General features: G+C 46.5%; 1 protein-coding gene and 6 pseudogenes across 2 annotated transcripts; all 7 read left to right on the top strand.

The window, feature by feature from the left end:
* LOC122687810 overlaps positions 1-60 on the top strand; it is a 2,776-nt pseudogene extending 2,716 nt beyond the window's left edge.
* Positions 61-7,360: 7,300 nt separating this feature from the next.
* On the top strand, positions 7,361-9,860 carry LOC122687814 (annotated as a pseudogene). The gene is made up of 2 exons (XR_006339236.1): positions 7,361-7,547; positions 9,622-9,860. The product of XR_006339236.1 is annotated as a lingual antimicrobial peptide-like (transcript).
* Positions 9,861-14,582: 4,722 nt separating this feature from the next.
* LOC122687803 lies at positions 14,583-34,757 on the top strand (annotated as a pseudogene).
* LOC122687816 lies at positions 23,555-25,678 on the top strand (annotated as a pseudogene).
* A 12,827-nt stretch (positions 34,758-47,584) lies between the features above and the next one.
* LOC122687808 (beta-defensin 103A-like) lies at positions 47,585-59,085 on the top strand. Its single transcript, XM_043893468.1, has 3 exons — positions 47,585-47,691; positions 58,089-58,252; positions 58,940-59,085. Exons 2-3 carry the CDS (start codon positions 58,195-58,197, stop codon positions 59,083-59,085), a joined length of 204 nt encoding a protein of 67 aa, XP_043749403.1. The 5' UTR covers positions 47,585-47,691; positions 58,089-58,194.
* Positions 47,855-48,986, top strand: LOC122687805 (annotated as a pseudogene).
* A 12,019-nt stretch (positions 59,086-71,104) lies between the features above and the next one.
* Positions 71,105-71,700, top strand: part of LOC122687753 — a 3,047-nt pseudogene continuing 2,451 nt past the window's right edge.

The following is a 71,700-nucleotide window of genomic DNA, read 5'->3' as shown; positions in this document are numbered from 1 at the left end:
GAGGAACAGATAGGACACTGTTCCCTGAGTGGCCAAAAATGCTGCCGAAAGAAGAAATGAAAATTTCAGAAGCATGAGGAGAATGTTGCATAGTGTGAAAATGCCTCCTTGAAGACACCAGAAGCCAAATCAAAGATTTTTTTTTTTACAAAAACTTAGAAGTTTGATTATTATTATTACTTTTTAATATTTTGTTTATTGTGCTAGTTGTAAACTTAGAAAGTGTAAACTTAGAAAGTGTTAATGACTCACCTTTAATTCAAATAAAGTATAATCCCTAGAGGAAGCCACAAGAGGCTCTCAGATGATGTTCTAAGGATTGTCAGATTTTTTTCCTCTTTCACAACTTTCACCCCCCAATGACACTGGACCACTTGTTCTTTCTGAAACACTTCCTTTGCCTTCTGTCACCCATCTGAGCTGTGCAGTCTGTCCATCTGTCATAGCATCTCCCCAGCAAATCCATCTCTGAAACTTCAGGACTTCCCTGAGGGTCTTCCCAGGTCCTTCTGAGCACTTTCCAGCTCAGAGACAGGGGGACCCTGGCTCCTCCTCAACCTTGCCCTTAGCTTTCCTCTCACTCTTGCCTCTGTTCTGACTGACCTCAGGCCTGGATAAAATCTCTCCTCCAGCTATGTCTCCAAACCCATCTCTCAGGGGCACCTCAAATTTTCCCTCCTTCTTAAAAACCCAGCTGGTTTCCCCAACAAATATGATCTTTCTTTTTAAAAGGGTTCTGATCTAGGTACTCCATCTATGAGCCTTACTTGATTTTTGTATTCACTACATTTGTATATTTCCATTCTCCACATGTGGTTGCAGGATTTTGTAGGGCACTTCATCATTTCCTCACTTCTGGCCTAAGCATCTTGACACAAAAGCTGCTCTGCAAGTATTTAGTAAGTTGAAGAACATTCCAAGGCCTTGGAAGTATTGCACTGTTAACTATTTAGTGGTCTCTTGAGGTTGACACAGAATGATTCCAGCAAATGGAGTGGCAGGCCCATCACCCCCTACTTGTGCCCCTAGTCACTAGCTTCTCAGGAAGAAAGGGCAAACACTCAAAGACAAGAGCTTGGACCCCACAATTCAGCATAAAAAAAAAAAAAAAAAAGGACGTGATGGGACTGTATGCTGCCCTTTTACAGTACAAAACTAAGGAACCAGGCAAAACCTGGGAAACCACTGATTCAGACTCTGGCACAAGCAATGCAGGACCATAATTGAGGAGAGTAGAAAACAGGTGAGGTGAGGGACTTCCCCACCGGTCTGGGGCTGGGATTCTGTGCTCCCAAGGCAGGTGGCCTGGGTCCACCCCTGGTCAGGGAACTAGATTCCACATGCTGCAACTAGATTCTGCCTGCTGTGATTAAGGTCCAAGGCAGCCAAATTAATGAATACGCTAATTAAATTTTTTAAATGCCTATGCTCAACCATTTATAAAAAAAGAAAAGAAAACAAGTCAAGTGAGACTTATGACATCTCCAGCCTCTACAGATTTCCAGGCCTAAAGCATAGGGAACAAGAACCCAAACAGACCAACAATTCTTCTGAGTCGAAGAGAGTGGGGTCAAAGTTCAGAGAGTGCAGACATCTTCACTTCTGGACAGAAAACCAGCAATGGACGTCAGGATCAGGGCTGTGTGCCTGTGTGCTAAGTCGCTTCAGTTGTGTCCGACTCTTTGCCACTCTGTGGACTGTGGAGTTGCTGAAAGCATATGGGAAAACTCTGTGCCTTTCATTCAATTCTAATACTGCTCTGAAAAATGAAGTCTAAGATACTAGATGGAATTTTGGTTCAGCATGATGGGATAAAGTGTGATGCTAAGATTCGAGACATTATCTTAAGGAAAGAGATGATCATTTCAGCAAAAAAAAAAAAAAAAAAACCACAAAAACAAGAATCAGATATAAACGAGCTATAAAAAACCCCCTTGAGATATCAATATAAAGGCAAATGGATTTAAAATGAAAGCATGGAAACAGATATGCTGCTGCTGTTGTTTAGACGCTCAGTCATGTCCAACACTCTTGAGACCACTATGGAATCATCCAGGCAAGACTGCTAGAGTGGGTTGCCATGCCCTCCTCTGGGGAATCTCCCCCACCCAGGGATCAAAACCATGTCTCTGCATCTCCTACATCTCAGGAGATTCTTCACTCCTCAGAGTGTGAACAGCCTTCACTGTTGAGACAACAGATATGCTATGGAAACATTAATTTAAAGAAAACATAGGAGGCTGTATTGGTTAATTGACAGGCTTTCTGGTGGCTCAGATAGTAAAGAATCTGCCTGTAATGCAGGAGACCTGGGATTGATTCCTGGTTTGGGAAGATGCCCTGGAGGAGGGCATGGCAACCCACTCCAGTGTTCTTCCCTGGAGAAACCCCATGGACAGAGGAGCCTGGCAGGCTACAGTCTATGGGGTCACAAAGGGTCAGACACGACTGAGTGACTAAGCACAGCACACAATCAAGTAACTTTTAGAATGGGACCAGATATAGAGAGGGGTATTCACCCTAATGATAAATGTGTAATTCATCAAGAATACATATGATTACTGAATCAGAATGTACTTAGCAAAAGAATTTTAAATTTCTTCAAGAAAACTTGCACGAATAAGTGGAGAAACAGACAAATTAACAATTAAAATAGGAATTTTCCTGGTAATCCAGTGGTTAAGATTCCAAGCTTTCAATGCCGGGGGCACAGGTTCGATTCCTGGTTGAGCAAATATCTATTATACCATATAGAAAATTCAACCCAAGATAGATTAAAGGTTTACACATAAGTCCTGAAACCACAAAATTCCTAAAAGAAAGCATAGGGGAAAAGTTCATTGGGATGGGCCTCCAAAAGGATGGTTTTGAGCTTGACACCAAAAGCACAAGCCACAAAATCAAAGCTAGACGGTAGGATGCATCAAACTGAAAAGCTTCTACACAGCAAAGGAAACGATGAACAACCTGAAAAGACTGTGTTCTTTTATCGCTCCAGGGATCTCTGAGGCTGGAGGAGACGGCAGCAGTGCTGCGGGCAAGAGAGTGGGGTGAGAGAGGATGGTCACGTCCCAGGTCATGTCTGAGTCCCTGGGATGGCCACCAGGTGTGGGTACGTGACTTCATATAGGCAGGAATTCAAGAGCGAGTCACAGTGAAGTGAAAGAAGGTCAATCCAAGGAGGAAACACTCTATACAGAGAGTGTGGGCCATCCTGGAAGGCAAGCGCAGCACCAGGGTATGGGGCAGTCAGTGTTTATAGGGGTGGGTCATTTCATAGGCTGATGAGTGGGAGGAGTGTGCCAGCTATTTTGCGGAAAGGGTGGGGATTTCCAGGAACTGGGTCAGCAGCCACTTTTTGACCTTTATGGTCAGCCCTGGAACTGTCACGGTGCCTCTGGGTGTGTCACCTAGCTGCCATGTTACAAAAGGATTTAAAAAAAATATTTACTTCAGGTCTTAGTTGTGGTATGCAGGATATTCACCTCAGCACACTGGCTTACTTGTCCCACGGCATTTAGAGAAGGAAATGGCAACCCACTCCAGTATTCTTGCCTGGAAAATGCCATGGACGGAGAAGCCTGGTGGGCCAAGGTCCATGGGGTCGCAAAGAGTTGGACATGACTGAGCGACCTCACTTTCTTTCTTTCACGTGGAATTCTAGTTCCCAGGCCAGGGACTGAACCCACATCCCTTGCATTGCAAGGCAGATTCTTACAAATGGACCACCAGGGAAGTCCCTGTCATTCTTTAAGAGGTTGTGCCCCGCCCACTTCTGATCTCATCAGCACCTGATAGCTGGCCTTTGACAGCGCTATGCGAGCTCTGGCCTTACAGGAGAATGTCCAGGTGAGGTTCTCAGGACGCTGTGCTGACTGCAGGCGGCACGCAGGACCCTGTGAAGAGAGGCTGATTTTGCTCCAAGTTACACCACTGCCACTTAGCATGCTGTGGCCTTGGACACACCTTTTTGTTGGATTTGCAGCCAATTTTAATTGACTTTTTAAGTCAGTTTTGCCTGTGGCCTCACACATGGCTTTCTAGTCCTCAGGACCATCTTGTATAAAACTTGGGTCATACCTACCTGGCGGCTTTGTTTAGGGGAACTCAAAGAGATAACTTGAATACAAGTGGCCAGCTACTGAGCAAGGTTCATTGCAAAATATAAGTGTGGGACGAGTTCAAAGAAAAAACTACTAAAAGTGTCAGTGGGGGAGCACAGCATTAGACCCAGCCCTGGTCCCCTTCTGAGGACAGGTCCCCACATTACTGTCAGAAGCCATGGTGCCGCTCCGTCCACAGGAGAAGGGAACTGGGAACAATGGCCTCTGACCAATAACACCCAGGGATCTGTGCTGACAACACCTGTGTTTGTGGAGTTGTAGATGTGAAGGGCTTTGCTCTTCAAAACCTTATCTGTAGGACTGGGACACCCCTTCTTGCCTGAGGAACTGAGGCGCTTTGCTGGAAAGACCCTGCCTCAATTTCCTACTCACAGGTTAAAGGTTTGGGGACATAGCATTTATCTTCCATTTAAAGAATGAAACCCTGAGTTACCTCTCAGACCAGGCATGAAGTAACCATGATCCACATGGGCTTGTTTGGCTTTGAACCTGTGAAAACTAAAGATTCATTTAGACTTTACCTAAAATTAACCCTTCCCTCTATCCTATGTTAACTCATCTCTAGTTTCTGGTGAGCCACCCCATGGTTTCTTGGGTGTGTGACCTCCTTGCTGAAGGAACAGGACCCTTCCCTGATGAACAGAGATGCCCCTGGGCTTTATCTCCAGGATTAACATAGCTGCAAAGGAGTCATCTTTAGACCTTGCCTAGGAAAAATAATTCGCTGAAATTGTAGAATTCCTGACAAGGGCCGTGTCCCACTGGTGAGGAACCATGGTAAGAAACTCCCTTGAAACTCACCATGGAACCCTTAGCAGCCTTTTGGAAACTCCCTTCTATGAAAAGTCATGCCTGGTCTTGCACTTAAAACTGCATCATCAGCTCTCTAAAAAGAAAAAAAAAAAAAAAAAAACCCTGTGCACTGCAAACCATAGATCTTTCAAACACACAAATTTTTATTTTATTTCTTTATTTAGGCTGCACCAGGTCGTAGCTGTGGCATGTGGGATCTAGTTCCCTGACCTGCTATACTTGGGAGTACAGAATCTTATCCACTGGACCATCAAGGAAGTCCTGCAAAAAACAGCATTTTTTTAAATCACTTTTTAAAAAAAACTTTGAATTGGAATATAGTTGATTAATAATGTTGTGATAGTTTCAGGTGGACAGCAAAGAAACTCAGCCATGCATATCCATGTATCCATTCTCCTCCAAACACACTTCCCATCCAACAACAACAAAAAAATCTGTTCCCGTTAAACAGAGTTCCCTGAAAAGCAGCATTTTCGATGAAGAGACACAATAGACAATGATTCAGTCTCACTTCTTTCTATAGTGTAGTATTATAGCATGTATCTAAATTGACCCTGTAGAATAGATTTTTCCTGCAAGGTCCATAATAAACAGATACCTATGTATATATTATGTACAGATAATTATATATGTATAAGTAGATGATGTCTACCTTTCTCAAATATCATTTAGAGCTAAAGCAGAAGGAATCATGATCAAGACAACTTATTTTCCATCAAAAAATTCCTATCCCTGGGTGCCAGCCAGGGACTGTCTGTTCAAGGCAGCCTCCATGGATTTGCCGAGCCTCAGATGTCAGATGCTGAGCCACAGCGGGGGACCTGAACAGGACTGAAGTTCTGGAGGCTCCTTCAGGACCGGGTCCCCCCGGGGTACCCACTTCTCTAAAGGGCTTGGAGTTCTACTCAGAGCTGCATGGCAAGCTCCATCCTGAGCTTTAGCATTTCTGAAAAGCCAGGTCAGTGTCTCTCCAACACTGAGATGGATGGATGTTACTAAGTGAGGGCTGTTACTAAGTGAGGGCTGTTACTTAGTGATGGACATCCCCCTTAACCCAGTGAAGCGGTCCCCACTGCTGGGCCTTTGTGATACTCAGCTGGGGAGATGCGTTCAGTGGCGGTATCATCCTCCCACTCTGTCTCTGATGAAAGGAAACGGAGCACCGATTTGCCCATCACGTGTCCCACTGAGATTCTATGAGACTGGCGAGTGATTGTGTTGCAGTGAATTAAGAAAAGTTTTCTTCCCTCTTTCTTTTTTCCCTTTTGTGTCTTTCTCCACTTTAACTGTTCCTAACCTACAGACTGCACGGATAACCAAGTTTCTTCTTATCAGAAGACTAATCTATTATGCAAACTACATCCAGCACCTATGGCCCTCCATTTCTGCGGGAGCCACATTCTGCATCTGTTATCCTTTAATTTAGTCTAGCCACATCCTAATACTTAACTTTATCGCATCATTAACCTCCCCTTGTAGTTTGTTACCTCTCTTTGCTCTGTGTTACCTCATGTTGATGCTTAACTTTATGGTTCACTCTCTTTGGCAGCCACCCCCTAGTAGTTTGCTTTCCCCCTTCTGTATTACAGGAAGAAAGTCGCCAGGAAATCCCCAAAGGACAATGGACCCAACCACCAGGACCAACTGCCAGACCCAAATACCTACCTACGCAACACTGGCCTATTGACTGTCTCCAAACAGTGCAAAAAGAGAGGATTCACGATCCCTACACCTTTTATGGTGTATCTCCAACCCCTGACTATGAGCCCCAGCTGTATGATCCCCTGGATTCCCAATGGAGGGGAGACAGGATCCTTGAGGCAAGAGCCTACTGTGTTCTCCCTTCTGCCAGCTTAAGGGTTAAAGCCATCTTTCCATTTGCTCCAAACTCTGTCTCCACAAGTTTTATTCAGCTCCAGTGGGCAGAGAAAACCAAGATTTTGGGGGCGACTGTTGCTGCCACCCCATAATGGGCTAGCTGGTGTGGGGAGCGGGATGGGACCACTGGGTCTCTTCCTTCAGCGCCCTATGGGTCAGAGAGAGCATGGCTGTCTCTGCGGATATTGGAGTCAGCAAGTCTTGTCCAGGGAAGAAACTGCCTCTGAATGAGTTAGTCCCCACTTTACCCTGAAACAGCCTCTCAGGGCAACAGTGGGCAGATTCAAAGCCCTGCAGGGGTGAGGGTGGGGCTGGGGAGCAGGTAAGCGAAGGTTGAGCAAGAAGTCTGTGCCCCTGCCAGGGGAGACAGGCCCCTGGGCCTTGCCACACCCCTACCCACCAGCTGAACTCACTGCCAGGGAGAAGTATCTGGTCAAAAGGGAAGCAGGAAAGGTTTTTCTGGGGTTTTCCATAGCCTCATTAGCATAAGAGTGACTGATCCTGCTTTGTGCTATAGAGGCCACTCCCAGGACACACAGAAAGAGACTCAGTTGACCAGTTCATAAGAACCAAATCCACAGCCAGCGCGGAATTCCTCCCGGAACCTGGGACCTTTATAAAGCGGCAAGCGCAGCCTCTTCTCCAGCGTCAGCCCCAGAGCTCCGGCTGCCAGCATGAGGCTCCATCACCTGCTCCTCGCGCTCCTCTTCCTGGTCCTGTCTGCTGGGTCAGGTGAGCTCCTGGGAGCCCCGGGGGAGCCGCGGGCTCTCGCTCCTGTTTCTACCTCCTTCTGTCCTGCTACCCTCATCTACACGGGGTCAGACTAAACCCACCGTGTGTGATGCTTCTGAGAAGCCAGCGCTGAGTCCTTAGTAGCGGGAGGGGTCTGAGAACTGCCCTGCAAAGTTCCTGGCTGTTTCTAAGCCACTCTAGCAAGACAAAGCTTCTGAGCCCGTCTCCTCATTGGTTTCATGAGGAGGAAACAGAAGATGCCTCTGTTAAGAGACTCTCCTTTTTTCTTTTTCGTAAGAGCAAGAAATCTGATTTTGTCCTTGACAGAAGTGCAGAATGTCGCTTTATAAATCTTTCTACTTGAAGGGTGGTGGCTCTGGGCAACCAGAGAAGTCCAGAGGAGAGTCAGGCTGAGCCTGGGCTTCGGGAGCTGCTCTTGGGACACTCCGTGCTGAGTCTCCTCAGCAGGAACGTCCTCCAGGACACATCGCTGACGATGCGATGCTCGCTCCACAGCTGGGAGGCAGCACATACAAGGCAATGTGCAGGATCAGATGTCTAATTTTCATCTTACCCTTGATATTTCCAGAAATAAGATGAAAATATGTAGGAAGAAAGGAAGGAGGGAGAGAGGGAGAGAGAGGATGCAGAGACTGAGATCTGACAACTGATTAGATGTCAAAATGAAGTTGAAAAGCCCTTGTCTGATCAGTGTTGTTTATGACTGTAACCCAACTCTTAGCACAGTGGCAGGGAGACAGGACAGTGGTGTAAGGATGACGGCCTCGCAGTTCCCAAGGCCCAAGTTCAAACCCTGCGGGGGCTAACTAGAAAGGGACCAGAGGTGACTTGTGATCAAGAGGAAAAAGGCGTGTGAGGAAAACAGAAAAGCAGCTGGTCAGGAGGAATCCAGAAAAGGAGAAGGAGAGCATATGAGGAAAGTGGGATGGCCGCTGGTCAGGAGGAAACCACAAAGGGATGAGGAGAGTGTGTGAGGAAAGCGGGAAGGCCACTGGTCAGGAGGAAACCACAAAGGGATGAGGAGAGCATGTGAGGAAAGCGGAAAGGCCGCTGGTCGGGAGGAAACCACAAAGGGATGAGGAGAGCATGTGAGGAAAGCGGGAAGGCTGCTGGTCGGGAGGACGCCACAAAGGAATGAGGAGAGTGTGTGAGGAAAGCGGGAAGGCCACTGGTCTGGACGAAACCAGAAAGGGAAGAGGAGAGCGTGTGAAGAAAGCGGGAAGGCCGTTGGTCGGGAAGAAACCACAAAGGGATGAGGAGAGCATATGAGGAAAGCTGTAAGGCCGCTGGTCTAGAGGAAACCACAAAGGGATGAGGAGAGCATATGAGGAAAGTGGGAAGGCCGCTGGTCGGGAGGAAACCCCAAAGCGATGAGGAGAGCCTGTGAGGAAAGCGGGAAGGCCATTGGTCGAGAGGAAACCACAAAGGGATGAGGAGAGCGTATGAGGAAAGCTGGAAGGCCGCTGGTCAGGAGGAAACCACAAAGGCAGGAGAGGGGCTAACTCGCCCCAGCGCCGAGAGCTCTGAGTCAGTAGAGACAATGATACAAAACTTATTTTCCGGAACCATTGTTACTGTCAGTTGGAAGTTACCTTTGAGACTAAGTTCTCTTTAAAAACTTCTTACACTGTCAGCTGCATCTTTTCCTCCTATCTCAGCTCCACTACTTGACTGACTCCTTGAGTGGAAAACTAAACAGTGAAAATAGACGCGCGCGGGCCAATTCTGACTCCCGGCCGGAAGGTGGATGTAGCAGAGCTTCCGGGTCTTTGCCCTCGTGGTGGAGCTGACCCCACACACAACCGTGCTCCTCACGCCCCAGTCCCTCAGCCTCTGCTTCTGGAAACGTGAGGGTCCACCAGAGCCCGGCTGGGTCAGCGTTTGTCAGGAAACTGGTCCACGGTGTCCTGCACTCACATCCTGTTGTCATGAGGCCGTGTCCGCATCTCAGCACAGAAAGCCCCAGGGCCTCGCTCAGAGGGCACACAGCTGCCCTTCTCGAGATGCCGCTTTTCCTGCTGACACGTTTATTCCCTCTTCGTTCTCTTTTTAGGATTTACTCAAGGAGTAAGAAATCCTCTAAGCTGCGGTAGGAATAAAGGCGTCTGTGTGCCGATCCGGTGCCCTGGACACATGAGACAGATTGGCACTTGTCTCGGGGCCCCAGTAAAATGCTGCAGAAGGAAGTAAAAGAAGACTAAGACACGGCCAGGACCAATGCGGAGTCAGAAACCACACCCTTCAACAGAGCATCTAAAATGTAAACCAGAATAAATTTTGTTCAAAATTAAAGAATTGCCCACGGGTCACTGAGGTTGTTCTGTGGTGTCTGATCCCAGGCGAATTCCGAAATCCCTGAGGATGCTCTCTGAGCTCCTTACGGGAACCATCGGGGGATCGTGATGGGTGCTCTGATCCCCTGTTCCTTGGGGGCCTGACCTTCCCCAGCCCTTCTGTCTGCTGTCCTTCCTGCTTCTAGGCCCAGGACACCCTGGCCTGCCCATCATCTCCCCTCAAACATGAACCCCAAGGGTCCAGAATCACCAGGACACCAGGCCCGAGGGAAACCCCCGACCCCTGCTCAGGAGGAAAACCCCTTCCTCTGTCCCCCTGCAGCCCTCACTTCCATTTGGTTTTTCCTTCTTCCTCCTGCCTTGTGCACACGTTGATACACTTCCGGTTCCCTTTTGGGCTGTAAGGTCTCTGTAGGAATGGACTTGACCTATTCCTGGATGTGCCGGGCATTGAGCCCAGACATAGCTTCACAAATTGTCATCAATTGAATTACAGAGTTGACATGGACAAAGCATGTCTCTCTGTGTGGACATGATATGATGCAACTAAATGTAATGGAAAAACCAGTCCTGTGGAAGCACAGTTCAGTGAGGACAACACAGCACGGACTCAGAGCCCACCAGGGCAGGGTTAGCATGCGGACCTCAGCCTGCCTGCAGTTTCTTCAGAGAGTTTCCCAGTTAAACCAAGAGCCTGGCTGGTGCAGGTGGCATGTGTGAGCAGCTCTCTGGTCTTCACACTAACTCTTACCTCAGTGCAAGCTGAGGTCACCAAAGGGATGGTGTTAGGAGACAGGGTGTTTGGGAAGCGATTTGGTCATGAGGGTGGGACCCTCATGGGTGGAATGAGGGCCTTTATGAAAGAGACCCCAGAGAGATCGCTCACCCTTGTGCCCTCTGAGGACACAGGGAGAACACCACTGTCCACCAGCCACCTGCTCTGTCTTGATCCTGGAGCTCCCAGCCTCCAAATCTGAGAAGTAGAGGTCTGTTGTGAATCAGCCACCTATTACAATACCACATGTAAAATAGATAGCCAGCGAGAATTAGCTGTATCACTCAGGGGACTCTGACAGGTGCTCTGGGACCAGCTGGAAGGATGGGATGAGGAAGGAAATGGGACCACGTTTCAGAAGGGAGGGGACATGGGTGAACCCTTGGATGATTCTTGTTGATGTATGACAGAAAACCTCGAAATTCTGTAAAGCAATCATTCTTCAATTAAAAAATAAAGTGCAAAAAAAGAGCCACCTAACCTTTGGTGTTTCTGCTTTAATAGGCTGAAAGGGCAGACACATGACAAGTGAGAATTCCAGCACAGGTGGAATTAAGGTACCTAATCATTGGGGCTTAAGACAGGGAAATGACATGGATTAACTGACTGTGCCCAATGCCATCTCCTTACAAGGAGCCTTCGATGTGGACGAGGGATGCAGCTCAGTGTCAGAGAGATATGCGCTGAGAGCCTAAACCAGCGTCGGCTTGCACTGACGTGGAGGGGGGACCATAAGCCAAGGAGCGCAGGCAGCTTCTAAGAGTGCAAAGGATGGAAGCCTCCAGAAGGAACACCATTCTGCTGACATCGTGATTTGAAGCCAGCGAGACCCATTTGGGACTTTGGATCCTCAGAACCACAATAACAATTATGTGTTCCTTTAAGCCACTTAGCTGGTGGCAATTTGTGAAGCTGCAATAGGAAATCAATACAGCAATCGCTTAAAATCATGCCTTGAGCCTAAAATGAGGAGCTCAAAAGAGACAAACTTGTGTGTGTTTAATGGAGGAAAAAAATGATAATGGCTGTCAACATTTTGCTCAGCTTTATATTTCTTTATTCACAGAAATGCCCGTGGTGCATCTGCCAACTCCTTTTCATCTCAAAGGTTGTATTTGGGACTCAGTGTTATACCTTATAATCTTATATCGCTTTTATCCTTTATTTTTAAAATTTTATCATGGAAAGTTTATCTGATATTGAGTGTGGTTTGGTAGTACTGTTTATTAAACTTTTATCATATTCTTTATTGGGATTTCAATTTTTTATTTTTGCTTAATTTTTAAGTATTATCCTAAATGTATCTGCTGATGTTTTATTGCCATAACATTACTGAGTGTCGAGTTGGACTCTTGCATGGGAGGAATGCTCTTCTCATTTCAGCACCAAGAAGAGGATGGCTTTTCCATGTGACTCATGAACCAAACAGCTTCCTGCTCTGGTCCAAAGCCATCCTTTCCACCTGAGTCCTTGATCTCATTTCTCTTGCTTACTTGTGGGTGAGGCCCAAATCAGCTCCACCTCTTGCCGCCATCTACTCAATCTATGGCAAATGCAATGGCACCCAACCCAGTCCTCTTGTCTGGAAAATCCCATGGACGGAGGGGCCTGGTAGGCTGCAGGCTGTGGGGTTGCTGGGAGTCGGACACGCCTGAACGACTTCACCTTCACTTTTCACTTTCATGCAGAGAAGGAAATGGCAACCCACTCCAGTGTTCTTGCCTGGGGAATCCCAGGGATGGGGGAGCCTGGTGGGCTGCTGTCTATGGGTTGCACAGAGTCAGACAAGACTGAAATGACTTACCAGCAGTAGCACTGCATCTATAAAAACTAACAGCAGGGATTGACCCGGCGTCCAGTGGTTAAAGACTTCATGCTGCCAATGCAGGGGGCTGGATTCCATCCCTGGTTGTGGAACTAAGACTCCACATGCTAAGGAAGAGGCCATTAGTTCCAAAACAGACAAACAAAAAGCACCCACCAAAGCCAGTGTTTAAAAAAAAAAACCTAAAACAAGGAAACAGTTCTTCGTTGACATGATAGCAATCATGAGCTCCGATTTCTTTGCACTTAGTATTTCAGCAAAACTCTTCAGAAGGAGTGTCTGCAGCCCCCACTTCCTCTCGTCACTCTCAGGGCGGTTGGTACAATCAGCTCTGGCTGGGCCCACCCCTCTCCCCCAGGATAACTCCTGCCAACAGGGATCATGAGGCATCCTGTGTGACCTCACTCAGCCCTTCCTCTGCCCTTTGTTGACCTGGCCCCTCACTGTGGGGTAATGGACAGGGGCTCTCGGCTGTCTCTGCCGGAGTGGATGGGCCGCAGTGCACCTGAGAAGGGCTGAGGAGCCAACTGCAAGGTATTCAGGAGAGAGAGAGAGACATCTGTAGCTGAAGAAGTGGTGGGAATAGATGCCTAACATTGAGGGAGTCAGTGTAAAGGACCGCTTTCCGTACAAGAGAGAAATGTGACCCAATGCTTTTAGTCTCCTTTCTTTTCTATTATTATAAAAGTACAGTTGCTGGGCCAACGAAGTAAAACCCTCACAGCTATTCTGTTGAACTAGGTAAGACTTACTGAAACAGCTTACTGCAAACACTCATTTTAGTTTTAGGTTGATGTCACTAAATTAAAATACATCTCTACTTAGTGAAAGATTCAAATGCTGATCAAAAGATTAAAGGTGAAAACATTTTATTGCTAAGTTGCCTCAGGACAGAGGGGAAAATGTCAGAACATACAGTTCATGTAAGATGGAAGAGAGGTGGGTGAGTGAAGACTAGAGACCATGACGTATGATGAGAAGCTTTTCCCTGTTTTGTTGGGAATGGGTGAGTGGGTGCATGTGCTCGGGAACACTTTGGGATAAAGTAACTTAATGGGCTCTCTCCAGACCCTCAAACCCCTAAGGATTATGGCCCAGCCTTCCTTGCTTTTCTCCTTCCCTCCTTCCCTCCCTGATTCCCTCCATTCATCCATTTATTCATACACCTATAGGTTGACTTTTCCATACTAGGACCTGTTCATACTAGGACTTCTTTACTGAGACACCAAAACTTTTAATGTCTTCTCCCAAATGTATTCCTCACATCACTATTTACGGGATAAATTTTTTAGCCCTGTTTTACAGCTGGATTTAGAAATAAGGTAATTTCTTCAAAGCCGTGCAGGTTGTGTGTAGGGAGGACTGTAACTCAAGCCCAGGTGGGTTTGATTCCAAAGACCATGTTTTTATTAAATATTCAACAATCCCAAAAAACAAATTTACTTGCTGAATTACATAAAAAACACATTTATAGATTTGTTTATATATTTATACATATATAAATTTATATATTTGTTTATATATAAACAACAAATACATTAGCTTGAGTATGACCTCTCCATCATTAGGGGCATACTTATCCTACCATATTCTTTGTTGATCACCTGAAATCCAAGCTAAACTGGGTGTCCTGCGTTTTCCCTGCAGCCCTCCTCAGGGGACAGCCTGCTCCAGGCTGTGCTGTGGTGACAGCGCCTCCAGATCTTAGCGTCTTAAAGGAGCCAAAGTTGATTCTTGCTCAAACGACTCAAACCCATGAGGGCCCAGGTGCTCTGAGTAGACCCCACCCCCGAGGAGCAGCCACCACTGTGGGCGCTGCCAGTCCTGTTGTCCAAGGAAGGCGTTCTTAGGACTCTCATGCTGGCGATTAAGGGCAGAGCCCTGAAGGGACACGTCAGACACCTTCCTGACTCACGAATTTGGTGGTTTTTCAGACTGCAGTAAGAATAAGCTATATTTGACCTGAGATGCCGCACTCCATCACAGGCCTAAGACACAAGACAGAGTCTCTGGAATGCAACGCACTTTCCCTCTCCTCCCACACAACTTAAAAGCTGATTCCATTTGGGGCATATCCCTGCAGGCTCAGGGTGTGACCCAGCCCCAGTCTACACCTAGATTCTGAATACACCAGCCTTGGACTGGACTGATGGGGCTCAGGCTCGCCCAGGACTTTGGGAAGAAGCAAAAGCTTAGAAGACCACAGTGGGCACAGGTGAGCTCCCAGCTACATGCCCCAGGACTGCATCCAGGAGTGGGCAGGTCTTTCCTGTCTCAGACAGCCAGACATGAGCCAGCCCTACACGAGCACCCAGAGCTCAGAGGCATCAGAACAGGCCTGTGCTCACATCAGGCTCTGAGTCTCCCTGAGGTTTGTAATTAACTCCTGGGCATGGTCTGCTTTGTAAGGGACCTTGGCATGAAGCTTAAGGAAATACATCATATTGTCATCACTGCAATATTACAGGAATTGCTGCTGCTGAATGGTTCTCCCTGTGGCTGCGGACCTGAAGCCTTTATAAAGTGAGCGAGCACACCATCCTGTCCAGTCTCAGCTGGGAAGCCAGCCAGCCATGAGGGTCTACTAACTTCTCTTTGTGTTGCTCTTCATGATCTTGCTGCCTGTTCCAGGTAAGAAGCACTGGGAAATGACAGGGCTGAATGGATTGAGAATTTGTCAGTCAGAGTCAGCCCTCTCCATTCATTTGGGAATTTTAGATAAAGGAGATTTATTGCTTGGGAACTAGACATTACCAGTTTTTCTTTTTTTTTTTTTTTTTCTTGACAAAGACCATCAAGAAGCTCAAAGTAGCGTCTCCATCCCTTCTGATTTACTCTTAAGAGACTAATCAGCTCACAAACCATCCCTCCATGGGAAGATTATTATACCTGTTCATGAGACAGGAAGAAAGTGATGTAAATCTTTAATACCAACAGGAAAAATGAACTTAATCTGAGGACAGAAGCACAGGTTCCCTTTTATTAGCTTAGCAGTTGGAGGTACAATCTTTCCGTCTCTTAAGGACTTAGGGGACCATCTTGGCCCCCGCTTCCCAGGTGTCAGGTCACAAGAGGGCTACTAATGTCATGCAACTTTCTCAGCTGAGCTGAACCCACAGAATCATTGTTAGTAGTTAGCCCCACATTCTTCTTTACTCCAGATGGTAAAGAAAGTAGAATAAGACATATAAGAACAGAGAATGGCATCATATAACTTATTAGGGAGATTTCAAAAGCCTTGAACTTGCACCTCGGCCTTCCTAAAACCTTCTGTGTGCTCCGTTTCTTCACCACAGGCAATGGCGGAATCATAAGCTGGTTACAAAAGTATTATTGCAAAATAAGAAGCGGCCGGTGTGCTCTGATTGGCTGCCTCCCAAGGGAGGAACAGATAGGCCACTGTTCCCTGAGTGGCCGAATATGCTGCCGGAAGAAGAAATGAAAAGTCCAGAAACACGAGGAGAATGTTACATAGTGTGAAAATGCCTCCTTGAAGACTCCAGAAGCCAAATCAAACTAAAGACTTTTAACAAAAAATTAGAAGCCTGATTATTATCATGATTATTTTTTAACATTCTGTTTATTGTGCTGCTTGTTACCAAATAGGCAACTTAAAAAGTGTTAATGACTCCCCTTTAATTCAAATAAAGTATAATCCCTAGAGGAAGCCACAAGAGGGTCTCAACTGATGTTCCAAAGATTGTCAGAATTCATTCCTCTTTCACAACTTTCACCCCACAGTGAGGCTGGACCACTTGTTCTTTCTGAAACACTTCCTTTGCCTTCTATCACCCATCTGAGCTGTGCAGTCTGTCCATCTATCATAGCATCTCCCCAGCAAATCCATCTCTTAAACTTCAGGGCATCCCTGAGGGTCTTGCCAGGGCCTTCTGAGCACTTTCCAGCTCAGAGACACGGGATCCTGGCTCCTCCTCGACCTTGCCCTTAGCTTTCCTCTCACTCTTGCCTCTGTTCTGACTGACCTCAGGCCTGGATAAAATCTCTCCTTCAGCTATGTCTCCAAACCCATCTCTCAGGGGCACCTCAAATTCTACCTCCTTCTTAAAAACATATTTGTTTCCCCAACAAATATGATCTTTCCTTTTAAAAGAGTTCTGATTTGAGTGCTTCTGTGTCCATAAGATTATTCAGGCAAATATACTGGAGTGGGTTGCCATGTCCTCCTTTCTGTGAGCTGAAGTACATTCCAAGGCCCTGTAACTATTCAGTGGTCTCTGGAGGTTGATACAGAATGATTCGAGCAAATGTGGTGGCAGGCCCATCACCCCCAACAAGAGCCCCCAGTCAAGGAACTGAGTTCTCCGAAAGAAGGGGCAAACACTCAAAGACAACAGCTTGGACCCCACAATTCAACATTAAAGAAAAAAAAGGATGTGATGGGACTGTATGCTGCCCTTCTACAGTACACAACTAAGAACCAGGCAAAACCTGTGAAACTACTGATTCAGACTCTGCCACAAGCAATGCAGGACGGTAATTGAGGAGAGCAGAAAACAGGTAGGTGAAAGACTTCCCCGGCGGTCTGGGGCTGGGAATCTGTGCTCCCAAAGCTGGGGGCCTGGGTCCACCCCTGGTCAGGGACCTAGATCCCACATGCTGCAGCTAGATTCTGCCTACTGTGATTAAGGTCCAAGGCAGACAAATTAATGAATCAGCTAATTAAATTGTAAAAATATCTGTGCTCAGCCATTTAAAAAAAAGAAAAAACAACTGAAGTGAGACTTATGGCATCTCCAGCCTCTGCAGATTTCCAGGCCTAAAGCATAGGGAACAAGAACCCAAACAGGCCAACAATTCTCATGAGTCAAAGAGAGTGGGGTCAAAGTTCAGAGAGTGCAAACATCTTCACTTCTGGACAGAAAACCAGCAACCGGGGACAGAAAACCAGCAACCGGCGTCAGGATCAGGGCTGTGTGCCTGTGTGCTAAGTCGCCTCAGTTCTGTCCGACTCTTTCCCTCTGTGGACTGTGGAGTTGCTGAAATCATAGGGGAAAACTGTGCTTTTCATTCAATTCTAAAACTGCTCTAAAAAAATGAAGTCTATGACACTAGGCGCAATTTTGGTTCCGCCTTATGGAATAAACTGTGATGCTAAGATTCTAGACCCTATCTTCAGTAAACAAATGATCATTTCAGTAAAAAAAGAAACAAAAAAACAAGAAAAGCAAGAATCAGATATTAATTATCTATTAAAAAACCCACTTGAGATATCAAATATAAAGGCAAATGGATTAAAAATGATCGGATGGAAACAGATATGCTGCTTCTGTTGTTTAGATGCTCAGTCGAGCCCAACACTCTTGAGACCCCTATGGAATCATCCAGGCAAGGTTACTGCACCGGGTTGTCATGCCCTCCTCCAGGGAATCTCCCCCTCCCAGGGATCAAAACCATGTCTCTGCATCTCCTGCATCTCAGGCAGAGTCTTCACTGTTGAGACAACAGATATGCTGTGGAAACATTAATTTAAAGAAAACACAGGAGGCTGTATTGGTTAACTGACAGGCTTCCTGGTGGCCCAGATGGTAAAGAATCTGCTTGCCATGTGGGAGACCTGGGTGTGATTCTTGTTTTGGGAAGATGCCCTGGAGGAGGGCATGGCAACCCACTCCAGTGTTCTTCTCTGGAAAAGCCCCATGGACAGAGGAGCCTGGCAGGCTACAGTCTATGGGGTCACAAAAGGTCAGACACGACTGAGTGACTAAGCATGGGACACAATCAAGTACTTCTAGAACAAGGACAAGATATGGAGAGGGGTATTTATCCTAATGATAAATGTTTAATTCATCAAGAATACATATGATTACTGAATCAGAATGTACTTAACAAAGGAAGTTTAAAATTCTTAAGAAAACTTATAGGAATGAGCAGAGAAACAGACAAATTAGCAATTACAACTGGAATTTCCCTGGCATCCAGTGGTTAGGATTCCTAGCTTTCAATGCAGGGGGCACAGGTTCCGTCCCTGGTTGACCTCTTATATCATATACAAAATTAAACACAAGATAGATTAAAGGTTTACAAAAACCACACAACTCCTAAAAGAAAGCATAGGAGAAAAATTGTTTGGCATGGGTCTCCGCAAGGATGCTTTTGAGCTTGCCACCAAAAGCACAAGCCACAAAAACAAAGCTAGACGATAGGATCCATCAAACTGAAAACTTCTGCACAGCAAAGGAATCAATGAACAACCTGAAAAGACGGTGTTCTTCTAACGCTCCAGGGATCTCTGAGGCTGGAGGAGATGGCAGCAGTGCTGCGGGCAAGAGAGTGGGGTGAGAGAGGGTGGTCACATCCCAGGTCATGTCCGAGTCCCTGGGATGGCCACCTGGTGTGGGTACTTGGCTTCACATAGGCAGGAATTCAAGAGCGAGTCACGGTGAAGTGAAAGAAGGTCAATCCAGGGAGGAAACACGCTACACAGAGAGCGTTGGCCATCCTGGAAGGCAAGCCCAGCACCAGGGTATCGGGCTGTCAGTGTTTATAGGGGGGGTCATTTCATAGGCTGATGAGTGGGAGGAGTGGGTCAGCTATTTTCAGGAAAGAGTAGGGATTTCCAGGAACTGGGTCAGCACCCACTTTTTGACCTTTATGGTCAGCCCTGGAACTGTCATGGCGCCTCTGGGTGTGTCACCTAGCTGCTGCGTTACAAAAGGATTTAAAAAAAAATTTACTTCAAGTCTTAGTTGCGGTATGCAGGATATTCACCTCAGCACACTGGTTTAGTTGCCCCACAGTAAGTGGAGAAGGAAATGACAACCCACTCCAGTATTCTTGCCTGGAAAATGCTATGAACGGAGGAGCCTGGTGGGCCAAGGTCCATGCGGGTGGCAAAGAGCTGGACACGACTGAGCGACCTCACTTTCTTTCTTTCACGTGGAATCCTAGTTCCCAGGCCAGGGACTGACCCACATCCCCTGCATTGCAAGGCAGATTCTTAACACTCAGACCACGAGGAAAGTCCCGGTCATTCTTTCAGAGGTTGTGCCCCACCCACTTCCGGCCTCATCTGCACCAGATAGCTGGCCTTTGACAACGCTTTGGGAGCTCTTTCCTTACAGGAGAATGCCCTGGTGAGGTTCTCAGGACCCTGTGCTAACTGCAGACGGCAGGAAGGACCCTGTGAAGAGAGGCTGATTTAGCTCCAAGTTACACCACAGCCTCTTAGCATGCTGAGGCCTTGGACACACCTTTTTGTTGGATTTGCAGCCAATTTTAATTGACTTTTTAAGTCAGTTTTGCCTGTGGCCTCACACATGGCTTTCTAGTCCTCAGGACCATCTTGTATAAAACTTGGGTCATACCTACCTGGCGGCTTTGTTTAGGGGAACTCAAAGTGATAACTTGAATACAAGTGGCCAGCTACTGAGCAAGGCTCATTGCAAAATATAAGTGTGGGACAAGTTCAAAGAAAAAACTACTAAAAGTGTCAGTGGGGGAGCACAGCATTAGACCCAGCCCTGGTCCCTTTCTGAGGACAGGTGTGACCAGGGTGTCACCCAGGTGACCATCAGAAGCCATGGCACCCACCCCATCCACAGGAGAAGGGAACTGGGAACAACAGCCTCTGCCCATCAACACCCAGGGCTCCATGCTGAGAACACCTGAGTTTGTGGAGTCATAGATTGAAGGGCTTTGGTCTTCAAAACCTTATCTGTAGGACTGGGACACCCCTTCTTGCCTGAGGAACTGATGCACTCTCCCGGAAAGACACTGCCTCAATTTCCTACTCACAGGTTAAAGGTTTGGAGACATAGCATTTATCTTCCCTTTAAAGAATGAGACCCTGAATTGCCTCTCAGCCCAGGCATGAAGCAACCATGATCCACATGGCCTTGTTTGGCTTTGAACCTGTGAAAACTAATAATCCATTTAGAGTTTAATAATATTAACCCTTCCCTCTATCTTATATTAACTCATCTCTGATTTCTGGGGAGCCACCCCATGGTTTCTTGGGTGTGTGACCTCCTTGCTGAAGCAACAGGACCCTTCCCTGATGGACAGAGATGCCCCTGGGCTGTATCTCCAGATTAACAGCTCTGCAAAGCAGTCATCTTTAGATCTTGCCTAGGAAAAATAAGCCACTGCAATTGGAGAGTTCCTACAAGGGCCATGTCCCACTAGTGAGGAACTGTGGCAAGAAACTCTCTTGAAACTCACCATGGCACCCTGCAAGCCTTTTGGAAACTTCATTCTATGAAAACTCATGCCCGGTCTTAGACATAAAACTGCATCATCTTGCTTAAACTGCATCTTCCTTAAAAGAAAAAAAAAAAAAACTCTGCATCTTCCTTAAAAGAAAAAAAATATCTGCTGTGCTGCAAACCATAGATCATTAAACCACACCAATTTTTATTTTGTTTATTTATTTAGGCTACACCAGGTCATCCTTGTGGCATGTGGGTTCTAGTTCCCTGACCTGCTATGCTTCGGAGTCCAGTCTCACCCACTGGACCATCAAGGAAGTCCCGGAAAACAGCATTTTTAAAAATTACATTTAAAAAACACTTTGAATTGGAGTATAGTTGACTAATGATGATGTGATGGTTTCAGATGGACAGCAAAGAGACACAGCCATGCATATACAGGTATCCATTCTCCAGCAAACTCCCTTCCCATTCAAGCTGTCACATGACATTAAGTAGAGTTCCCTGAAAAACAGCATTTTCAATGAAGAGCCACTGTAGACAACGATTTAGTCTCACTTCTTTCTCCAGTGTAGTATTAGAGCATGCATGTAAATTAACCCTGTAGCATAGATTTTGAATGCAAGGTCCATAAATAAACAGATACATATATATATATATATATATATATATATATATATATATATATATATATATATATCTTATGTATCAGTTCAGTTCAGTTCAGTCACTCAGTCGTGTCTGACTCTTTGCCACCCCATGAATCACAGCATGCCAGGTCTCCCTGTCCATCACCAACTCCCAGAGTTCACCCAAACTCGTGTCATCAAGTTGGTGGTGCCATCCAGCCATCTCATCCTCTGTCGTCCCCTTCTCCTCCTGCCCCCAATCCCTCCCAGCATCAGGGTCTTTTCCAGTGAGTCAACTCTTTGCATGAGGTGGTCAAAGTATTGGCGTGTCAGCTTCAACATCAGTCCTTCCAATGAACACAGGACTGATCTCCTTTAGGATGGACTGGTTGGATCTGTATAGATAATGATATATATATAAGTAGATGATGTCTACCTCTCTCAAATATCATGTAGAGCTAAAGGTGAGGGAATCATGATCAAGACAACTTATTTTCCATCAGAAAATTCCTATGCCTGGGTGCCAGCCAGGAACTCTGTTGGAGGCAGCCTCCATGGCTTTGCTGAGCCACAGCAGGGGACCTGAACAGGACTGAAGTTCTGGAGGCTCCTTCAGGACCAGGTCCACCCGGGGTACCCACATTTCTAAAGGGCTTGGAGTTCTACTCAGAGCTGCATGGCAAGCTCCATCCTGAGCTTTAGCATTTCTGAAAAGCCGGGTCAGTGTCTCTCCAGCACTGAGATGGATGGATGTTACTAAGTGAGGGCTGTTACTAAGTGATGGAGGTCCCCCTTAACCCAGTTAAGGGGTCCCCACTGCTGGGCCTTTGTGATACTAGGCTGGGGAGATGCGTTCAGTGGCAGCATCATCCTCCCACTCTGTCTCGGATGAAAGGAAACGGATAACCATCTGCCCATCATGTGTCCCACTGAGATTTTATGAGACTGGCATGTGAATGTCTTGCAGTGAATTAAGAAAAGATTTTTTTTCCCTCCTTCTTTTTGCCCTTTTTCATCGTTCTCCACTTTAACTGTTCCTAACCTAGATTCTGCACTGATAACCAAGTTTCTTCTTCTCAGAAGACTAACTGATTATGCAAACTACATCCATCACCTGGAGCCCTCCATTTCTGCAGGAGTCACATCTGCATCTGTTATCCTTTAACTTATTCTAGCCACATCCTGATACTTAATGCTATCGCATCATAAACCTCCCCTTGTATTTTATTTTTCCCCTCCATTGCTCTGTGGTACCTCATGTTGATGCTTAACTTTACGGTACACTCTCTTGGAAGTCACCCCTAGTCGTTTGCTTTCCCCCTTCTATATTACAGTAAGAAAGTTGCCAGAAAATCCCCAAAGGACAATGGACCAAACCACCATGACCAATTGCCAGACCCAAAACCGGCTACATGGCTCTGGCCTTGACTGTTTCCAAACAGCCCAAAAAGAGATCATTCAGGACCCCAAGACCTCTTGTGATGTATCTCCCACCCCTGACTGTGAGCACCAATTGTATGATGCCCTCGATTCCCAACGGAGGGGAATCGGGTTCCTTGAGGCAAGAGCCTACTGTGTTCTCCCTTCTGCCAGCTTAAGGGTTAAAGCCATCTTTCCTTTTGCTCCAAACTCTGTCTCCACAAGTTTTATTCAGCTTCCGTGGGCAGAAAAAACCAAGATTTTTGTGGCGACTGTTGCTGCCAACCCGTACCAGGCTAGCTGGCGTGGGGAGAGGGTTGGGACCACTGGGTCTCTTCCCTCAGGGCCCCAGGGGCCAGAAAGAGGATGGCTGTCTCTGCGGATGCTGGGAGTCAGCAAGTCTTGCCCAGGGAGTGAAACTGCCTCTGAATGAGTTAGTCCCTATTTGGGCCTGAAACAGCCTTTCAGGAAAACAGTGTATGTGTTAGTTGCTTAGTTGTATCCGACTCTCTGCAACCCCACAGACTGCAGCACACCAGGCCCCTCTGTCCATGGGACTGTCCAGGCAAGAACACGAGTTGGTTGCCACTTCCTCCCCAAAAGAACTAAAGAAATAAAGAAAGTGGAGTCGCTCAGTCGTGTCCGACTCTCTGCAATCCCATGGACTGTAGCCCACCAGGCTTCTCCATCCTTGGAATTTTCCAGGCAAGTGGACTGGAGTGGGTTGCCATGTGCTTCTGAACAGGAAAACAGTGGGCCAATTCAAAGCCCCGGAGGGGTGAGGGTGGGGCTGGGGAGCGGGTAAGCCAAGGTTGAGCAGGAAGTCTGTGCCCCTGTCAGGGGAGAGAGGCCCCTGGGCCTTGCCATACCCTTGCCCAACAGCTGAACTGACTTCCAGAGAGAAGCATCTGGTCAAAAGGGCAGCAGGAAAGCTTTTTGTGGGGTTTTCAACAGCCTCATTAGCATAAGAGAGACTGACCCTGCTCTGTGCTATAAAGGCCACTCCCAGGACACACAGATAGAGACTCAGTTAACCAGTTCATAAGAACCAAATCCACAGCCAGCGCGGAATTCCTCCCGGAACCTGGGACCTTTATAAAGTGGCAAGCGCAGCCTCTTCTCCAGCGTCAGCCCCAGAGCTCCGGCTGCCAGCATGAGGCTCCATCACCTGCTCCTCACGCTCCTCTTCCTGGTCCTGTCTGCTGGGTCAGGTGAGCTCCTGGGAGCCCCGGGGGAGCCGCGGGCTCTCTCTCCTGTTTCTACCTCCTTCTTTCCTGCTACCCTCATCTACACGGGGTCAGACTAAACCCACCGTGTGTGATGCTTCTGAGAAGCCAGCGCTGAGTCCTTAGTAGCGAGAGGGGTCTGAGAACCGCCCTGCAAAGTTCCTGGCTGTTTCTAAGCCACTCTAGCGAGTCAAAGCTTCTGAGCCCATCTCCTCATTGGTGTCATGAGGAGGAAACAGAAGATGCCTCTGTTAAGTGACTCTCCTTTGTATCTTTTTCATAAAAGCAAGAAATCTGATTTTGTCCCATGACAGAGTGCAGAATGTTGCTTTATAAATCTTTCTACTTGAAGGGTGGCGGCTCTGGGCAACCAGAGAAGTCCAGAGGAGAGTCAGGCCGAGCCTGGGCTTCGGGAGCTGCTCTTGGGACAATCGGTGCTGAGTCTCCTCAACACGAAGGTCCTGCTGGACACGTCGCTGACGATGCGACCCTCGCTCCTCAGCTGGGAGGCACCACATCCAAAGCAGTGTGCAGGATCGGATGTCTAATTTTCTTCTTATCCTTGATATTTCCAGAAATAGGATGAAAATATGTAGGAAGAAAGGAAAGAGGGAGGGAGGGAGAGAGAGGATGCGGAGACTGAGACCTGACAACTCATTAGATGTCAAAATGAAGTTGAAAAGCCCTTGTCATCAGTGTTGTTTATGATTGTAACCCAACTCTTACACAGTGGCAGGGAGAGACGCCAGGGGTATAAGGATGACAGCCACTCAGTGCCCGGGGCCCGGGTTCAATCCCTGTTGGGGGAACTAGAGGGACCAGAGGTGCCTTGCGGTCAGGGGGAAAAAGGCCTGTGACGGAGATGGAAAGGTGGCTGGTCAGGAAGAAACCACAAAGGGAGGAGGACATGAGAAAGGCGGGAAGGCCGCTGATCAGGAGGAAACCACAAAGGGAGGAGGAGAGGGGCTGACTCTCTCCAGAGCTGAGAGCTCTGAGTCAGTAGAGATAATGATACAAAATTTGTTTTCCGAACCATTATCACTCTCAGTTGTAAGTTACGTTGAGAGTAAGTTCTCTTTAAACAGTTCTTACACTGTCAGCTGCATCTTTTCCTCCTATCTCAGCTCCACTACTTGACTGACTCCTTGTTCTGGAAAACTAAACAGTGAAAATAGACGCCCGCGGGCCTCTTCTGACTCCTGGCCGGAAGGTGGATGTAGCAGAGCTTACGGGTCTTAGCCCTCGTGGTGGAGCTGACCCCGCACACAACCATGCTCCTCACGCCCCAGTCCCTCAGCCTCTGCTTCTGGAAACGTGAGGGTCCACCGGAGCCCGGGCAGGGTCAGCATCTGCCTAGAAACTGTTCCACGGTGTCCTGGACTCACATCCTGTTGTCACGAGGCCGTGTCCGCATCTCAGCACAGAAAGCCCCAGGGCCTCACTCAGAGGGCACACAGCTGCCCTTCTCGAGATGCCGCTTTTCCTGCTGACACATTCTTTCCCTCTTCATTCTCTTTTTAGGATTTACTCAAGTAATAAGAAGTTCTTTACGCTGAAGTTTGAATTTTGGCAACTGTGTGCCGTTCCGGTGCCCTGGACACATGAGACAGATTGGCACCTGTTTCGGGTTTGGAGTAAAATGCTGCAGAAGGAGATAAAAGAAGGCGACGAGGTGGCCAGGACAGATGCGGAGTCAGAAACTGCACCCTTCGACAGAGCATCTAAAAGTGAAACCAGAATAAATTTTGTTCAAAATTAAAGAATTGCCCACTGGTCACTGAGGTTGTTGTGTGGTGTCTGATCCCAGGCGAATTCTGAAATCCCTGAGGATGGTCTCTGAGCTCCTTACAGGAACCATGGGGGAATCTTACTGGGTGCTCGGATCCCCCTGTTGCTTGGGGGCCTGACCTTCCCCAGCCCCTCTGTCTGCTGTCCTTCCTGCTTCCCGGCCCAGGGTACTCTGGCCTGCCCCTCATCTCCCCTCAAACATGCACCTCAGGGGTCCAGAATCACCGGAACACCAGTCCCGTAGGAAACCCCCGTCCCCTGCTTCAGGAGGAAACCCCTTGCACTGTCCCCCTGCAGTCCTCACTTCCTTTTGGTTTATGCTTCTTACTCCTGCCTGTGCACATATGGATACACTTCCGATTCCCTTTTGGGCTGTAAGGTCTGTATAGGCATGGACTTCTCCTATTCCTGGATGTGCCGGGCATTGAGCCGAGACATAGCTTCACCAACTGTCATCAGTTGAATGACACAGTTGTCATGGACAAAGCATGTCTCTCTGTGCGAACATAATAGGATGCAACCAAATGTGATGGAAAGCACAATTCAGTGAAGACAACACAGCACGGAACACAGAGCCTGCCAGGGCAGGGTGAGCACGCGGAACTCAGCCTGCTTGCAGTTTCTTCAGAGGGTTTCCCAGTTAAATCAAGAGCCTTGCTGGTGCAGGCAGTATGTGTGAGCAGCTCTCTGGTCTTCACACTAACTCTTCCCTCAGTGCAAGCTGAGGTCACCAAGGTGATGGTGTTAGGAGACAGGGCCTTTGGGAGGTGATTTGGTCATAAGTGTGGGACCCTCCTGGGTGGAATGAGGGCCTTTATGAAAGAGGCCCCAGAGAGATCGCTCACCCTTGTGCCCTCTGAGGACACAGGGAGAACACCGCCGTCCACCAGCCACCTGCTCTGTCTTGATCCTGGAGCTCCCAGCCTCCAAATCTGAGAAGTAGAGGTCTGTTGTTAATCAGCCACCTATTACAATACCACATGTAAAATAGATAGCCAGCGGGAATTAGCTGTATCACTCAGGGAACTCAGACAGGGGCTCTGCGACCAGCTGGAAGGGTGGGATGGGGAAGGAGATGGGACAACGTTTCAGGAGGGAGGGGACATGGGTGAACCCTTGGATGATTCTTGTTGATGTATGACAGAAAACCTCGAAATTCTGTAAAGCAATCATCCTTCAATTAAAAAATACAGTGCAAAAAAAGAGCCACCTAGCCTTTGGTGTTTCTGCTTTAATAGGCTGAAAGGGCAGACACCTGACAAGTGAGAATTATAGCACAGGTGGAAATATGGTACATAGTCATTGGCCCTTAAGATAAGGAAATGACCTGGATTAACTGACTGTGCCCAATGCCATCTCCTTACAAGGAGCCTTAGATGTGGAGGAGGGATGCAGCTCAGTGTCAGAGACGTGGGCTGAGAGACTAAACCAGCCCTGGCTCCCACTGACATGGAGGGGAGCCATAAGCCAAGGAGGGATGGCATCTTCTAAGCATGAAAAGGATGGAAGCCTCCAGAAGGAACAGCATCCTGCTGACACCGTGATTTGAAGCCAGCGAGACCCATTTGGGACTTTGGATCCTCAGAACCACAATAACAACTATGTGTTCCTTAAAGCCAATTAGCTGGTGGCTATTTGTGAAGCTGTAACGGGAAATCAATACAGCAATCACTTAAAATCATGCCTTGAGCCTAAAATGAGGAGCTCAAATTTTTTTCACAGAAATGCCCATGGTGCATGTGCCAACTCCTTTTCATCTCAAAGGTTGTATTTGCGACTCAGTCTTACATTCATATATCGTATATCCCTTTTATCCTTTATTTTTAATTTTTTTTTATCATGGAAAGTTTATCTGACATTGAGTGTGGTTTGGTGGGACTGTTTATTAAAGTTTTATCATATTCTTTATTGGGATTTCAATTTTTTATTTTTGCTTGACTTTTTAGGTGTTATTGTAAATGTATCTGCTGATGTTTTATTGCCATGACATTTCTGAGTGTCGTGTTGGACTATTGCATGGGAGGAATGCTCTTCTCATTTCAGCACCAAGAAGACGATGGCTTTTCCATGTGACTCATGAACCAAACAGCTTCCTGCTCTGGTCCATAGCCAACGATTCCACCTGGGTCCTGGATCTCATTTCTCTTGCTTACTTGTGGGTGAGGCCCAAATCAGCTCCACCTCTTGCCTATATCTACTCAATCTATTGTGAATGCAGTGGCACCCCACTCCAGTCCTCTTGCCTGGAAAATCCCATGGACGGGGGAGCCTGGTAGGCTGCAGTGTGTGGGGTCCCTCGGAGTCAGACATGACTGAGCCATTTCACTTTCACTTTTCGCTTTCATGCACAGGAGAAGGACATGGCGACCCACTCCAGTGTTCTTGCCTGGGAAAACCCAGGGACGGGGGAGCCTGGTGGGCCGCCGTCTATGGGTCACACGGAGTCAGACACGACTGAAGTGACTTAGCAGCAGTAGCACTGCATCTATAAAAACTAACAGCAGGGATTGACCCGGCAGTCCAGTGGTTAAAGACTTCATGCTGCCCATGCAGGGGGCTGGATTCCATCCCTGGTTGTGGAATTAAGACTCCACATGCTAAGGAAGAGGCCAGTAGTTCCAAAACAGACAAACAAAATACACCCCCTAAATGCCAGTGTTTAAAATAATAAAACCTAAAAGCAGGAAACAGTTCTTCATTGACATGAGAGCAATCATGAGCTCAGTCTTCTTTGCACTTAGTTTTTCAGCAAAACTCTTCAGAAGGAGTGTCTGCAGCCCCCACTTCCTCTCATCCTCTCAGGGGGATTGATACCATCAACTCTGGCTGGTCTCACCCCTCTCCCCCAGGATGACTCCTGCCAACATGGATCACAAAGCATCCTGTGTGACCTCACTCAGCCCTTCCTCTGCCCTTTTTTGCCTGCCCCTCACTGTGTGGCAATGGACAGGGGCTCTCGGGTGTCTCTGCCTGAGTGGATGGGCCACAGTCCACCTGAGAAGGGCGGAGGAGCCAAGTGTAAGGTAGGTTTTTGGGAGAGAGAGAGAGACATCGGTGGTTGAAGAAGGGGTGGGAATAGATGCCTAACATTTAGGGAGTCAGTGTAAAGGATCGCTTTCCGTATACGGGTACGAGAGAAATGTGACCCAATGCTTTTAGTTTATGCTTTCTTTTCTATTATTATAAAAGTACTATTGCTGGGGCCAACGAAGTAAAACCCTCACAGCTATTCTGTAGCATTAGGTAAGACTTATTGAAACAGCTTACTGCAAACACTCATTCTATTTTTAGGTTGATATCACTAAATTAAAATAGATCTCTACTTAGTGAAAGATTCAAATGCTGATCAAAAGATTAAGTGAAAATATTTTATTTCTAAGTTGCCTCATGACAGAGAGAAAAAAGTCAGAACATACAGTTCATGTAAGATGGAAGAGAGTCGGGTGAGTGAAGGCTAGAGGCCATGATGTATTATGACAAGCTTTGACCTGTTCTGTTGGGAATTAGTGAGTGGGTGCTTGTGCTCAGGAACACTTTGGCATAAAGAAACTTAATGGGCTCTCTCCAGACCCTCAAAACTCTAAGGATTATGCCTGAGCCTTCCTTCCTTTGCTCCTTGCCTCCTTCTCTCCCTGATTCCCTCCATTCATCCATTTATTCATTCACCCATAGGATGACGTTTCCATACTAGGGCCTGTTCATACAGAGGTTTGACTGACTACCTGCTCTATGCCTGGCTCTGTTCAAATGTGATATAATAAAACAGGACTTGTTGCTTTAGAAATTTACATATAAAGCTAAAGAGAGATATGAACACTCTAAAGCAAAACTGAGATGGAGAGAAGGAAGAGATGGAGAAAAATTTCAGTTATTTACCTGGTATGCGTGTGTGCTGAGTTACTTCAGTCATGTCCAACTCCTTCCAACCCCACGGACTACAGCCCATCAGGATGCTCTGGCCATGGGATTTCCCAGACAAGAAAAGTGGAGTGAGTTATTTGACATCCAGGGGATCTTGCTGACCCAGAGATCAAAGCTGCATCTCGTGCATTGGCAGGTGGGATCTTTAGCACTAAGACCACCTGGGAAGCCCCGCAGCTAGTACCCTTCTATGCTTTAAACTTAAGAATATGTTGATTTAATACCTGTAGTAAGAAATACTCTAGCCTATAAAGCCTCACCTGGTTGTGGTCTGTGCAAGAGATGACCTGGTAAGCTTGCTTAGGATGGATCAGTCTCTCTGGAAATGGTAGCAAGAAATATGTTGAGAGTGCAAAAGGAGAGAAGACCATTTCTGTTTCCAAAATTCTTTTTGCTTTTTCATTGCAAAAGGTGTGTGTGGGGGGGGGCGGTGGGGGGGTGGGGCGGTGCTGTATTTATTCTGAAAGGATAAAGAGACAGATGCAGAGATATGCAAAAAACTGAATAAATAAATTAATAATTTCTAAACAGAATGCAATTTTTAATGATTTTTCTCAAAAAAAAAAAAAAAAAACAAAAAGAAAAAAACCCCACACCTCAGAGCCATGAGGAGAAGTGACAACCAATGTGGAAACCCTGACTTCCTGCAAACCTCTACCTTTACAAAAGGGAGACACTTGGGTCTAGGACCCTGAGTCCACAGATGAGACACCCTCAACTTACTCCCAGGCCATAACTGAATATCTCTAGTAGGGACTTCCCAGGTGGCGCAGTTGTAAGGAAACACAGGAGACCCAGATCCGATCCCTGGATCAGCAAGATCCCCTGGAGTAGGAAATGGCAACCCACTCCAGTACTCTTCCCTGGAAGATTCCATAAACAGAGGATCCAAGTGGGCTACATACCCCGGGGTTGCAAAGAGTCCAATCAGACAGAGCACAGTACCACCACCAGTCGGAATACAAGTCCTTTCTCTCTATCTGTTGGTAAAACTCTTTCCCAAATCGCCTGCCCAATTCAGGTGTGCCATCAGACAGCGCCGGGTCGACCTGGAATCCAGAAAGCTCCTCTTCCATCATGGGTTCCTGTACCTTCTCTTCCTCTTACTGATATGTCTTAACCAGATGACATCAGGTAACCAGTGGCTAAGCTGGCTTCAAACTTGGAGCCTGGAGTAGGGAAAGTCAGGTTGATTGCTCATTCAGTGATATGCTGAAATATATAGCAACTGAATAATATATTTGAAAGAAGCATGCATATACAATATGCTCCATTTTTCAAATAAGGAAAGAGAAGCTTAAAGTGAAAAATAGTCTCCCATGACTGCCCTTAACTAGTTGGTAGTAAGTCCATAAATTGTAAAGCTGATTTACAATGTAAAGATAACATGTACAGGAGACTTTACAGGTTCCAGGTCATTTCATGTGACTAACAGTAACACTAATAGCAATAGTAAATTATATATTGACCACTTCCTCTTTACTCAGACACCACAACTTTTAATGTCTTATCCCAAATGTATTCCTCACAGCACTATTTACAGGATAGGTGCTTTTAATCCCGTTTTTCAGCTGGGACTTAGAAATAAGGTAATTTGTTCAAAGTCGTGCAGGTTCTGTGAGAAATACCGTTGGTAGCTTGATAGGGATTGCATTGATTCTATAGATTGCTTTGGGTAGTATAGCCATTTTGACAATATTGATTCTTCCAATCCATGAACACGGTATATTTCTCCATCTGTTTGTGTCCTCTTTGATTTCTTTCATCAGTGTTTTATAGTTTTCTATATATAGGTCCTTTGTTTCTTGAGATAGATATACTCCTAAGTATTTTATTCTTTTAGTTGCAATGGTGGATGGTATTGTTTCCTTAATTTCTCTTTCTGTTTTGTCATTGTTAGTGTATAGGAATACAAGGGATTTCTGTGTGTTAATTTTATATCCTGCACTAAACCACAATGAGGTACCATTACACGCCAGTCAGGATGGCTGCTATCCAAAAGACTACAATGAATAAATGCCGGAGAGGGTGTGGAGAAAAGGGAACCCTCTTACACTGTTGGTGGGAATGCAAACTAGTACAGCTGCTATGGAGAACAGTGTGGAGATTTCTTAAAAAACTGGAAATAGCACTGCCATATGAACCAGCAATCCCACTCCTGGGCATACACACCGAGGAAACAAGATCTGAAAGAGACACGTGCACCCCAATATTCATCACAGCACTGTTTATAATAGCCAGGACATGGAAGCAACCTAGATGCCCATCAGCAGATGAATGGATAAGGAAGCTGTGGTACAAATACACCATGGAATATTACTCAGGGATTAAAAAGAATTCATTTGAATCAGTTCTAATGAGATGGATGAAACTGGAGCCCATTATACAGAGTGAAGTAAGCCAGAAAATAAAGACCATTAGAGTATACTAACACATATATATGGAATTTAGAAAGATGGTAATGAGAACCCTATATGCAAAACAGAAAAAGAGACACAGATGTACAGAAGAGACTTTTGGACTCTGTGGGAGAAGGCGAGGGTGGGATGTTTCGAGAGACCAGCATCGAAACATGTATATTATCTAGGGTGAAACAGATCACCAGCCCAGGTTGGATGCATGAGACAAGTGCTTGGGCCTGGTGCACTGGGAAGACACAGAGGTCTCGGGTAGAGAGGGAGGTGGGAGGGGGCATCGGGATGGGGAATACATGTAAATCCATGGCTGATTCATGTCAACGTATGACAAATACCACTACAATATTGTAAAGTAATTAGCCTCCAACTAATAAAAATAAATGTTAAAAAAAAAAATCATGCAGCTTGTGTGTAGGGAGGACTTTAACTGAAGCCCAAGTGGGTTTGATTCCAAAGACCATGTTTTTATTAAGTATTCAACAATCCCAAAAAAACAAATTTACTTACTGAATTATGTGAACAACACATTTATAGATTTGTTTAATATATTTATATATTTGTGTATATAAACAGCAAGTACTTTAGCTTGAATGTGATCTCTGAATCACTTGGGACATACTTATCCTACCAGACTGTTTGTTGATCACCTGAAATCCAAGTTAAACTGGGTGTCCTGCATTTTCCCTGCAGCCCTCCTCAAGTGACAGCATGCTCCAGGCTGTGCTGTAGTGACAGTGCCTCCAGATCATAGGATCTAAAAAGAGCCAAAGTTGATTCTTGCTCAAACGACACCAACCCGTGAGGGACCAGGTGATTTGATCAGGCCCCAGCCCTGAGGAGCAGCCACCACCGTGGGCGCTGCTGGTCCTGTTGTCGAGGAAGGCGCTCTCAGGACTCTCATGCTGGCGATTAAGGGCCCCAGCCCTGAAGGGAAACGTCAGACATCTTCCTGACTCAGGAATTTGGTGGTTTTCAGACTGCAGTAAAGAATAAGCTATGTTTGACCTGAAATGCCACACTCCAACACAGGCCAAGGACACAGGGCAGAGTCTCTGGAATGCAGCCCAGTTTCCCTCCCTTCCCACACTAGTAAAAGCTGATTCCATTTCGGGCATATCCATGCAGGCTCAGGGCATGATCCAGCCCCAGTCTACACCTAGATTCTGAATACACCAGCCTTGGACTGGACTGATGGGGCTCAGGCTCGCCCAGGACTTTAGAAAGAAGGCAAAAGCTTAGAAGACCACAGTGGGCACAGGTGAGCTCCCAGCTACATGCCCCAGGACTGCATCCAGGAGTGGGCAGGTCTTTCCCGTCTCAGACAGTCAGACCTGAGCCAGCCCCACACGAGCACCCAGAGCTCAGAGGCATCAGAACAGGCCTGTGTTCACATCAGGCTCTGAGTCTCCCTGAGGTTTGTAATTAACTCCTGGGGAGAATGGGCATGGTCTGCTTTGTAAGGGACCTTGGCATGAAGCATCAGGAAATACATCATATTGTCATCCCTGTAATATTACAGGAATTGCAGCTGCTGAATGCTTCTCCCTGTGGCTGCGGACCTGGAGCCTTTATAAAGTGAGCGAGCACACCGTCCTGTCCAGTCTGAGCTGGGAAGCCAGCCAGCCATGAGGGTCTACTACCTTCTCTTTTCATTGCTCTTCTTGTTCTTGCTGCCTGTTCCAGGTAAGAAGCCCTGGGAAATGACAGGGCTGAATGGACTGAGAATTTGTTAGTCAGAGTCAGCCCTCTCCATTCATTTGGGAATTTTAGATAAAGGAGATTAATTGCTTGGGAATTAGACATTACCGGCTTTTCTTTTTTTTTTTCTTGACAAAGATCATCAAGAACCTCAAAGTAGGGTCTCCATCCCTTCTGATTCACTCTTAAGAGACTAATTAGCTCACAAACTATCCCTCCATGGGAGGACTGTTATACATGTTCATGAGACAGGAAGAAAGTGATGTAAATCTTTATTTATTTATTTTATAAATCTTAATATCGACAGGAGAAAAGGAACTTAATTTGAGGACAGAGCACAGGTTCCCTTTTATTAGCTTAGCAGTCGGAGGTACAGTCTTTAGGCCTCTTAAGGATCAGGGGGACCATCGTGGCCCCTGCCTCCCAGGTGTCAGTTCACAAAGGGGCTGCCACGGTCACTCCACTTTCTCAGCTGAGTCGATCCCACAGAATCATTGTTAGCAGCTAGCCCCACCATCTTCTTTACTCGAGATGGTAAAGAAAGAGGAAAAAGACATACAAGAACAGAAAATGGCAACAGATAACTTATTAGAGAGATTTCAAAAGCCTTGGACTTGCACCTCGGCCTTCCTAAAACCTTCCGTGTGCTCCGTTTCTTCACTGCAGGCAATGGTGGAATCATAAGCGGGTGACAAAGGTATTACTGCAGAAGAAGAAGCGGCCAGTGTGCTCTGATCGGCTGCCTTCCAAATGAGGAACAGATAGGCCGCTGTTCCCTGAGTGGCCGAAAAATGCTGCCAGAAGAAGAAATGAAAAATCCAGAAACAGGAGGAGAAAGTTGCATAGTGTGAAATTTCCTCCTTGAAGACTCCAGAAGCCAAATCAAAGACTTTTTACAAAATTTAAAAGCTTGATTATTATCATGATTATTTTTTCACATTCTGTTTATTGTGCTGCTTGTTACCAAATAGGCAACTTAAAAAGTGTTAATGACTCATCGTTAATTCAAATAAAGTATAATCCCTAGAGGAAGCCATAAGAGGGTCTCAGATGATGTTCCAAAGATTGTCAGATTTTATTCCTCTTTCACAACTTTCACCCCGCAGTGACACTGGACAACTTGTTCTTTCTGAAACACTTCCTTTGCCTTCTGTCACCCATCCGAGCTGGGCAGTCTGTCCATCTGTCATAGCATCTCCCCAGCAAATCCATCTCTGAAACTTCAGGGCATCCCTGAGGGTCTTCCCAAGTCCTTCTGAGCACTTTCCAGCTCAGAGACATGGGATCCTGGCTCCTCCTCGACCTTGCCTTCAGCTTTCCTCTCACTCTTGCCTCTGTTTTGACTGACCTCAAGCCTGGATAAAATCTCTCCTCCAGTTATGTCTCCAAACCCATCTCTCAGGGGCACCTCAAATTCTACCTCCTTCTTAAAAACATTTTTGTTTCCCCAACGAATATGATCTTTCCTTTTAAAAGGGTTCTGATCTGAGTGCTCCATCTATGAGTCCTGCATGATTTTTACATTCACTACATTTGCATATTTCTAATCTTCATATTTGGCTGCAGGATTTTGAAGGGCACTTCATCATTTAATCACTCCTGGCCCAATTGTTTTCACACAAAAGCTGCTCAACAAGTGTTTATTGTGACCCCATGGACTGGGGCCCACCAGGCTCCTCTGTCCATAAGATTCTTCAGGCAAAAATACTGGCGTGGGTTGCCATGTCCTCCCTTATGAGAGCAGAAGTACACTCCAAGGCTCTGTAACTATTCAGTGGTCTCTGGAGGTTGATACAAAATGATTCCAGCGAATGTGCTGGCAGGCCCATCACCCCCAACAAGAGCCCCCAGTCAAGGAACTGAGTTCTCAGGAAGAAAGGGCAAACACTCAAAGACAAGAGCTTGGACCCCACAATTCAACATTAAAAAAAAGAAACGACGTGATGGGACTGTATGCTGCCCTTCTGCAGTACACAACTAAGGAACCAGGCAAAACCTGGGAAACCACTGATTCAGACTCTGGCACAAGCAATGCAGGACCATAGTTGAGGAGAGTAGAAAACAGGTGAGGTGAGGGACTTCCCCACCTGTCTGGGGCTGGGATTCTGTGTTCCCAAGGCAGGTGCCCTGGGTCCACCCCTGGTCAGGGAACTAGATTCCACATGCTGCAACTAGATTCTGCCTGCCGTGATTAAGGCCCAGGGCACCCAAATTAATGAATTCGCTAATTAAATTTTTTAAATCCTGTCCTCAACCATTTATAAAAAAAGAAAAGGAAACAAGTCAAGGACACTTATGGCATCTCCAGTCTCTACAGATTTCAAGGCCTAAAGCATAGGGAACAAGAATCCAAACAGGCCAACAATTCTCCTGAGTCTAAGAGAGTGGGGTCAAAGTTCAGAGAGTGCAGACATCTTCACTTCTGGACAGAAAATCAGCAACGGGCATTAGGATCAGGGCTGTGTGCCTGTGTGCTAAGTCTCTTCGGTTGTGTCTGACTCTTTGCCACTCTGTGGACTGCAGAGTTGCTGAAAGCATATGGGAAAACACTGTGGTTTTCATTCAATTCTAAAGCTGCTCTAAAACAACGAAATCTATGATACTAGGTGGGAAGTTGGATCCGCCTTACGGGATAAACTGTGATGCTAAGATTCAATACACTATCTTAAGGGAAGAGATGATCATTTCAGTACAGAAGAAAAAAACATCAAGAATCAGATATCAGTTATCTGTAATAAACCCACAGGACCCTGTGAAGAGAGGGTGATTTTGCTCCAAGTTAGACCATTGACACTTAGCATTCTGAGGCCTTGGACACTTTTTTGGTGGATTTGCAGCCAATTTTCATTGACTTTTTAAGTCAGTTTTGCCTGTGGCCTCACACATGGCTTTCTAGTCCTCAGGACCATCTTGTATAAAACTTGGGTCATACCTACCTGGCGGCTTTGTTTAGGGGAACTCAAAGAGATAACTTGAATACAAGTGGCCAGCTACTTAGCAAGACTCATTGCAAAATATAAGTGTGGGACAAGTTCAAAGAAAAAACTACTAAAAGTGTCAGTGGGGGAGCACAGCATTGGACCCAGTCCTAGACCCTTCTGAGGACAGGTCCTCAGGTGACCAGCAAAAGCCATGGAGCCCACCCCGTCCACAGGAGAAGGGAACTGGGAACAATAGCCTCTGCCCATTAACACCCAGGGCTCTGTGCTGAGAACACCTGAGTTTGTGGAGTCATAGATTGAAGGGCTTTGCTCTTCAAAACCTTATCTGTAGGACTGGAACACCCCTTCTTGCCTGAGGAAGTGATGCACTCTCCCGGAAAGACACTGCCTCAATTTTTGACTCACAGGTTAAGGATTGGGGACACAGCATTTATCTTCCCTTTAAAGAATGAAACCCTGGGTTACCTCTCAGTCCATGATCCACCATGGCCTTGTTTGGCTTTGAACCTGCGAAAACTAATAATCCATTTACACTTTACCTAAAAGTAATGTTTCCCTCTATCTTATATTAACTCATCTCTGGTTTCTGGGGAGCCACCCCATGGTTTCTTGGGTGTGTGACCTCCTTGCTGAACAACAGAACCCTTCCCTGATGGACAGAGATGCCCCTGGGCTTTATCTCCAGATTAACAGCTCTGCAAAGCAGTCGTCTTTAGATCTTGCCTAGGAAAAATAAGCCACTGCAATTGGAGAATTCCTACAAGGGCCATGTCCCACTAGTGAGGAACTGTGGCAAGAAACTCTCTTGAAACTCACCATGGCACCCTGCAAGCCTTTTGGAAACTTCCTTCTATGAAAACTCGTGCCCGGTCTTACACATAAAACTGCATCATCTTGCTTAAACTGCATCTTCCTTAAAAGAAAAAAAACTCTGCATCTTCCTTAACAGGAAAAAAATATCTGCTCTGTTGCAAACCATAGATCATTAAAACACACCAATTTTTATTTTGTTTATTTATTTAGGCTACACCAGGTCATCGTTGTGGCATGTGGGTTCTAGTTCCCTGACCTGCTATGCTTCAGAGTACAGTCTTACCCACTGGACCATCAAAGAAGTCCCGCAAAACAGCATTTTTTAAAATTACATTTAAACACAACTTTGAATTGGAGTACAGTTGACTAATGATGTTGTGATGGTTTCAGGTGGACAGCAAAGAGACACAGCTATGCATATACATGTATCCATTCTCCCCCAAACTCTCTTCCCATCCAAGCTGTCACATAACATTAAGCAGAGTTCCCTGAAAAACAGCATTTTCAATGAAGAGCCACTGTAGACAACAATTTAGACTCACTTCTTTCTCCAGTGTAGTATTAGAGCATGCATGTAAATTAACCCTGTAGCATAGAGTTTGACTGCAAGGTCCATAAATAAACAGATACATATATATATCTTATGTATCAGTTCAGTTCAGTTCAATCACTCAGTCGTGTCTGACTCTTTGCCACCCCATGAATCACAGCAGGCCAGGCCTCCCTGTGCATCACCAACTCCCAGAGTTCACCCAAACTCATGTCATCAAGTTGGTGATGCCATCCAGCCATCTCATCCTCTGTCGTTCCCTTCTCCTCCTGCCCCCAATCCCTCCCAGCATCAGGGTCTTTTCCAGTGAGTCAACCATTTGCATGAGGTGGCCAAATATTGGAGTGTCAGCTTCAACATCAGTCCTTCCAATGAACACACATTACTGATCCCCTTTAGGATGGAGTGGCTGGATCTGTATAGATAATGATATATATATAAGTAGATGATGTCTACCTCTCTCACATATCCTGTAGAGCTAAAGCAGAGGGAATCATGATCAAGACAACTTATTTTCCATCAGAAAATTTCTATGCCTGGGTGCCAGCCAGGAACTCTGTCTATTGAAGATAGCCTCCATGGCTTTGCCGAGCCTCAGAGGTGAGATGCTGAGCCACAGTGGGTAACCTGAACAAGACTGAAGTTCTGGAGGCTCCTTCAGGATGGGGTCCACCCGGGGTACCCACATTTCTAAAGGGCTTGGAGTTCTACTCAGAGCTGCATGGCAAGCTCCATCCTGAGCTTTAGCATTTCTGAAAAGCCGGGTCAGTGTCTCTCCAGCACTGAGATGGATGGATGTTACTAAGTGAGGGATGTTACTAAGTGATGGAGGTCCCCCTTAACCCAGTGAAGGGGTCCCCACACCTGGGCCTTTGTGATACTAGGCTGGGGAGATGCATTCAGTGGCAGCATCATCCTCCCACTCTGTCTCTGATGAAAGGAAACGGAGCACCCATCTGCCCATCATGTGTCCCACTGAGATTTTATGAGACTGGCATGTGATTGTCTTGCAGTGAATTAAGAAAAGATTTTTTTTCCCTCCTTCTTTTTGCCCTTTTGCATCTTTCTCCACTTTAACTGTTCCTAACCTACAGTCTGCACTGATAACCAAGTTTCTTCTTCTCAGAAGACTAACTGATTATGCAAACTACATCTGGCACCTATTGCCCTCCATTTCTGCAGGAGTCACATCTGCATCTGTTATCCTTTAACTTATTCTAGCCACATCCTGATACTTAATGCTATCGCATCACGAACCTCCCCTTGTATTTTATTTTTGCCCTCCATTGCTCTGTGGTACCTCATGTTGATGCTTAACTTTACGGTACACTCTCTTGGAAGTCATCCCTGGTGGTTTGCTTTCCCCCTTCTGTATTACAGGAAGAAAGTTGCCAGAAAATCCCCAAAGGACAATGGACCCAACCACCAGGACCAACTGCCAGACCCAAAAACCAGCTACCTGGCTCTGGCCTTGACTGTTTCCAAACAGCCCAAAAAGAGATCATTGAGGACACAAACACCTCTTGTGATGTATCTGCCACCTCTGACTGTGAGCACCAATTGTATGATGCCCTCGATTCCCAACAGAGGGGAATCAGGCTCCTTAAGGCAAGAGCCTACTGTGTTCTCCCTTCTGCCAGCTTAAAGGTTAAAGCCATCTTTCCCTTTGCTCCAAACTCTGTCTCCACAAGTTTTATTCAGCTCCAGTGGGCAGAGAAAACCAAGATTTTGGCGGCGACTGTTGCTGCCAACCCATAACAGGCTAGCTGGCGTGGGGAGAGGGTTGGGACCACTGGGTCTCTTCCCTCAGGGCCCCAGGGGCCAGAAAGAGGATGGCTGTCTCTGCGGATGCTGGGAGTCAGCAAGTCTTGCCCAGGGAGTGAAACTGCCTCTGAATGAGTTAGTCCCTATTTGGGCCTGAAACAGCCTTCCAGGAAAACAGTGTATGTGTTACTTGCTTAGTTGTGTCCGTCTATGCAACCCCACAGACTGCAGCACACCAGGCCCCTCTGTCGATGGGACTCTCCAGGCAAGAAGACTGGAGTTGGTTGCCACTTCCTCCCCAAAAGAACTAAAGAAATAAAGAAAGTGGAGACACCTAGTCGTGTCCGATTCTCTGCGACCCCATGGGCTGTAGCCCACCAGGCTTCTCCATCCTTGGAATTTTCCGGGAAGAGGACTGGAGTGGGTTGCCATGTCCTTCTAAACAGGAAACCAGAGGGCAGATTCAAAGCCCTGCAGGGGTGAGGGTGGGGCTGGGGAGCGGGTAAGCCAAGGTTGAGCAAGAAGTCTGTGCCCCTGCCAGGGGAGACAGGCCCCTGGGCCTTGCCACACCCTTGCCCAACAGCTGAACTGACTGCCAGGGAGAAGCATCTGGTCAAAGGGAGGCAGGAAAGCTTTTTCTGGGCTTTTCAACAGCCTCATTAGCATAACAGAGACTGACCCTACTCTGTGCTATGAAGGCCACTCCCAAGACACACAGATAGAGACTCAGTTAACCAGTTCATAAGAACAAATCCACAGCCAGCGCGGAATTCCTCCCGGAACCTGGGACCTTTATAAAGCGGCAAGCACAGCCTCTGCTCCAGCGTCAGCCCCAGAGCTCCGGCCGCCAGCATGAGGCTCCATCACCTGCTCCTCGCGCTCCTCTTCCTGGTCCTGTCTGCTGGGTCAGGTGAGCTCCTGGGAGCCCCGGGGGAGCCGCGGGCTCTCTCTCCTGTTTCTACCTCCTTCTGTCCTGCTACCCTCATCTACACGGGGTCAGACTAAACCCACCGTGTGTGATGCTTCTGAGAAGCCAGCACTGAGTCCTTAGTAGTGGGAGGGGTCTGAGAACCGCCCTGCAAAGTTCCTGGCTGTTTCTAAGCCACTCTAGCAAGTCAAAGCTTCTGAGCCCATCTCCTCATTGGTGTCATGAGGAGGAAACAGAAGATGCCTCTGTTAAGGGACTCTCCTTTGTATCTTTTTCATAAAAGCAAGAAATCTGATTTTGTCCCATGACAGAAGTGCAGAATGTCGCTTTATAAGTCTTTCTACTTGAAGGGGGGCGGCTCTGGGCAACCAGAGAAGTCCAGAGGAGAGTCAGGCCGAGCCTGGGCTTTGGGAGCTGCTCTTGGGACAATCGGTGCTGAGCCTCCTCAGCAGGAGTGTCCTGCTGGACACGTCGCTGACGATGCGACCCTCGCTCCACAGCTGGGAGGCACCACATCCAAAGCAGTGTGCAGGATCGGATGTCTAATTTTCTTCTTATCCTTGATATTTCCAGAAATAGGATGAAAATATGTAGGAAGAAAGGAAAGAGGGAGGGAGGGAGAGAGAGCATGCGGAGACTGAGACCTGACATCTGATTAGACGTCAGAATGAAGTTGAAAAGCCCTTGTCTATCAGTGTTGTTTATGACTGTAACCCAACTCTTACACAGTGGCAGAGAGAGAGGCCAGGGGTGTAAGGATGACGGCTGCTTAGTGCCCAGGGCCCGGGTTCAATCCCTGTTGGGGGAACTAGAGGGACCAGAGGTGCTTTGTGGTCAGGAGGAAAAAGCCGTGTGACGGAGATTGAAAGGCCGCTGGTCGGAAGGAAACCACAAAGGGAGGAGGAGACCGTGTGAGGAAAGTGGGAAAACCGCTGGTCAGGAAGAGTCCACAAAGGGAGGAGGAAGGCTGTGAGGGAAGCGGGAAGGCAGCTGGTCAGAAGGAAACCACAAAGGGACGAGGAGAGCCTGTGAGGAAGGCTGGAAGGCCGCTGGTCAGGAGGAAATCGCAAAGGGATGAGGAGAGCCTGTGAGGAAAGCGGATAGGCCGTTGGTCAGGAAGAAACCACATAGGGATGAGGAGAGCCTATGAGGAAAGTGGGAAGGCCACTGATCTGGAGGAAACCACCAAGGAAGGAGGAGAGGGGCTGACTCCCTCCAGCGCTGAGAGCTCTGAGTCAGTAGAGACCATGATACAAAACTGTTTTTTTCGAACCATTATCAGTTTCAGTTGTAAGTTACGTTGAGAGTAAATTCTCTCTAAACAGTTCTTACACTTTCAGCTGCATCTTTTCCTCCTATCTCAGCTCCGCTTCTTGACTGACTCCTTGTCTGGAAAACTAAACAGTGAAAATAGACGCCCGAGGGCCTCTTCTGACTCCTGGCCAGAAGGTGGATGTAGCAGAGCTTCCGGTCTTTGCCCTCATGGTGGAGCTGACCCCGCACAGAACTGCCCTCCTAATGCCCCAGTCCCTCAGCCTCTGCTTCTGGAAATGTGAGGGTCCACCGGAGCCCGGGCAGGGTCAGCATCTGTCAGAAAGCTGGTCCACGGTGTCCTGGACTCACATCCTGTTGTCAAGAGGCCGTGTCCACATCTCAGCACAGAAAGCCCCAGGGCCTCGCTCAGAGGGCACACAGCTGCCCTTCTCGAGATGCCGCTTTTCCTGCTGACACGTTATTTCCCTCTTCGTTCTCTTTTTAGGATTTACTCAAGGAATAAGAAGTGGTATAAGCTGCCGTTTGAATAGAGGCATCTGTGTGCCAAATGGGTGCCCTGGACGCTTGAGACAGATTGGCCTCTGTTTCTGGCCCCGAGTAAAATGCTGCAGAAGGGGATAAAAGAAGGCGAAGAGGTGGTCAGGACCGATGCAGAGTCAGAAACTGCACCCTTCGACAGAGCATCTAAAAGTGAAACCAGAATAAATTTTGTTCAAAATTAAAGAATTGCCCACTGGTCACTGAGGTTGTTGTGTGATGTCTGATCCCAGGCGAATTCCCATATCCCTGATGATGGTCTCTGAGCTCCTTACGGGAACCAGGGGGGATCGTGGTGGGTGCTTTGATCCCCCTGTTCTTGGGGGCCTGACCTTCCCCAGCCCCTCTGTCTGCTGTCCTTCCTGCTTCGCGGCCCAGGGCACCCTGGCCTGCCCCTCATCTCCCCTCAAACATGCACCCCACGGGTCCAGAATCACCAGAACACCAGGCCCAAGGGAAACCCCCGACCCCTGCTCAGGAGGAAACCCCCTCGTCTGTCCCCCTGCAGCCCTCACTTCCGTTTGGTTTTTCCTTTTTACCCCTGCTTGTGCACACATGGATACACTTCCGATTCCCTTTTGGACAGTAAGGTCTCTATAGGCATGGACTTGTCCTACTCCTGGATGTGCCGGGCATTGAGCCGAGACATAGCTTCACCAACTGTCATCAGTTGAATGACACAGTTGTCATGGACAGAGCATGTCTCTCTGTGTGGACATGATAGGATGCAACTAAATGCGATGGAAAAACAAGTCCTGTGGAAAGCACAGTTCAGTGAGGACAACATAGCACGGAACTCAGAGCCCGCCAGGGCAGGCTGAGCACGCGGACCTCAGCCTGCCTGCAGTTTCTTCAGAGGGTTTCCCAGTTAAACCAAGAGCCTGGCTGGTGCACGCGGTATGTGTGAGCAGCTCTCTGGTCTTCACACTAACTCTTCCCTCAGTGCAAGCTGAGGTCACCAAGGGGATGGTGTTAGGAGACAGGGCGTTTGGGAGGTGATTTGGTCATGAGGGTGGGACCCTCAAGGGTGCAATGAGGGCCTTTATGAAAGAGACCCCAGAGAGATCGCTCACCCTTGTGCCCTCTGAGGACACAGGGAGAACACCGCCGTCCACCAGCCACTTGCTCTGTCTTGATCCTGGAGCTCCCAACCTCCAAAACTGAGAAGTAGAGGTCTGTTGTTAATCAGCCACCTATTACAATACCACATGTAAAACAGATAGCCAGCGGGAATTAGCTGTATCACTCAGGGAACTCTGACAGGGCTCTGCGATCAGCTGGAAGGATGGGATGGAGAAGGAGATGGGACGCGGTTTCGGGAGGGAGGGGACATGGGTGAACCCTTGGATGATTCTTGTTACAGAAAACCTCGAAATTCTGTAAAGCAATCATCCTTCAATTAAAAAATACAGTGCAAAAAAAGAGCCACCTAGCCTTTGGTGTTTCTGTTTTAGTAGCCTGGAAGGGCAGACACATGACAAGTGAGAATTGTAGCACAAGTGGAATTAAGGTACCTAGTCATTGAGCCTTAAGATAGGGAAATGACGTGGATTATCAGGCTGTGCCCAATGCCATCTCCTTCCGAGGAGCCTTAGATGTGGAGGAAGGATGAAGCTCAGTGTCAGAGAGATAAGGGCTGAGAGACTTAAGCAGCGCCGTCTGGCACTGACATGGAGGGGGGCCATAAGCCAAGGAGGGCAGGCAGTTACTGAGCATGAAAAGGATGGAAGCTTCCAGAAGGAACAGCGTCCTGCTGACACCGTGATTTGAAGCCAGCGAGACCCATTTGGGACTTTGGATCCTCAGAACCACAATAACAAGTATGTGTTGCTTTAAGCAACTTAGCTGGTGGCAATTTGCTAAGCTGCAACAGGAAATCAATACAGCAATCGCTTAAAATCATGCCTTGAGCCTAAAATTAGGAGTTCAAAAGAGACAAACCTGTGTGTGTTTAATGGAGGAAAAAAACGGCTGTCAACGTTTTGCTCAGCTTTATATTTCTTTTTTGACAGAAATGGCCATGGTTCATCTGCCAAACTTTTTCATCTCCAAGTTTATATTTGGGACTCAGTCTTACACCTCATGTATCTTATATCCCTTTTATCCTTTATTTTTAAGTTTCTATCATGGAAAGTTTATCTGATATTGAGTGTGGTTAGGTAGTGCTGTTTATGAAACTTTTATCATATTCTTTATTGGGATTTCAATTTTTAATTTTTGCTTAACTTTTAAAGTTATATTCTAAATATATCTGCTGATGTTTTATTGCCATAACATTTCTGAGTGTCTTGTTGCACTCTTGCGTGGGAGGAATGCTCTTCTCATTTCAGCACCAAGAAGAGGATGGCTTTTCTATGTGACTCATGAACCAAACAGGTTCCTGCTCCGGTTCATAGCCAACCTTTCCACCTGAATCCCTGATCTCATTTCTCTTGCTTACTTGTGGGTGAGGCCCAAATCAGCTCCACCTCTTGCCTATATCTACTCAATCTATGGCAAATGCAATTGCACCCCACTCCAGTACTCTTGCCTGGAAAATTCCACGGATGGAGGAGCCTGGTAGGCTGCAGTCTGTGGGGTCCCTCGGAGTCAGACACGACTGAGCGACTTCACTTTCACTTTTCACTTTCATGCACAGGAGAAGGACATGGCAACCCACTCCAGTGTTCTTGCCTGGGGAATCCCAGGGATGGGGGAGCCTGGTGGGCTGCCGTCTATGGGTTGCACAGAGTCAGACACGACTGAAGTGACTTAGCAACAGTAGCAGTGCATCTATAGAAACTGACAGCAGGGATTGTCCCGGCATCCAGTGGTTAGAGACTTCATGCTGCCAATGCAGGGGGCTGGATTCCATCCCTGGTTGTGGAACTAAGATTCCACAAGCTAAGGAAGAGGCCAAAAGTTCCAAAACAGACAAACAAAAAACACCCCACAAAAGTCACTGTTAAAAAAAAAAATCGTAAAAGCAGGAAGCAGTTCTTCATTGACATGATAGCAATCATGAGCTCGGTCTTCTTTGCACTTAGTTTTTCAGCAAAACTCTTCAGAAGGAGTGTCTGCAGCCCCCACTTCCTCTCGTCACTCTCAGGGCGGTTGGTACCATCAGCTCTGGCTGGGCCCACCCCTCTCCCCCAGGATGACTCCTGCCAACAGGGATCACAAAGCATCCTGTGTGACCTCACTCAGCCCTTCCTCTGCCCTTTGTTGACCTGGCCCCTCACTGTGTGGCAATGGACAGGGGCTCTCGGCTGTCTCTGCCTGAGTGGACGGGCTGCAGTCCACCCGAGAAGGGCGGAGAAGCCAACTGTAAGGTAAGTTGTCAGGAGAGAGAGAGAGACATCAGTGGCTGACGAAGGGGTGGGAATAGCTGCATAACATTTAGGGAGTCAGTGTAAAGGATCGCTCTCAGTATAAGAATACCAGAGAGAATTGTGACCCAATGCTTTTAGTTTCTCCTTTCTTTTCTATTATTATGAAAGTACTGTTGCTGGGGCCAAGGAAATAAAACCCTCACAGCTATTCTGTAGAATTAGACTTATTGAAACAACTTACTGCAAACACTCATTCTATTTTTGGGTTGATGTCACTAAAATAAAATAGATCTCTACTTAGTGAAAGATTCAAATGCTGATCAAAAGATTAAAAGTGAAAACATTTTATTGCTAAGTTGCCTCAGGACAGAGAGAAAAATCTCAGAACATACAGTTCATGTAAGATGGAGGAGAGGTGGGTGAGGGAAGACTAGAGACCATGACGTATTATGAGAAGCTTTTCCCTGTTATGTTGGGAATGGGTGAGTGGGTGCTTGTGCTCGGGAACACTTTGGGATAAAGTAACTTAATGGGCTCTCTCCAACCCTCAAAACTCTAAGGATTTTGCCCTAGTCTTCCTTCCTTTTCTCCTTCCCTCCTTCTCTCCCTGATTCCCTCCATTCATCCATTTATTCATTCACCTATAGGTTGACTTTTCCATGCTAGGACCTGTTCATACTAGGACCTCTTTACTGAGACACCAAAACTTTTAATGTCTTCTCCCAAATGTATTCCTCAAGCACTATTTACGGGATAAATGATTTTAGCCCTGTTTTACAGCTGGATTTAGAAATAACATAATTTCTTCAAAGCCATGCAGGTTGTGTATAGGGAGGACTTTAACTCAAGCCCAAGTGGGTTTGATTCCGAAGACCATGTTTTTATTAAATATTCAACAATCCCAAAAAACAAATTTACTTACTGAATTACATAAACAACACATTTATAGATTTGTTTATATATTTATATATATAAATTTATATCTTTGTTTATATATAAACAACAAATACTTTAGCTTGAGTGTGACCTCTGCATCACTTGGGACATACTTATCCTACCAGATTGTTTGTTGAGCACCTGAAATCCAAGCTAAACTGGGTGTTCTGCATTTTCCCTGCAGCCCTCCTCAGGGGACAGCCTGCTCCAGGCTGTGCTGTGGTGACAGCGCCTCCAGATCTTAGCCTCTTAAAGGAGCCAAAGTTGATTCTTGCTCAAATGACGCCAACCTGTGAGGGCCCAGGTGCTCTGATCAGACCCCATCCCTGAGTAGCAGCCACCACCATGGGCGCTGCTGGTCCTGTGTCCGAGGAAGACGCTCTCAGGACTCTCATGCTGGCAATTAAGGCCCCAGCCCTGAAGGGAAACGTCAGGCACCTTCCTGACTCACAAGTTTGGTGGTTTTCAGACCACAGTAAAGAATAAGCTAAGTTTGACCTGAGATTTTGCACTTCATCACAGGCCAAGGACACAGGGCAGAGTCTCTGGAATGCAGCCCAGTTTCCCTCCCCTCCCACACAACTTAAAAGCTGATTCCATTTCCGGCATATCCATGCAGGCTCAGGGTGTGACCCAGCCCCAGTCTATACCTAGATTCTGAATACACCAGCCTTGGACTGGACTGATGGGGCTCAGGCTCGCCCAGGACTTTAGGAAGAAGGCCAAAGCTTAGAAGACACAGTGGGCACAGGTGAGCTCCCAGCTACATGCCCCAGGACTGCATCCAGGAGTGGGCAGGTCTTTCCCGTCGCAGACAGTCAGACCTGAGCCAGCCCTACACAAGCACCCAGAGCTCAGAGGCATCAGAACAGGCCTGTGCTCACATCAGGCTCTGAGTCTCCCTGAGGTTTGTAATTAACTCCTGGGCATGGTCTGCTTTGTAAGGGACCTTGGTATGAAGTGTCAGGAAATACGTCATATTGTCATCCCTGTAATATTACAGGAATTGCAGCTGCTGAATGCTTCTCCCTGTGGCTGCGGAGCTGGAGCCTCTATAAAGTGAGCGAGCACACCGTCCTGTCCAGTCTCAGCTGGGAAGCCAGCCAGCCATGAGGGTCTACTACCTTCTCTTTGCGTTACTCTTCTTGTTCTTGCTGCCTGTTCCAGGTAAGAAGCGCTGGGAAATGACAGGGCTGACTGGATTGAGAATTTGCCATTCAGAGTCAGCCCACTCCATTCATTTGGGAATTTTAGATAAAGGAGATTTCTTGCTTGGGAACTAGACATTACCAGTTTTTCTTTTTGTTTTTTTCTTGACAAAGATCATCTAGAACCTCAAAGTAGGCTCTCCATCCCTTCTGATTCACTCTTAAGAGACTAATCAGCTCACAAACCATCCCTCCATGAGAGGATTGTTATACCTGTTCACGAGACAGGAAGAAAGTGATGTAAATTTTTAATACCAACAGGAAAAATGAACTTAATCTGAGGACAGAGGCGCAGGTTCCCTTTGACTAGCTTAGTGGTTGGAGGTACAGTCTTTTGGTCTCTTAAGGACCTGGGGGACCATCGTGGCCCCTGCCTCCCAGGTGTCAGGTCACAAGGGGGCTACCACGGTCACGCCACTTTCTCAGCTGAGCCGAACCCACAGAATCATTGTTAGTAGCTAGCCCCACCTTCTTCTTTATTCCAGATGGTAAAGAAAGGAAAAAGACATAAAAGAACAGAAAATGGCAACAGATAACTTATTAGAGAGATTTCAAAAGCCTTGGACTTGCACCTCAGCATTCCTAAAATCTTCCGTGTGCTCTGTTCCTTCACTGCAGGTAATGGTGGAATCGTAAGCGGGTTACAAAAGTATTATTGCCAAAAAGAAGCGGCCGGCGTGCTCTGATCAGCTGCCTTCCAAATGAGGAACAGATAGGTCGCTGTTCCCTGAGTGGCCAAACATGCTGCCGGAAGAAGAAATGAAAAAGCCATAAACACGAGGAGAAAGTTGAGTTGGATAGTGTGAAAATGCCTCCTTGAAGACTCCAGAAGTCAAATCAAATTAAAGACTTTTAACAAAAACTTAGAAGCTTGATTATTATCATGATTATTTTTTAACATTCTGTTTATTGTGTTACTTGTTACCAAATAGGCAACTTAGAAAGTGTTAATGACTCCCCTTTAATTCAAATAAAGTATAATCCCTAGAGGAAGCCACAAGAGGCTCTCAACTGATGTTCCAAAGATTGTCAGACTTTATTCCTCTTTCACAACTTTCACCCCACAATAAGGCTGGACCACTTGTTCTTTCTGAAACACTTCCTTTGCCTTCTGTCACCCATCTGAACTTCGCAGTCTGTCCATCTGTCATAGCATCCCCATCAAATCCATCTCTGAAATTTCAGGGCATCCCTGAGGGTCTTCCCAGGTCCTTCTGAGCACTTTCCAGCTCAGAGACATGGGGACCCTGGCTCCACCTCAACCTTGCCCTTAGCTTTCCTCTCACTCTTGCCCCTGTTCTGACTGACCTCAAGCCTGGATAAAATCTCTCCTCCAGCTATGTCTCCAAACCCATCTCTCAGGGGCACCTCAAATTCTAGCTCCTTCTTAAAAACACACATTTGTTTCCCCAACAAATATGATCTTTCCTTTTAAAAGGGTTCTGATCTGAGTGTTCCATCTGTGAGACCGGCTTGATTTTTACATTCACTACATTTGCATATTTCCAATCTCCATATGTGCTTGCAGGATTTTGAAGGGCACTTCATCACTTAATCATTCCTGGCCCAAGTATTTTGGCACAAAAGCTGCTCAACAAGTGTTTATTGTGACCCCATGGACTGGGGCCCACCAGGCTCCTCTGTCCATAAGATTCTTCAGACAAAAATACCGCAGTGGGTTGCCATGTCCTCCTTCATGTGAGCTGAAGTACATTCCAAGTCCCTGTAACTATTTAGTGGTCTCTGGAGGTTGATACAGAATGATTCCAGCAAACATGGTGGCAGGCCCATCACCCCCAACAAGAGCCCCCAGTCGAGGAACTGAGTTCTCAGGAAGAAAGGGCAAACACTCAAAGACAACAGCTTGGACCCCACAATTCAGCGTTTGAAAAAAAAAAAAAAGAGGACATGATGGGACTGTATGCTGCCCTTCTACAGTACACAACTAAGGAACCAGGCAAAACCTGGGAAACCACTGATTCAGACTCTGGCACAAGCAATCCAGGACCATAATTGAGGACAGCAGAAAACAGGTGCAGTGAGGGATTTCCCTGCCGGTCTGTCAGCTGGGATTCTGTGCTCCCAACATAGAGGGTCTGGGTCCATCCCTGGTCAGGGAACTAGATCCCACATTCTGCAACTGGATTCTGCCTGCCATGGTCAATGTCCAAGGCAGCCAAATTAATGAACTCATTAATTAAATTGTAAAAATGTCTGTGCTCAACCATTTTTAAAAAAAGAAATGACGAAAAGTGAAGTGAGACTTATGACATCTCCAGCCTCTACAGATTTCCAGGCCTAAAGCATAGGGAACAAGAACCCAAACAGGCCAACAATTCTTCTGAGTCGAAGAGAGTGGGGTCAAAGTTCAGAGAGTGCAGACATCTTCACTTCTGGACAGAAAACCAGCAACGGGCATCAGGATCAGGGCTGTGTGCCTGTGTGCTAAGTCGCTTCAGTTCTCTTCGACTCTTTCCCTCTGTGGACTGTGGAGTTGCTGAAAGCATAGGGGAAAACTGTGCTTTTCATTCAATTCTAAAACTGCTCTAAAAAAATGAAGTCTATGATACTAGATGGAATTTTTGTTCCGCCTTATGGGATAAACTGTGATGCTAAGATTCTAGACACTATCTTAAGGAAAAAGATGATCATTTCAGTAAGAAAACAAAAAACAAACAAAAAAAAAAACAAGAATCAGATATCAATTATCTATAAAAAAAAAAAACCCACTTGAGATATCAAATATAAAGGGAAATGGATTAAAAATGAAAGGATGGAACCAGTATGCTGCTTCTGTTGTTTAGACGCTCAGTCATGTCCAACACTCTTGAGACCCCTATGGAATCATCCAGGCAAGACTGCTAGAGTGGGTTGCCATGCCCTCCTTCAGGGAATATTCCCCACCCAGGGATCAAAACCATGTCTCTGCATCTCCTACATCTCAGGAGATTCTTCACTGTTGAGACAACAGATATGCTATGGAAACATTAATTTAAAGAAAACACAGTAGGCTGTATTGGTTAACTGACAGGCTTCCTGGTGGTTCAGATGGTAAAGAATGTGCCTGCCATGTGGGAGACCTGGGTTCAATTCCTGGTTTGGGAAGATGCCCTGGAGAAGGGCATGGCAACCCACTCCAGTGTTCTTCCCTGGAGGATCCCAATGGGGAGAGGAGCCTGGCAGGCTACAGTCTATGGGGTCACAAAGGGTCAGACATGACTGAGTGACTAAGCATGGCACACAATCAAGTAACTTTTAGGACAAGGACCAGATAAAGAGAGGGGTATTTATCCTAATGATAAAATGTTTAATTCATCAAGAATACATATGATTACTGAATCAGAATGTACTTAGCAAAGGAAGTTTAAAATTCTCAAAGAAAACTTACAGGAATAAGTGGAGAAAGAGACAAACTAGCAATTAGAATTGGAATTTCCGTGGCAATCCAGTAGTTAAGATCCCTAGCTTTCAATGCAGGGGGCACAAGTTCCGTCCCTGCTTGAGCAAGTAAGATCTCTTGTATCATATACAAAATTAAACACAAGATAGATTAAAGGTTTACAAAAACCACACAACTCCTAGAAGAAAGCATAGAAGAAAAAAAACTTTGGCATGGGTCTCCACAAGGATGGTTTTGAGCTTGACACCAAAAGCACAAGCCCTCAAAACAAAGCTAGACGATAGGATCCATCAAACTGAAAACTTCTGCACAGCAAAGGAAACAATGAACAAACTGAAAAGACGGTGCTCTTCTAATGCTCCAGGGATCTCTGAGGCTGGAGGAGACCGCAGCAGCGCTGCGGGCAAGAGAGTGGGGTGAGAGAGGATGGTCACGTCCCAGGTCATGTCCGAGTCCCTGGGATGGCCGCCAAGCGTGGGTACTTGGCTTCACATAGGCAGGAATTCAAGAGCGAGTCACGGTGAAGTGAAAGAATGTCAATCCAGGGAGGAAACACTCTATACAGAGTGTTGGCCATCCTGGAAGGCAAGCCCAGCTCCAGGGTATGGGGCTGTCAGTGTTTATAGGGGTGGGTCATTTCATAGGCTGATGAGTGGGAGAAGTGTGCCAGCTATTTTGCGGAAAGTGTGGGGATTTCCAGGAACTGGGTCAGCACCCACTTTTTGACCTTTATGGTCAGCCCTGGAACTGTCATGGTGCCTCTGGGTGTGTCACCTAGCTGCCGTATTTCAAAGGGATTTAAAAATATATATTTACTTCAGGTCTCAGTTGTGGTATGCAGGATATTCACATCAGCACACTGGCTTTGATGGCCCATGGCAAGTGAAGGAAATGGCGACCCACTCCAGTATTCTTGCCTGAAAATTTCCATGGGCAGAGGAGCCTGGTGGGCCAAGGTCCATGGGGTCGCAAACATTCGGACATGACTGAGGGACCTCACTTTCTTTCTTTCACGTGGAATCCTAGTTCCCAGGCCAGGGACTGAACCCACATCCCCTGCGTTGCAAGGCAGATTCTTACAAATGGACCACCAGGAAGTCCCTGTCATTCTTTAAGAGGTTGTGCCCACCCACTTCCGGTCTCATCTGCACCAGATAGCGGGCCTTTGACAGCACTATGGGAGCTCTCGCCTTACAGGAGAATGCCCTGGTGAGGTTCTCAGGACGCTGTGTTGACTGCAGGCGGCAGGCAGGACCCTGTGAAGAGAGGCTGATGTTGCTCCAAGTTACACCACTGCCCGTTAGCAGGCTGAGGCCTTGGACACAGCTTTTTGTTGGATTTGCAGCCAATTTTAATTGACTTTTTAAGTCAGTTTTGCCTGTGGCCTTACACATGGCTTTCTAGTCTTCAGGACCATCTTGTATAAAACTTGGGTCATACCTACCTGGCGGCTTTGTTTAGGGGAACTCAAAGTGGTAACTTGAATACAAGTGGCCAGCTACTGAGCAAGGCTCATTGCAAAATATAAGTGTGGGACAAGTTCAATGAAAAAACTACTAAAAGTGTCAGTGGGGAGCACAGCATTAGACCCAGCTCTGGTCCCTTTCTGAGGACGGGTGTGACCGGGGTGTGACCCAGGTGACTATCAGAAGCCATGGCACCCGTCCCATCCACAGGAGAAGGGAACTGGGAACAACAGCCTCTGCCCATTAACACCCAGGGCTCCGTTCTGACAACACCTGAGTTTGTGGAGTCATAGAATGAAGGGCTTTGCTCTTCAAAACCTTATCTGTAGGACTGGGACACCCTTTCTTGCCTGAGGAAGTGATGCACTCTCCCGGAAAGACACTGCCTCAATTTCCTACTCACAGGTTAAAGGTTTGGAGACATAGCATTTATCTTCCTTTTAAAGAATGAGACCCTGAGTTGCCTCTCAGCCCAGGCATGAAGCAACCATGATCCACATGGCCTTGTTTGGCTTTGAACCTGTGAAAACTAATAATCCATTTAGACTTTAATAATATTAACCGTTCCCTCTATCTTATATTAACTCATCTCTGGTTTCTGGTGAGCCACCCCATGGTTTCCTGGGTGTGTGACCTGCTTGCTGAACAACAGGACCCCTCCCTGATGGACAGAGATGCCCCTGGGCTTTATCTCCAGATTAACAGCTCTGCAAAGGAGTCGTCTTTAGATCTTGCCTAGGAAAAATAAGCCACTGCAATTGGAGAATTCCTACAAGGGCCATGTCCCACTAGTGAGGAACTGTGGCAAGAAACTCTCTTGAAACTCACCATGGCACCCTGCAAGCCTTTTGGAAACTTCCTTCTGTGAAAAGTCATGCCTGGTCTTACGCATAAAATTGCATCATCTTCGTTAAACTGCATCTTCCTTAAAAGAAAAAAAATTTGCAGTGCTGCAAACCATAGATCATTAAAACACTCCAATTTTTATTTTGTTTACTTATTCTGGCTACATCAGGTCATTGTTCTGGCATGAGGGTTCTAGTTCTCTGACCTGCTATGCTTGGGAGTACAGTCTTACCCACTGGACCATCAAGGAAGTCCCGGGAAACAGCATTTTTAAAAATTACATTTAAAAATCACTTTGAATTGGAGTATAGCTGACTAATAATGTTGTCATGATTTCAGGTGGAAAGCAAAGAGACACAGCCATGCGTATACATGTATCCATTCTCCCCCAAACTCCCTTCCCATCCAAGCTGTCACATAACATTAAGCAGAGTTCCCTGAAAAACAGCATTTCAAGAAGAGTAATCAAAAATCTTCCAGCAAACAAAAGCCAGGACCAGATGGCTCCACAGCTGAATTCTACCAAAAATTTAGAGAAGAGCTAACACCTATCTTACTCAAACTCTTCCAGAAAATTGCAGAAGAAGGTAAACTTCCAAACTCATTCTATGAGGCCACCATCACCCTAATTCCAAAACCAGACAAAGATGCCACAAAAAAAGAAAACTACAGGCCAATATCACTGATGAACATAGATGCAAAAATCCTTAACAAAATTCTAGCAAACAGAATCCAACAACATATTAAAAAAATCATACACCATGACCAAGTGGGCTTTATCCCAGGAATGCAAGGATTCTTTAATATCCGCAAATCAATCAATGTAATACACCACATTAGCAAATTGAAAGATAAAAACCATATGATTATCTCAATAGATGCAGAGAAAGCCTTTGACAAAATTCAACACTCATTTGTGATTAAAACTCTCCAGAAAGCAGGAATAGAAGGAACATACCTCAACATAATAAAAGCTATATATGACAAACCCACAGCAAGCATCACCCTCAATGGTGAAAAATTGAAAGCATTTCCCCTGAAATCAGGAACAAGACAAGGGTGCCCACTCTCACCACTACTATTCAACATAGTGTTGGAAGTTTTGGCCACAGCAATCAGAGCAGAAAAAGAAGTAAAAGGAATCCAGATAGGAAAAGAAGAAGTGAAACTCTCACTGTTTGCAGATGACATGATCCTCTACATAGAAAACCCTAAAGACTTTTCCAGAAAATTACTAGAGCTAATCAATGAATATAGTAAAGTTGCAGGATATAAAATTAACACACAGAAATCCCTTGCATTCCTATATACTAACAATGAAAAAACAGAAAGAGAAATTAAGGAAACAATACCATTCACCATTGCAACAAAAAGAATAAAATACTTAGGAGTATATCTACCTCAAGAAACAAAAGACCTATACATAGAAAACTATAAAACACTGATGAAAGAAATCAAAGTGGACACAAACAGATGGAGAAACATACCGTGTTCATGGACTGGAAGAATCAATATTGTCAAAATGGCTATTCTACCCAAAGCAATCTATAGATTTAATACAATCCCTATCAAGCTACCAACAGTATTTTTCACAGAACTAGAACAAATAATTTCACAATTTGTATGGAAATACAAAAAACCTCGAATAGCCAAAGTAATCTTGAGAAAGAAGAATGGAACTGGAGGAATCAACCTGCCTGACTTCAGGCTCTACTACAAAGCCACAGTCATCAAGACAGTATGGTACTGGCACAAAGACAGAAATACAGATCAATGGAACAGAATAGAAAGCCCAGAGATAAATCCACAAACCTATGGACACCTTATCTTTGACAAAGGAGGCAAGGATATACAATGGAAAAAAGATAACTTCTTTAACAAGTGGTGCTGGGAAAACTGGTCAACCACTTTTAAAAGAATGAAACTAGAGCACTTTCTAACACCACACACAAAAATAAACTCAAAATGGATTAAAGATCTAAATGTAAGACCAGAAACTATAAAACTCCTAGAGGAGAACATAGGCAAAACATTCTCCGACATAAATCACAGCAAGATCCTCTATGACCCACCTCCCAGAATATTGGAAATAAAAGCAAAAATAAACAAATGGGACCTAATGAAACTTAAAAGCTTTTGCACAACAAAGGAAACTATAAGTAAGGTGAAAAGACAGCCCTCAGATTGGGAGAAAATAATAGCAAATAAAGAAACAGACAAAGGATTAATCTCAAAAATATACAAGCAACTCCTGCAGCTCAATTCCAGAAAAATAAATGACCCCATCAAAAAATGGGCCAAAGAACTAAACAGACATTTCTTCAAAGAAGACATACAGATGGCTAACAAACACATGAAAAGATGCTCAACATCACTCATTATGAGAGAAATGCAAATCAAAACCACAGTGAGGTACCATTACACACCAGTCAGGATGGCTGCTATCCAAAAGTCTACAAGCAATAAATGCTGGAGAGGGTGTGGAGAAAAGGGAACCCTCTTACACTGTTGGTGGGAATACAAACTAGTACAGCCGCTATGGAAAACAGTGTGGAGATTTCTTAAAAAACTGGAAATAGAACTGCCATATGACCCAGCAATCCCACTTCTGGGCATACACACTGAGGAAACCAGTCTGAAAGAGACACGTGCACCCCAATATTCATCACAGCACTGTTTATAATAGTCAGGACATGGAAGCAACCTAGATGCCCATCAGCAGATGAATGGATAAGGAAGCTGTGGTACATATACACCATGGAATATTACTCAGCCATTAAAAAGAATTCATTTGAATCAGTCCTAATGAGATGGATGAAACTGGAGCCCATTATACAGAGTGAAGTAAGCCAGAAAGATAAAGAACATTACAGCATACTAACACATGTATATGGAATTTAGAAAGATGGTAATGATAACCCTATATGCAAAACAGAAAAAGAGACACAGATGTACAGAACAGACTTTTGAACTCTGTGGGAGAAGGTGAGGGTGGGATATTTCAAAAGAACAGCATGTATACTATCTATGGTGAAACAGATCACCAGCCCAGGTGGGATGCATGAGACAAGTGCTCGGGCCTGGTGCACTGGGAAGACCCAAAGGGAGCAGGTAGAGAGGGAGGTAGGAGGGGGGATCGGGATGGGGAATACATGTAAATCCATGGCTGATTCATGTCAATGTATGACAAATACCACTAGAATATTGCAAAGGAATTAGCCTCCAACTAATAAAAATAAATGAAAGAAAAAAAAATCGTGCAGGTTGTGTGTAGGGAGGACTTTAACTCAAACCCAAGTGGGTTTGATTCCGAAGACCATCTTTTATGAAATATTCAACAATCCCAGAAAACTAATTTACTTACTGAATTATATAAACAACAAATTTATATATTTGTTTATATATATATATTTATATATTTGTTTATATATAAATAAAAAATACTTTAGCTTAAGTGTGATCTGTGTATCACTTGGGATATACTTATCCTACCAGGTCATTTGTTGATCACCTGAAATCCAAGTTAAACTGGGTGTCCTACATTTTCCCTGCAGCCCTTCTCAGGAGACAGCATGCTCCAGGCTGTGCTGTGGTAACAGCGCCTCCAGATCTTAGCATCTTAAAAGAGACAAAGTTAATTCTTGCTCAAATGACGCCAACCCGTGAGGGACCAGGGGCTCTGAGCAGACCCCACCCCCGAGGAGCAGCCACCACTGTGGGCGCTGCTGGTCCTGTGTCCGAGGAAGGCGCTCTCAGGACTCTCATGCTGGCGATTAATGGGCCCAGGCCTGAAGGGAAACGTCAGACACCTTCCTGACTCATGAATTTGGTGGTTTTTCAGACCGCAGTAAAGTATATGCTGTGTTTGACCTGAGATGCTACACTCCATCACAGGCCAAGGACACAGGACAGAGTCTCTGGAATGCAGCCCACTTTCCCTTCCTTCCCACACTACTTAAAAGGTGATTCCATTCTGGGTGTATCCCTGCAGGCTCAGGGCATAACCCAGCACCAGTCTACACCTAGATTCTGAATACACCAGCCTTGGACTGGATTCATGGGGCTCAGATTCTCCCAGGACTTTAGGAAGAAGGCAAAAGCTTAGAAGACCACAGTGGGCACAGGTGAGCTCCCAGCTACATGCCCCAGGACTGCATCCAGGAGTGGGCAGGTCTTTCCCGTCTCAGACAGTCAGACATGAGCCAGCCTACATGAGCACCCAGACCTCAGAGGCAACAGAACAGGCCTGTGCTCACATCAGGCTCTGAGTTTCCCTGAGGTTTGTAATTAACTCCTGGGGGGAATAGGCATGGTCTGCTTTGTAAGGGACCTTGGCATGAAGCTTAAGGAAATGTATCATATTGTCATCCCTGTAATATTACAGGAATTGCAGCTGCTGAATGCTTCTCCCTGTGGCTGCGGACCTGGAGCCTTTATAAAGTGAGCGAGCACACCATCCTGTCCAGTCTCAGCTGGGAAGCCAGCCAGCCATGAGGGTCTACTACCTTCTCTTTGAGTTCCTCTTCTTGTTCTTGCTGCCTGTTCCAGGTAAGATGGACTGGGAAATGACAGGACTGAATGGATTGAGAATTTATCAGTCAGAGTCAGCCCTCTCCATTCATTTGGGAATTTTAGATAAACTAGTCTTGTTGCTTGAGAACTGGACATTACCAGTTTTTCTCCTTTATTTTACTTGACAAAGACCATCAAGAAGCTCAAAGTAGGGTCTCCATCCCTTCTGATTCACTCTTAAGAGACTAATCAGCTCACAGACCATCCCTCCATGAGAGGATTGTTATACCTGTTCATGAGACAGGAAGAAAGTGATGTAAATCTTTATTTATTTATTTTATGTGTAAATCTTTTAATACCAACAGGAAAAATGAACTTAATCTGAGGACAGAAGCACAGGTTCCCTTTTATTAGCTTAGCGGTTGGAGGTACAGTCTTTCGGTCTCTTAAGGACTCGGGGACCATCGTGATCCCTGCCTCCCAGGTGTCAGTTCACAAGGGGGCTGCCACGGTCACGCCACTTTCTCAGCTGAGCCGAACCCACAGACGCATGGTGGGTAGCTAGCCCCACCTTCTTCTTTGCTCCAGATGGTATAGAGAAAGGAAAAAGACATAAAAGAACAAAAAATGGCGATGTATAACTTACTAGAGGGATTCCAAACGCCCTGGACTTGCACCGCGGCCTTCCTAAATCCTTCCGTACGCTTCGTTTCTTCAGCTTAGGCAATAGCGGAATCGTAAGCGGGTTTCAAAAGGATTATTGCAAAAGAAGAAGCGGCCGGTGTGCTCTGATTGGCTGCCTTCCAAATGAGGAACAGATAGGCCGCTGTGCCCTGAGTGGCCGAAAATGCTTCCAGAAAAAGAAATGAAAAATCCAGCATCACGAGGAGAGCGTTGCATAGTGTGAAAATGCCTCCTTATAGACTCCAGAAGCCAAATCAAATTAAAGACTTTTAACAAAGAATTAGAAGCTTGATTATTATCATGATTATTTTTTAACATTCTCTTTATTGTGCTAGTTGTTACCAAACAGGCAACTTAGAAAGTGTTAATGACTCCCCTTTAATTCAAATAAAGTATAATCCCTAGAGGAAGCCACAAGAGGCTCTCAGATGATGTTCAAAGATTGTCAGATTTTATTCCTCTTTCACAACTTTCACCCCACAATGACACTGGACCACTTGTTCTTTCTGAAACACTTCCTTTGCCTTCTGTCACCCATCTGAGCTGTGCAGTCTGTCCATCTGTCAGAGCATCTCCCCAGCAAATCCAGCTCTGAAACTTCAGGGCATCCCTGAGGGTCTTCCCAGGTCCTTCTGAGCACTTTCCAGCTCAGAGACACGGGGAACCTGGCTCCTCCTCAACCTTGCCCTTAGCTTTCCTCTCACTCTTGCTTCTGTTCCGACTGAACTCAGGCCTGGGTAAAATCTCTCTTCCAGCTATGTCTCCAAACCCATCTCTCAGGGGCACCTCAAAATCTACCTCCTTCTTAAAAACACACATTTGTTTCCCCAACAAATATGATCTTTCCTTTTAAAAGGGTTCTGATCTGAGTGCTCCATCTATGACTCCTGCTTGATTTTTACATTCACTACATTTGCATATTTCCAATCTCCATATTTGGTTGCAGATTTTGAAGGACGCTTCATCATTTCAACACTCCTGGCCCAATGTTTTGGCACAAAAGCTCCTCAACAAGTGTTTATTGTGACCCCATGGACTGGGGCCCACCAGGCTCCACTGTTCATAAGACTCTTCAGGCAAAAATACTGCAGTGGGTTGCCATGTCCTCCTTTATGTGAATTGAAGTACATTCCGAGGCACTGTACCTTTTTAATGGTCTCTGGAGGTTGATACAGCATGATTCCAGCAAATGTGATGGCAGGTCCATCACCCCCAACTAGAGCCCCAAGTCAAGGAACTGAGTTCTCAGGAAGAAAGGGCAAACACTCAAAGACAACAGCTTGGACCCCACAATTCAGCATTAAAAAAAAAAGAAAAAGGACGTGATGGGACTGTATGCTGCCCTTCTACATTACACGACTAAGGAACCAGGCAAAACCTGTGAAACTGCTGATTCAGACTCTGGCACAAGCAATGCAGGACCGTAATGAGGAGAGCAGAAAACAGGTAGGTGAGGGGCTTCCCCGGAGGTCTGGGGCTGGGATTCTGTGCTCCCAGCTCAGGGCGCCTGGGTCCACCCCTGGTCAGGGAACTAGATCCCACATGCTTCAGCTAGATTCTGTCCAAGGTCCAAGGCAGTCAAATGAATGAATTAGCTAATTAAATCCTTAAAATATCTGTGCTCAACCATTTAAGAGAAAAGAAAAAAAAAAAACTGAAGTGAGACTTATGACATCTCCAGCCTCTACAGATTTCCAGGCCTAAATATAGGGAACAAGAACCCAAACAGGCCAACAATTCTTCTGAGTCGAAGAGAGTGGGGTCAAAGTTCAGAGAGTGCAGACATCTTCACTTCTGGACAGAAAACCGGCAACAGGCCTCAGGATCAGCACTGTGTGCCTGTGTGCTAAGTCGCTCCAGTTGTGTCCGACTATTTGCCCTCTGTGGACTGTGGAGTTGCTGAAAGCATAGGGGAAAACTGTACTTTTCATTCAATTCCAAAACTGCTCTAAAAAAATGAAGTCTATGATACTAGATGGAATTTTGGTTCAGCCTTATGGGATAAACTGTGATGCTAAGATTCTAGACACTATCTTAAGGAAACAAATGATCATTTCAGTAAAAGCAACAACAACAACAAGAAAAAGAATAATATCAATTATCTATTAAAAAAAACCTCACTTAAGATATCAAATATAAAGGCAAATGGATTTAAAGTGAAAGGATGGAAACAGATATGCTGCTGCTGTTGTTTAGAAGTTCAATCCTGTCCAACATTCTTGAGACCCCTATGGAATCATCCAGGCAAGGTTACTGCACCAGGTTGTCATGCCCTCCTTCAGGGAATCTCCCCCACCCAGGGATCAAAACCATGTCTCCGCATCTCCTGCATCTCAGGCAGATTCTTCACTGTTGAGACAACAGATATGCTGTGGAAACATTAATTTAAAGTAAACAGAGGAGGCTGTATTGGTTAATTGACTGGCTTCCTGGTGGCTCGATGGTAAAGAATCTGCCTGCCCTGTGGGAGACCTGGGTGTGATTCCTAGTTAGGGAAGATGCCCTGGAGGAGGGCATGGCAACCCACTCCATTGTTCTTGCCTGGAGAATCCCCATGGACAGAGGAACCTGGCAGGCTACAGTCTATGGGGTCACAAAGTGTGAGACACAACTGAGTGACTAAGCATGGGACACAATTAAGTAACTTCTAGGACAAGGACCAGATATAGAGATGGGTACTTATCCTAATGAGAAAATGTTTAATTCATCAAGAATAATGAGATGGAAGAATAATGAAATTGGAGCCCATTATACAGAGTGAAGTAAGCCAGAAAGATAAAGAACATTACAGCATGCTAACACATATATATGGAATTTCGAAAGATGGTAATGATAACCCTATATGCAAAACAGATAAAGAGACACAGAAGTACAGAACAGACTTTTGAACTCTGTGGGAGAAGGTGAGGGTGGGATGTTTTGAAAGAATAGCATGTATATTATCTATAGTGAAACAGATCACCAGCCCAGGCTGGATGCATGAGACAAGTGCTTGGGCCTGGTGCACTGGGAAGACCCAGAGGGATCGGGTAGAGAGGGAGGTGGGAGGGGGATCGGGATGGGGAATACGTGTAAATCTATGGCTGACTCGTGTCAATGTATGACAAAACCCACTGCAATGTTGTGAAGTAATTAGCCTCCAACTAATAAAAATAAATGAAAAAAAAATACATATGAGTAGTGAATCAGAATGTATGTAGCAAAGAAAGTTTAAAATTCTTAAAGAAAACTTATAGGAATAAGCGGAGAAACAGACAAATTAGCAAAAGTGTCAGTGGGGGAGCACAGCATTAGACTCAGCCCTAGTCCACTTCTGAGGACAGGTGTGACTCAGGTGACCATCAGAAGCCATGGCACCCACCCCATCCACAGGAGAAGGGAACTGGGAACAACAGCCTCTGCCCATTAACACCCAGGGCTCCATGCTGACAACACCTGAGTTTGTGGAGTCATAGAGATGAAGGGATTTGCTCTTCAAAACCTTATCTGTAGGACTGGGACACCCCTTCTTGCCTGAGGAAGGGATGCACTCTCCCAGAAAGACACTGCCTCAATTTCCTACTCACAGGTTAAAGGTTTGGGGACACAGCATTTATCTTCCCTTTAAAGAATGAGACCCTGAGTTGCCTCTCAGCCCAGGCATGAAGCAACCATGATCCACATGGCCTTGTTTGGTTTTTAAACTGTGAAAACTAATAATCCATTTAGACTTTACCTACAATGAACCCTTCCCTTCATCTTATATTAAACTCATCTCTGGTTTCTGGTGAGCCACCCAATGGTTTCTTGGGTGTGTGACCTCCTTGCTGAAGCAACAGGACCCCTCCCTGATGGACAGAGATGCCCCTGGGCTTTAGCTCCAGATTAACATCTCTGCAAAGCAGTCATCTTTAGATCTTGCCTAGGAAAAATAAGCCACTGCAATTGGAGAATTCCTACAAGGGCCATGTCCCACTAGTGAGGAACTGTGGCAAGAAACTCTCTTGAAATTCACCATGGCACCATGCAAGCCTATTGGAAACTTCCTTCTGTGAAAACTCATGCCCGGTCTTACACATGAAACTGCATCATCTTGCTTAAACTGCATCTTCCTTAAGAGAAAAAAAAAACTCTGCATCTTCCTTAAAAGAAAAAAAAATCTGCTATGCTGTAAACCATAGATCATTAAAACACACGAATTTTTATTTTGTTTATTTATTTAGGCTACACCTGGTCGTCATTGTGGCGTGTGGGTTCTAGTTCCCTGACCTGCTAAGCTTGGGAGTACAGTCTTACCCACTGGACCATCAAGGAAGTCCCGGAAAACAGCATTTTTAAAAACTACATTTAAAAAACACTTTGAATTGGAGTATAGCTGACTAATAATGTTGTGATGGTTTCAGATGGACAGCAAAGAGACACAGCCATGCGTATACAGGTATCCATTCTCCCCCAAACTCCCTTCCCATCCAAGCTGTCACATAACATTAAGCAGAATTCCCTGAAAAACAGCATTTTCAATGAACAGCCACTGCAGACAACGAATTAGTCTCACTTCTTTCTCCAGTGCAGTATTAGAGCATGTATGTAAATTAACCCTGTAGCATAGATTTTGACTGCAAGGTCCATAAATAAACAGATACATATATATACCTTATGTATCAGTTCAGCTCAGAGTTCTGTCTGAATCTTTGCAACCCCATGAAATCACACCATGCCAGGTCTCCCTGTCCATCACCAACTCCCAGAGTTCACCCAAACTCATGTCATCAATTTGGTAATGCCATCCAGCCATTTCATCCTCTGTCATCCCCTTCTCCTCCTGCCCCCAATCCCTCCCAGCATCAGGGTCTTTTCCAGTGAGTCAACTCTTTGCATGAGGTGGTCAAAGTATTGGAGTGTCAGCTTCAACATCAGTCCTTCCAATGAACACACAGGACTGATCTCCTTTAGGATGGACTGGTTGGATCTGTATAGATAATTATATACATATAAGTAGATGATGTCTACCTCTCTCAAATATCATGTAGAGCTAAAGCAGAAGGAATCATGATCAAGACAACTTATTTTCCATCAGAAAATTTCTATGCCTGGGTGCCAGCCAGGGACTCTGTCTGTTGGAGGCACCCTGCATGGCTTTGCCGAGCCTCAGAGGTGAGATGCTGAGCCACAGTGGGGAACCTGAACAGGACTGAAGTTCTGGAGGCTCCTTCAGGATGGGGTCCACCCGGGGTACCCACATTTCTAAAGGTCTTGGAGTTCTACTCAGAGCTGCATGGCAAGCTCCATCCTGAGCTTTAGCATTTCTGAAAAGCCAGGTCAGTGTCTCTCCAGCACTGAGATGGATGGATGTTACTAAATGAGGGCTGTTACTTAGTGATGGAGGTCCCTCTTAATCCAGTGAAGGGATCCCCACTGCTGGGCCTTTGTGATACTAGGCTGGGGAGATGCATTCAGTGTCAGTATCCTCCTCCCACTCTGTCTCTGATGAAAGGAAAGGAAGCACCCATCTGCCCATCACGTGTCCCACTGAGATTTTATGAGACTGGCATGTGATTGTCTTGCAGTGTATTAAGAAAAGTATTTTTTCCCTCTTTCTTTTTTCCCTTTTGCATCTTTCTCCACTTTAACTGTTCCTAACCTACAGTCTGCACTGATAACCAAGTTTCTTCGTATCAGAAGACTAACCGATTATGCAAACTACATCCGGAACCTATTGCCCTCCTTTTCTGCAGGAGTCACATCTGCATCTGTTATCCTTTAATTTAGTCTAGCCACATCCTGATACTTAACTCTATCGCATCATAAACCTCCCCTTGTAGTTTAATTTCCCTTCCTTTGCTCTGTGGTAGCTCATGTTGATGCTTATCTTTACGGTACACTCTTTGGAAGCCACCCCCTAGTGGTTTGCTTTCCCCCTTCTGTATTACAGGAAGAAAGTTGCCAGGAAATCCCCAAAGGACAATGGACCCAACCACCAGGACCAACTGCCAGACCCGAAAACCAGCTACCTGATTCTGGCCTTGACTGTTTCCAAACAGCCCAAAAAGAGATCATTCAGGACCCCAAGACCTCTTGTGGTGTATCTCCAACCCCTGACTGAGAGCACCAATTGTATGATGCCCTCGATTCCCAACGGAGGGGAGACAGACTCCATGAGGCATGTGTTCTCCCGTCTGCCAGCTTCAGGGTTAAAACTATCTTTCCCTTTGCTCCAAACTCTGTCTCCACAAGTTTTATTCAGCTCCGGTGGGCAGAGAAAACCAAGACTTTGGCGGCAACTGTTGCTGCCAACCCGTAACAGGCTAGCTGGCGTGGGGAGAGGGTTGGGACCACTGGGTCTCTTCCCTCAGGGCCCCAGGGGCCAGAAAGAGGATGGCTGTCTCTGCGGATGCTGGGAGTCAGCAAGTCTTGCCCAGGGTGTGAAACTGCCTCTGGACGAGTCAGTCCCTATTTGGGCTTGAAACAGCCTTTCAGGAAAACAGTGTATGTGTGAGTTGCTTAGTTGTGTCTGCCTCTCTGCAACCCCACAGACTACAGCACACCAGGCCCCTACGTTCATGGGACTCTCCAGGCAAAAACACTGGAGTTGGTTGCCATTTCCTTCCCAAAAGAACTAGAGAAATAAAGAAAGTGGAGTCACTCAGTCCTGTCCAACTCTCTGCAACCCCATGGACTGTAGCCCACCAGGCTTCTCCAACCTTGAAATTTTCCCGGCAAGAGGACTGGTGTGGGTTGCCATGTCCTTCTGAACAGGAAACCAGTGGGCAGATTCAAAGCCCTGGAGGGGTGAGGGTGGGGCTCGGGAGCGGGTAAGCCAAGGCTGAGCAAGAAGTCTGTGCCCCTGCCAGGGGAGACAGGCCCCTGGGCCTTGCCACACCCTTGCCCAACAGCTGAACTGACTTCCAGGGAGAAGTATCTGATCAAAAGGGAGGCAGGAAAGCTTTTTCTGGGGTTTTCAACAGCCTCATTAGCATAAGAGTGACTGACCCTGCTCTGTGCTATAAAGGCCACTCCCATGACACACAGATAGAGACTCAGTTAACCAGTTCATAAGAACCAAATCCACAGCCAGCGCGGAATTCCTCCCGGAACCTGGGACCTTTATAAAGCGGCAAGCACAGCCTCTTCTCCAGCGTCAGCCCCAGAGCTCCGGCCGCCAGCATGAGGCTCCATCACCTGCTCCTCGCGCTCCTCTTCCTGGTCCTGTCTGCTGGGTCAGGTGAGCTCCTGGGAGCCCCGGGGGAGCCGCGGGCTCTCTCTCCTGTTTCTACCTCCTTCTGTCCTGCTACCCTCATCTACACGGGGTCAGACTAAACCCACCGTGTGTGATGCTTCTGAGAAGCCAGCGCTGAGTACTTAGTAGCGAGAGGGGTCTGAGAACCTCCCTGCAAAGTTCCTGGCTGTTTCTAAGCCACTCCAGCGAGTCAAAGCTTCTGAGCCCGTCTCCACATTGGTTTCATGAGGAGGAAACAGAAGGTGCCTCTGTTAAGTGACTCTCCTTTTTATCTTTTTCATAAAAGCAAGAAATCTGATTTTGTCCCATGACAGAAGCGCAGAATGTCGCTTTATACATCTTTCTACTTGAAGGGGGGCGGCTCTGGGCAACCAGAGAAGTCCAGAGGAGAGTCAGGCCGAGCCTGGGCTTTGGGAGCTGCTCTTGGGACGCTCCGTGCTGCGTCTCCTCAGCAGGAAGGTCCTCCAGGACACGGCGCTGATGATGCGACCCTCGCTCCACAGCTGGGAGGCACCACATCCAAAGCAGTGTGCATGATCGGATGTCTAATTTTCAACTTACCCTTGATATTGCCAGAAATAGGATGAAAATATGTAGGAAGGAGGGAAGGAGGGAGAGAGAGGATGCGGAGCCTGAGACCTAACAACTGATTAGATGTCAAAATGAAGTTGAAAAGCCCTTGTCATCAGTGTTGTTTATGACTGTAACCCAGCTCTTACACAGTGGCGGGGAGAGAGGCCAGGGGGTTAAGGATGACGGCCACTCAGTGCCCGGGGCCCGTGTTCAATCCCTGTGGGGGGAAATAGAGGGACCAGAGGTGCCTTGCAGTCAGGAGGAAAAAGACGTGTGACGGAGATGGAAAGGCGGCTGGTCAGGAGGAAACCACAAGGGGAGGAGGAGAGCGTGTGAGGAAAGCGGGAAGGCCACTGGTCAGGAGGAAACCACAAAGGGAGGAGGAGAGCACATGAGGAAGGCCAGAAGGCTGCTGGTCAGGAGGAAACCACAAAGGGATGAGGAGAGCCTGTGAGGAAAGGGGATAGGCCGTTGGTCAGGAGGAAACCACAAAGGGATGAGGAGAGCCTGTGAGGAAAGCGGGAAGGCCGCTGGTCAGGAAGAAACCACAAAGGGAGGAGGAGAGGGGCTGACTCTCTCCAGCGGTGAGAGCTCGGAGTCAGTAGAGACCATAATACAAAAGTTTTTTTTCCAAACCATTATCACTCTCAGTTGTAAGTTACTTTGAGAGTAAGTTCTCTTTCAACAGTTCTTACACTGTCAGCTGCATCTTTTCCTCCTATCTCAGCTCCACTACTTGACTGACTCCTTGTGCTGGAAAACTAAACAGTGAAAATAGACGCCTACGGGCCACTTCTGACTCCTGACCAGAAGGTGGATGTAGCAGAGCTTACAGGTCTTCGGCCTCGTGGTGCAGATGACCCCGCACACAACCGTGCTCCTCACGCCCCAGTCCCTCAGCCTCTGCTTCTAGAAATGAGAGGGTCCACCGGAGCCCGGACAGGGTCAGCGTCTGCCTGGAAACTGGTCCACGGTGTCCTGGACTCACATCCTGTTGTCATGAGGCCGTGTCCATATCTCAGCAAAGAAAGCCCCAGGGCCTTGCTCAGAGGGCACACAGCTGCCCTTCTCAAGATGCCGCTTTTCCTGCTGACACGTTTATACCCTCTTCTTTTTCTTTCTAGGATTTACTCAAGGAATAAGAAATTCTCTAACCTGCCGTTTTAATTTTGGCATCTGTCTGCCGAAGAGGTGCCCTGGACGCATGAGACAGATTGGCACCTGTTTTGGGTCTGCAGTAAAATGCTGCAGATGAAGATAAAAGAAGGCGAAGAGGTGGCCAGGACTGATGCGGAGTTAGAAACTGCACCCTTCGACAGAGCATCTAAAATTGAAACCAGAATAAATTTTGTTCAAAATTAAAGAATTGCCCACTGGTCACTGACGTTGTTGTGCGGTGTCTGATTCCAGGCTAATTCCCAAATCCCTAAGGATGCTCTCTGAGCTCCTTACGGGAACCATGGGGGAATTGTAGTGGGTGCTCTGAAACCCCTGTTGCTTGGGGGCCTGACCTTCCCCAGCCCCTCTGTCTGCTGTCCTTCCTGCTTCCTGGCTCAGGGCACCCTGGCCTGCCCCTCATCTCCCCTCAAACATGCACCCCACGGGTCCAGAATCACCAGAACACCAGTCTGGTAGGAAACCCCCGACCCCTGCTCAGGAGGAAACCCCCTCCTCTGTCCCCCTGTAACCCTCACTTCCGTTTGGTTTATGCTTCTTCCGCCTTCCTTGTGCACACGTGGATACACTTCTGGTTCCCTTTTGGACAATAAGGTCTCTGTAGGAATGGCCTTGTCCTATTCCTGTATGTGCCGGGTATTGAGCCGAGACATTGCTTCACCAACTGTCATCAGTTGAATGACACAGTTGACATGGACAAAGCATGTCTCTCTGTGTGGACATGATGCGATGCAACTAAATGCGATGGAAGAACCAGTCCTGTGGAAGCACAATTCAGTGAGGACAACATAGCACGGAACTCAGAGCCCGCCAGGGCAGGCTGAGCACGCGGACCTCAGCCTGCCTGCAGTTTCTTCAGAGGGTTTCCCAGTTAAATCAAGAGCCTGGCTGGTGCACGCGGTATGTGTGAGCAGCTCTCTGGTCTTCACACTAACTCTTCCCTCAGTGCAAGCTGAGGTCACCAAGGGGATGGTGTTAGGAGACAGGGTATTTGGGAGGCGATTTGGTCATGAGGGTGGGATCCTCCTGGTTGAAATGAGGGCCTTTATGAAAGAGGCCCCAGAGAGATTGCTCACCGTTGTGCCCTCTGAGGACACAGGGAGAAAACTGACATCCACCAGCCACCTGCTCTGTCTTGATCCTGGAGCTCCCAGCCTCCAAATCTGAGAAGTGGAGGTCTGTTGTTAATCAGCCACCTATTACAATACCACATGTAAAACAGCCAGTGGGAATTAGCTGTATCATTCAAGGAACTCTGACGGGGGCTCTGCGACCAGCTGGAGGGTGGGATGGGGAAGGAGACAGGACGAGGTTTCGGGAGGGAGGGGACATGGGTGAACCCTTGGGTGATTCTTGTTGATGTATGACAGAAAACCTCAAAATTCTGTAAAGCAATCATCCTTCAATTAAAAAATAAAGTGCAAAAAAAGACCCCCTAGCCTTTGGTGTTTCTGTTTTAGTAGCCTGAAAGGGCAGACACATGACAAGCGACAATTCCAGCACACATGGAATTAAGGTACCTAGCCATTGGCCCTTAAGGTAAGGAAATGACCTGGATTAACTGACTGTGCCCAATGCCATCTCCTTACAAGGAGCCTTCGATGTGGACGAGGGATGCAGCTCAGTGTCAGAGACGTGGGCTGAGAGACTAAACCAGCCCTGGCTCCCGTTTACATGGAGGGGGCCATAAGCCAGGGAGGGCAGGCAGCTTCTAAGCATGAAAAGGATGGAAGCCTCCAGAGGGAACAGCATCCTGCTGACACCGTGATTTGAAGCCAGCGAGACCCATTTGGGACTTTGGATCCTCAGAACCACAATAACAAGTATGTGTTCCTTTAAGCCACTTAGCTGGTGGCAATTTGCGAAGCTGCAACAGGAAATCAAAACAGCAATTGCTTAAAATCATGCCTTGAGCCTAAAATGAGGAGCTCAAAAGAGACAAACCTGTGTGTGTTTAATGGAGGAAAAAAATGATAACAGCTCTAAACATTTGCTCAGCTTTATATTTCTTTTTTCACAGAAATGCCCATGGTGCATCTGCCAACTCCTTTTCATCTCCAAGTTTATATTTGGGACTCAGTCTTACAGCTCATGTATCTTATATCCCTTTTATCCTTTATTTTTAAAATTTTATCATGGACAGTTTATCTAATATTGAGTATGTTTGGTAGTACTGTTTATTAAAGTTTTATCATATTCTTTATTGGGATTTCAATTTTTAATTTTTGCTTAACTTTTAAAGTTTTATTCTAAATGTATCTGCTAATGTTTTATTGCCATAACATTTCTGAGTGTCTTATTGCACTCTTGTGTGGGAGGAATGCTCTTCTCACTTCAGCACCAAGAATAGGATGGCTTTTCCATGTGACTCATGAACCAAACAGGTTCGTTCTCTGGTCCAAAGCCATCCTTTCCACCTGAGTCCTGGATCTCATTTCTCTTGCTTACTTGTGGGTGAGGCCCAAATGAGCTCCACCTCTTGCCTCCATCTACTCAATCTATGGCAAATGCAATTGCACCCCACTCCAGTCCTCTTGCCTGGAAAATCCCATGGATGGAGGAGCCTGGTAGGCTGCAGTCTGTGTGGTCGCTGGGAGTCGGACACAGCTGAGTGACTTCACCTTCACTTTTCACTTTCATGCAGAGGAGAAGGAAATGGCAATCCACTCCAGTGTTCTTGCCTGGGGAATCCCAGGGACGGGGGAGCTTGGTGGGCTGCCATCTATGGGTTGCACAGAGTCAGACACGACTGAAGTGACTTAGCAGCAGTAGCACTGCATCTATAGAAACTAACAGCAGGGATTGACCCAGTGTCCAATGGTTAGAGACTTCATGCTGCTAATGCAGGGGGCTGGAATCCATCCCTGGTTGTGGAACTAAGATTCCACATGCTAAGGAAGAGGCCAAAAGTTCCAAAACAGACAAACAAAAAATATCCCCCAAATGCCAGTGTTTAAAAAAATAAAACCTAAAAGAAGGAAACAGTTCTTCATTGACATGAGAGCAATCATGAGCTCGGATTTCTTTGCACTTAGTTTTTCAGCAAAACTCTTCAGAAGGAGTGTCTGCAGCCCCCACTTCCTCTCGTCACTCTCAGGCAGATAGATACCATCAACTCTGGCTGGGCCCACCCCTCTCCCCCAGGATGACTCCTGCCAACAGGGATCACGAGGCATCCTGTGTGACCTCACTCAGCCCTTCCTCTGCCCTTTGTTGACCTGGCCCCTCACTGTGTGGCAATGGACAGGGGCTCTCGGCTGTCTCTGCCTGAGTGGACGGGCCGCAGTCCACCTGAGAAGGGCGGAGAAGCCAACTGCAAGGTATTCAGGAGAGAGAGAGAGTCATCTGTGTTTGAAGAAGTGGTGGGAATAGATGCCTAACATTGAGGGAGTCAGTGTAAAGGATCGCTTTCCGTATAATAGAGAAATGTGACCCAATGCTTTTAGTTTCTCCTTTCTTTTCTATTATTATAAAAGTACTGTAGCTGGGGCCAAGGAAATAAAACCCTCACAGATATTCTGTAGAGTTAGGTAAGACTTCCTGAAACAGCTTACTGCAAACACTCATTCTATTTTTAGGTTGATGTCCCTAAATTAAAATAGATCTCTACTTAGTGAAAGATTCAAATGCTGATCAAAAGATTAAAGGTGAAAACTTTTTATTGCTAAGTTGCCTCAGGACAGAGGGAAAAATCTCAGAACATACAGTTCATGTAAGATGGAAGAGAGGTGGGTGAGTGAAGACTAGAGACCATGACGTATTATGAGAAGCTTTTCCCTGTTATGTTGGGAATGGGTGAGTGGCTGCTTGTGCTCAGGAACACTTTGGGAGAAAG

Source organism: Cervus elaphus, chromosome 32, assembly GCF_910594005.1.
Source record: "Cervus elaphus chromosome 32, mCerEla1.1, whole genome shotgun sequence".
Classification (NCBI taxonomy): domain Eukaryota; kingdom Metazoa; phylum Chordata; class Mammalia; order Artiodactyla; family Cervidae; genus Cervus; species Cervus elaphus.
Note: the sequence above shows the minus strand (reverse complement) of the source record. Positions and strands in the feature narration are given on the sequence as shown.

Excerpts from the sequence above, each read along its gene's own strand:
- LOC122687808 (XM_043893468.1), top strand. The coding sequence starts at position 58,195 with ATGAGGGTCTACTACCTTCTCTTTGAGTTCCTCTTCTTGTTCTTGCTG. Across the intron at positions 58,253-58,939 it reads GTTCTTGCTGCCTGTTCCAG|GCAATAGCGGAATCGTAAGC; the intron begins GTAAGATGGACT and ends TCTTCAGCTTAG.